General features: G+C 29.4%; 4 protein-coding genes and 1 long non-coding RNA gene across 9 annotated transcripts; 2 read left to right on the top strand and 3 right to left on the bottom strand.

Annotated features, from left to right (window-relative positions):
- The first annotated feature begins 17,759 nt into the window (after positions 1–17,759).
- LOC114175601 (GDP-fucose transporter 1) lies at positions 17,760–19,274 on the top strand. The gene has a single exon (XM_028060362.1). The coding sequence runs from the start codon at positions 18,017–18,019 to the stop codon at positions 19,067–19,069; it is 1,053 nt and encodes a 350-aa protein (XP_027916163.1). The 5' UTR covers positions 17,760–18,016; the 3' UTR covers positions 19,070–19,274.
- A 4,298-nt stretch (positions 19,275–23,572) lies between these two features.
- On the bottom strand, positions 23,573–35,998 carry LOC114176243 (protein argonaute PNH1-like). 2 transcript variants are annotated; one of them, XM_028061213.1, is made up of 24 exons: positions 35,774–35,998; positions 34,844–35,001; positions 29,162–29,465; positions 28,862–29,070; positions 28,597–28,743; positions 28,338–28,471; positions 28,084–28,193; positions 27,839–27,945; positions 27,615–27,753; positions 27,410–27,526; positions 27,079–27,186; positions 26,922–26,993; positions 26,699–26,818; positions 26,361–26,520; positions 25,957–26,078; positions 25,717–25,854; positions 25,498–25,640; positions 25,176–25,238; positions 24,970–25,033; positions 24,724–24,859; positions 24,377–24,450; positions 24,129–24,223; positions 24,020–24,051; positions 23,573–23,846 (listed from the first exon to the last, which is right to left on the bottom strand). In XM_028061213.1, exons 3-24 carry the CDS (start codon positions 29,426–29,428, stop codon positions 23,695–23,697), a joined length of 2,709 nt encoding a protein of 902 aa, XP_027917014.1. In that variant the 5' UTR covers positions 29,429–29,465; positions 34,844–35,001; positions 35,774–35,998; the 3' UTR covers positions 23,573–23,694. The 2 variants fall into 2 exon arrangements, with proteins under 2 accessions (XP_027917014.1, XP_027917015.1); XM_028061214.1 differs by having other exon boundaries at positions 29,162–29,446.
- Positions 35,999–42,190: 6,192 nt separating this feature from the next.
- LOC114177520 lies at positions 42,191–45,107 on the bottom strand. 2 transcript variants are annotated; one of them, XR_003603143.1, is made up of 4 exons: positions 44,667–45,107; positions 44,521–44,590; positions 44,324–44,404; positions 42,191–42,512 (listed from the first exon to the last, which is right to left on the bottom strand). It is a non-coding gene; the product is annotated as an uncharacterized LOC114177520 (long non-coding RNA). The 2 variants fall into 2 exon arrangements; XR_003603142.1 differs by lacking the exon at positions 44,324–44,404.
- An 8,114-nt stretch (positions 45,108–53,221) lies between these two features.
- Positions 53,222–57,275, top strand: LOC114179118 (U1 small nuclear ribonucleoprotein 70 kDa). Of its 3 annotated transcripts, XR_003603431.1 has the most exons (10): positions 53,222–53,524; positions 53,674–53,772; positions 53,895–54,373; positions 54,484–54,550; positions 54,678–54,731; positions 55,036–55,104; positions 55,191–55,256; positions 55,362–55,430; positions 55,777–55,913; positions 56,838–57,275. XR_003603431.1 is itself a non-coding variant. In XM_028065339.1 (9 exons), the coding sequence occupies exons 1-9, from the start codon at positions 53,414–53,416 to the stop codon at positions 56,928–56,930; spliced, it is 1,107 nt and encodes a 368-aa protein (XP_027921140.1). In that variant the 5' UTR covers positions 53,222–53,413; the 3' UTR covers positions 56,931–57,275. The 3 variants fall into 3 exon arrangements, 2 of the variants coding, with proteins under 2 accessions (XP_027921140.1, XP_027921141.1); XM_028065339.1 differs by lacking the exon at positions 55,777–55,913; XM_028065340.1 differs by lacking the exons at positions 55,362–55,430; positions 55,777–55,913.
- Positions 57,276–63,585: 6,310 nt separating this feature from the next.
- Positions 63,586–66,469, bottom strand: LOC114175700 (myb family transcription factor EFM). Its single transcript, XM_028060485.1, has 4 exons — positions 65,892–66,469; positions 64,950–65,564; positions 64,590–64,666; positions 63,586–64,383 (listed from the first exon to the last, which is right to left on the bottom strand). Exons 1-4 carry the CDS (start codon positions 66,079–66,081, stop codon positions 63,913–63,915), a joined length of 1,353 nt encoding a protein of 450 aa, XP_027916286.1. The 5' UTR covers positions 66,082–66,469; the 3' UTR covers positions 63,586–63,912.
- Positions 66,470–72,089: the final 5,620 nt, after the last annotated feature.

The raw sequence follows: 72,089 nt of genomic DNA, 5'->3' as shown, positions 1-72,089 counted from the left end.
ATATAAAATACTAAGTGTTGGAATTTTTAGGGCTTTTGATAATATGAGATATAAGATATAAGAGATATATGTGATATGTTATACAGAAAAACATGTTTTTGTATTTTATTGATATATCCTATATATAGAGCAAAATATAACAAAATATTAAGTATAAAATATTTAAAATATCTCACTCCTAATCTAAAATAATAACTAATTTCCTAAAACTGAACCATATATTTAAAACTGAAAATTTTTCTAAAAACTAATTTAAATAGAAAAAGATATTAATAAATATTCTCAACACTAAGATACTATTTTCAATCAACATTTTAAGATAATAAAGATAAATAGGTTTATGTGAAATAAAACTCATCTATTTTATCTATTTCTAATCAAAATAAAACTTATCTATCTCTCCTTATACAGTATCTATTTTATCTATTTCTAATCAAAATAAAACTTATAACTCACTTTAATTTAAGTTTTGAACAATAGTTTAATCTTATTTCCGGTATTGAAATTTAAAGCCGTACTGTCATTTTTTTTCCGAGACAAATTTGACGTATTTGGAAGGTTAGGTAGAGAATTTGGCAGCATAAGACAGTTTCCAAATTGATGACCTAATGGGAAATTTGAAGACATCCGAAGCAATTCAATCTATTATGTGACGTGAGATCACCAGCTTTTCCTTGACATGGCCAAATGGAATTGTAAGTTCTAAAAAACATTTATAAATTCATAATTTTAAGATTTTAGATTAAAAATAATATTAATTCTTTATATAAATTACACTTCTATCATATTTAGATTTATGTAATCTTTTTTTAATAAATATCCTAAAAAAACATCAATATGCTGCACAACTTTATGACCAAACGTCATATTTATTATCTCAAGTCATCGTATTGTACAAATTCAAGAGTTAAATGAAGCCATGAAAATTTAAGTTAAATGTATTCTTATTTAAGAGTTATCATGACTTGCCTGAAATAAGTCGTTAATTAAGCAAAAGGTAACTTCTTAGACATGTAGTTTCAAACGCATATTTTTACTGGTATCATATATTATCGATCAATAAAAAAAAAATCAGCTTTGATGAAACTTTTTACGATGCTTATTATTAACAATCTAGTTGTCATATTTATGAATAATATGAATAATAAAAGGCAGAAGGAAAAGTTAATTAATTTGAAGAGATGCTTTTGGTGAAGATAACAGATGATGAAATCGAACTAATTCCCCTTGTCGCCACAGTCCAGTGGCTACAACAGAAAGGCCAAAAAGGGAAAGAAGCTAACACTAAAAAAAATCCACTAATTCACGTAAAGAACGATAAAGATTCCATGCTAATTAATTAATATAAACATGTACCTAAGTAGAGTATTAAAACACAAAGCACAAACCTAAACCAACCCTTGCCACCCTAATCTTACACTTTAAACGACCCTTGTCACCCTCCAAAGCTCCAACAAAACCAACATGTTGCTGAGTTGTGTGAACAAGAATTCCAACGTGGCTGGTCAACACAGCATCACACATCCTTGGACCGGGTCTTCCTCACACCCCAAGCATAAATCCACACACTTCCCTCGTGCCTTCCTCGCGCCAAAACGAGCTCCACACTCACCCTTCCCTTTATATAAACACCACCCACTCTCTTCTCTACTCAAACTCAACACACACCACTACTCATTTATTCTCTACTACCATTCCTCTCCTTCTTCCTCCACCATCTTACAAAAATGTCGTTCACTGCCTGCAACAAACATGCCGACGATGATCATGCAACTCGCATTGAAGAAAGTGGTTTCCACGGGCATGGAGATTTTGTGAGGTTTGTCCCGGTTATCTCTATGGAGGGTGATGACGACGACGACGACGGTAGTTACGACTACGCACCTGCAGCATAAACTATATATGTTCGGTTACCTAGTACTATCCAACTTGTAGCCACTGACATATATACTAGAATGTCTGCTTCAATTCTTAATTATTAGTTTGGTGGAAGCTATCAAATTACAAAATTACGTGTTAGGTTACTTTATGTTGATTAAATATGATGAGAAACGCAGTTCATTATAGTTTATGTTATCCACCATGGTTTTCACCTTCTACTTCAAACACCTGACGTTACTCATTGTCTTATGTATCAGTCAAGATGTCACAAATTAAATTAGATTTTTTTTTTTTCCGTTGAAGGAACTTCCATATTTATTTCTTTCCTTGTTTTCTTTATCATTTTCCCTTTTGCTGCTGTTTCAGTGACCGGTCCTTGTCTATTAAATTATTAATTTGAATCCACTGAAGAACCGTCATGTCTTCACTTTTCTCTTGTGATTTCTGCAAGTTTTGGTCCTTCAACTCGTATTTCAGATAAGGCGACCACATGGGCCTGGCCCACCAGACAGAGCCCACTGTGTATACCCAGAAAATAAATGTTAGCTATTTAAGTGGGCTTTAAAACGAAAGAAGGTATATGTATGCATTCTCTCACCTTCAACTAATATAATAGCGAATCAGAAAAATTACGACTTGTACATAATTAATTGTCATATCATACTATATGACAATTTATACTTGAGGATTGCAGGGTGGAGGGTCCAATTAAAACGTGATATGTGAGTTACTGTACAATAAATGCAAGATAGTGAAATAGTAGAATAGAAAGATATGTTCAAAATGTCAGTGCTTTAACAACACAGATCCTATAACTAAATATAATAATCTGCAATACCATTTACTTACCTAAACTTTTTACACCGGGTTATCTTCATTTGTGTTTTTATAATGGAATATTAGTGTTGTGTTGTGATGCTTTGAGGTGGTTTATATCAAACTTCATGTATTTACCTCTGAAATAGACAATGCGTAGAATGATTATATAATGTTTGGTGGGACAATACTGAGAATATTGAATTTCTTTCTTTTTTCTTTTATAAATTTATTTAAGGATGAGCTTGATTTTGTTTGTGGATATACTTGCTTTTGAGATGTGGAAAAAAAGAGAGAGATAGGTCCAGAATAATCATGTTCAATTTAAATAATTTTTTCAAAATCTTATATTGGTGAGTTGAATAAATTCTTTTAGCTGAGTTCGGTTTTATTTAAAAAACTAAAACGTAGTAATTTGATTATACACGTAATAGAGAGCTTGCTTTGTTAAATTTGTAGATTTAACTATGGAATAAGAGTTATTCTCTCAATAATAAATGGGCGAAGGCACCATTCAACAAAATATATTTTCTAAAAATATAAATTTTTAAAACATTATACGTCTATACCTATCTATATATAAACGGAATTCTTCTTTTTCGTATATATATTTTTCTTTTCAATTTTATCTTTTAAATATCTATTATTTTAAAGTGAAATTATTACATTTCAATTTTTATCTTTCAAATGATAGTTAATCAAAATTTAATTATTTTATCCTTTTATTATTTTAAATTATTATTTATTTCAATTTAGTTTTTTTTAAAATTGAAATGATTATTTACAATAAAAAAAAATACACATGTGTTTTCTACATTTCTACTTTTAGTTGAGTTTCTATCAAACTTGTGTCTACTGAATCTTTAAAGTTTCAAAACTTTTTAATTGAACCTCTCCCGGTTAGATTTTTTGGTTATCTATGTGACTTACATTATAACCTACTTAAATATTGTCACATTGTCACATGATAGATCATTACAAACTACCATAATGACGACGTTTAGAGTCAAAAGATTTGTTATTCTTAAGGCTAATAAAAATTAAAAATATTATAAAATTATATATCTTTATTTCATATTCCATAATTTTATATATTTATAATTTATAATTTCTTTTAGTTTTATAAATTTATAATTTGTATTAGTTTTAATTTTAAGAATAATTTCAGATAACGTGGTATATAAGAAGTACATATCATTGGATAGCAAACAAAAGATTGATTAGTAAGTTTAAAATAATTGTACAAAAGGTAATATGGAGTTCCCCACTCATTTGTTCATTGTTCGCCACCTAGATTGCAGATATGATTTTACTTACTTTTTTGTTCTAGTCAGCCACCTAGTGCAAGCAATAAGGATTGATTTCTGTAACTTATAATCAAATTCATTGTATAATAGAAATACATCCCATTGGATGGCAAAAAAAAAATTGATTAATAAATTTTAAAAAATTGTAGGAGAAGTAATATGCAGCTCCTCACAAATTCGTGGTATATAAGAAATACATCTCATTGGATAACAAACAGAACATTGATTAGTAAGTTTAAAAAAATTGTTGAAAAAGTAATATGATGTTCCCCACTCATTTGTTCATTGTTCCTTACTTAGATTGCAGATATGATTTGTCCTATTTCTTTTGTTCAAGCCAGCCACCTAGTGCAAGCAATAAGGGTTGATTTGTGTAACTTATAATCAAATTCATGGTATAAGGAGTACATCCCATTGCATGACAAAAAAATATTGATTAGTAAATTTTAAAAACTTGTATGAGAAGTAATACGCAGCTCCTCACAAATTCGTGGTATATAAGAATTACATCTCATTGGATAATAAACAGAAGATAGATTAGTAAGTTTTAAAAACAAAAGTACAAAAAAGTAATAAGTAGTTCCCCACTCATTTGTTCGCTATTCGCCATTTAGAGTAAACAGTAAGGGTTGATTTGTGTAAGTTATAATGAAATTCATGGTACATAAGAAGTACAACCCATTGCATGACAAAAATAGATTGATTAGTAAATTTTAAAAAATTATATGAGAAGTAATACGCAGCTTCTCACAAATTCGTGGTATATAAGAAATACATCCCATTGGATAACAAACAGAAGATTGATTAGTAAGTTTAAAAAAATGTACAAAATGTGATATGCAATTCCCACTCATTTGTTCATTATTCGCTACTAAGATCGCAGATCTGATTCTACCTTTTTTTTGTTCACACCAGCCACCTAGTGCAAGCAATCAGGGTTGATTTGTGTAATTTATAATTAAATTCAAGGTACATAAAAAGTACATCCCATTGCATGACAAAAAAAGATTGATTAGTAAATTTTAAAAAATTATACGAGAAGTAATAAGCAGTTTCTCATAAATTCGTGGTATATAAGAAGTACATCCCATTGGATAACAAACAAAAAATTGATTACTAAGCTTAAAAAAAATGTACAAAAACTAATATGCATTCCCCACTCATTTGTTCATATTTCGCAACTTAGATCGCAGTTCTGATTTTATCTATTTTTTTGTTCAAGTCAGCCACCTAGTGCAAGCATTAAGGGTTGATTTGTGAAACTTATAATGAAATTCATGGTATATAAGAAGTACATTCCATTGCATGGCAAAAAAAGATTCATTAGTAAATTTTTAATAATTATACAAGAAGTAATATGCAGCTTCTCACATATTTGTGGTATGTAAGAATTACATCTCATTGGATAACAAACAGAAGATTGATTAGTAAGTTTAAAAAAAATGTACAAAATGTGAGATGGAGTTCCCATTCATTTGTTCATTGTTCGCCACTTAGATTGTAGATATGATTTTACCTATTTTTTTGTTCAAGTCAGCCACCTAGTGCAAACAATAAGGGTTGATTTGTGGATCTTATAATGAAATTCATGGTACAAAAGAAGTACATCCAATTGCATGAAAAAAAAAGATTGATTAGTAAATTTTAAAAAGTTGTACGAGAAGTAATACGCAGCTTCTCACAAATTTGTGGCATATAAGAAGTATATCCCATTGGATGACAAACAAAAGATTGATTTGTAAGTTAAAAAAATTCACAAAAAGTAATATGAAATTCTCTACTTATTTGTTCATTGTTCCCCACTTATATTGCATATGTGATTTGACCTTTTTTTTTTGTTTCAAGCCAGCCACCTAGAGCAAGAAATAATGGTTGATTTGTGCAACTTATAATGAAATTCATGGTACATACGAAGTACATCACATTATTGCATGACAAAAAAAGATTGATTAGCAAAATTTAAAAAATTGTACAATAACTAATACGCAGCTTTTCACCAATTCATGGTATATAAGAAGTACATCCCATTGGATAAAAAGTATAAGATTGATTAGTAAGTTTGAAAAAAAATATACAAAAAGTAATATGTTGTTCCCCAATCATTTGTTCATTGTTCGCCACTTAGACCGCATATCTGGTTTTACCTTTTTTTCTTCAAGTGAGCATCCTTGTGCAAACAATAAGGGTTGATTTATGTAACTTATAATGAAATTCATGGTACATAAGAAGTACATCCCGTTGCATGACAAAAAAAAGATTGATTAATAAATTTGTAAAAAGTGTACGAGAAGTAATAAGTAGCTTCTCAAAGATTCGTGGTATATAAGAAGTACATCCCATTGGATAACAAACAGAAGATTGATTAGTATATTAAAAAAAATGTACCAAATGTGATATGCAGTTCTCATTCATTTGTTCATTGTTCGCCACTTAGATCATAGATATGTTTTTACCTATTTTCTTTGTTCAAACCAACCACTTAGTGCAAACAATAATGGTTGATTTGTAGAACTTATAATGAAATTCATGGTACATAAGAAGTATATCTCATTGCATGATAAAAAAGATTGATTAGTAAATTTTAAAAAATTGATTAGTAAATTTTAAAAAATTGTACGAGAAGTAATACGCAGCTTCTCAAAAATTTGTGACATATAAGAAGTACATCCCATTGGATGACAAACAGAAGATTGATTTGTAAGTTTAAAAAAAATGTACAAAAAGTGATATGCAGTTCCTCACTCATTTGTTCATTGTTCGCCACTTAGATTGCAGATATGATTTGACCTATTATTTTTGTTAAAATCAACCACCTAGTACAAACAATAAGGGTTGATTTGTATAACTTATAATGAAATTTATGGTACATAAAAAATATATCCCATTGGATGACAACAACAAAATTATTTATAAATTTTAAAAAATTGTACGAGATACAGTTCCTCACAAACAACAAATCCTTTACAAAGATCTTGTCATTATGGTAGTATGCAATACATTATGTGACCATATATAAGTAAAGTAACAATATAAAATAACTGTCAAGTCACATAAGTAACTGAAATATTGAACCAGAGACTTAATTGAAAAATTTAGAAAGTTTGAAAGAAAAACATAATGAAAGAAAAATATCATAATGTTATATACTATTTTTTTAATTCAAACTTGTCATAACTGATGCAACTTTTCTTATTATTTTTAATAGATTAACAAGTACAGTTTTAATTTTTTATACCCACATCTTATGATTATTATTAGGAAGATTTTTGTTGTGCTGATGCAATACATGGTACTAGACGATCAACGTGACAGAATTTTATCCATGGAAGAAGACCGCAAGAATTTGAAGACGGATAATGGGATAAGGGTTTTTTAAATATGTTTATATGCATTAATTAATATCTGTCTTTCAACGTTGATTAATTACTTTTCTTTTTTTTATAAAAATACCACTTTAATATTTGAAAAACGAAATCACTTTTAATTTGAAAATTAATATACAGTTCTTCAATTATCGAAAGTTATGATAAAAAAGTTATGCATATAAATGATGTCACATCACATTTAGTAATTTGAAACATATAAAATATAATACTTCATTCAAAACAGATAAACAATCCATGTATAAAATATATTAATAATTATTACGAAAAATAGTATTATAAAAATATATTATTTATAGATTTAAACTAAATCAACAAATTTTATACAAAAATTAATCACTACTAAAGTTCTTTAAGAACTTTCACTGCTTTAATTGATAGTTTCTCATTCTCTAGAATTATCTTTCAACATATGATTTTATTTGCTTTCATCAAATATGTGATCATCGCAACAAAAAAAAAAAACACAAAAAAAAACATAAATCACACAAAAGGATAAACTAGTATATGAAAGAGTTAACCTAAAACCAACAAATCATATTTTATATATATATATATATATACACACACATGTGTGTGTGGAGCACTATGGTCACAGAGGCTATGCCCTTCTTAAAAATTTGAATTTTTTTTATATTATTGGTATTTTAATTTTTTTATATTATAGATATTTTAGGAGTTATATTACAAATTAATGATGATTAAATCAAATATTATATTTTTTTATAAACATAATAATTAATATTAATAAATAATAAAAATAAAAATAATAAAAAATAAAGAATAAAAATATTTATCAATATATTTTTTATGATTTTTTTCATTATGGCTTGAGTTTTTCATAAATTGTTCTCATATCTCATTCTCACCTGTTTTCTTGTGTTTTTTAAGATAAAATATCTATTATTTTTTCTCTTATTTCTCCTTTGCTCTCTTCCATTCTCGAAGAAGAAAAGAAGAAAATAATTCTTTTGTCTCAGTTGATAGTGAAATATTAGTTTAATAATTTATTTAATGGGTCTCTTTTATATTAATTTTTTATTTTATGAACATAAAAGTGTGTTTTTTTTTATAACCAGATTTTATTTGTGGTTCCATTATATGTCTTGAGTTTCTCACAAATTGTTCTCATCTCTCATTTTCACCTATTTTCTTTTGTTTCTGAAGATAAAAAGATCTATTATTTTTGCTCTCATCTCTCAACCGTTCTCTTCCATTCTCTAAGAATTAAAGAAGAAGGTAATTATCTATTGTCTCACTTGATAGTAAAATATTAGTTTAATCATTTATTTAATGAGCCTATTGTATATTAATTTTTTTATTTTATAAACATAGAAGAAAAAATATTGAACTGTGTGTTTTTTATAACTGAATTTTAAGTGTGGTTTGATTATTATTAAATTTTATTTTGACAATCTTTTAAATATGTGTGATTTCTTTTTTAGTTATCATTATACTAAATTACTAGTGTACACACAGGCGTTGTACGCATTTTTTAAATATAAATGATAGTAGTATTTAATATATTAATATTAATAGTGTAATTTTATTAAGTTAATATATAAAATAAATTTATATTTATTAAAAATAAAGTGAAATGAATAAAGAAATTAATTGTTAATGAATAAAAAAAGGAAAAAAAGAAAAAAAGATTTATAGAAAATAAGTAAAAATAACCATTAATTTAAAAAAATTTAAATAATTATATTGTAAAGGGTATAATTGATATTAAGAAATGTGGACACAAAAGAGGAAATCCTCTTTATATTGTTCTAGATATATTCATTTTTATTGTATTAGTGACAATAATTAAATATATAAAATTTGGATATATTATTTTAGCTCCTATAATAATATTTGGTCAAGATCTGCCCATATATATTTATATTGGTGAATTCATTTTAATACATACAACTATCATTGAATTCTCAAGAAACTACTTAGCATCACACCCCAAATCAGTGACGGAACTAGGATATGACAGGGGGAGCCACGGCTCCCCCATTTTTTTTTTAATTTATTTTATATATATTTATATATTTTTTAAAATTATATTATATATTATTTATATTAAAATTATATTATGAAAAAATATAATAAAAGATAAAATAAAATTTTTTAATAGAGACATTAATTTATAAAAGAGATTAGGGTTTTTTTTCTAACTATAAGATCTTTCCACCATGTAAATTATCATGAAAGTGTGTGAAGAAAGATAAATACAAAGAGATAGGTTGAGAAATAGAGGTTGGAAACACATAGATTGGGATTCATGTATACATTCTTGCATGATCTCTCACAAATCAAGGTTAGTATCTTATTATGATTTATGTATGTTAGTTTATGATTCTTTTTAGGATGTTTCTTCCAAATTAAGTTTATCCCAAATTAATATAAACCCTAATTATGATTTTAGGGATTATTTTATGAAATTGGTATGAACCCTAATTATAATTTTTCCTAAATTATTATAATCCTTAATTATGAAATTTAGGGATTTTGTGTTTTTCGCTACCTATGGTAATTTTTTTTTAAAGTTTTGAATTTATACAGTATTGCTTATTTAATTAAAGTAGTATGAGTTTTGTTATGTTTTGCATTGTGATAATTGTGATTTGTGAATATAAATTTTATTTTTTCTAAATAGGTAAGAGGTGATAAATTTATATTAGAAAGATTATGATAAAAAGTAAAAAAATTCATTCATTTCTTTCAAAGAGGAAGGTTTGTGATGAAGATGAAAAAGAAATGCATTTACGTTAACTAAACTTGAGAAATTTAATAAGAACCAAGAATTTAAGACAATATAAAACAATCCTCTAAAGTTCTCAGAGTTACATATAATGAATTTAACAATTCATTAGAACGTGATCTAGGAAAAACGACATCAAATTTGACAATACCACCAAATCAAATTGATGAGATATAAATGACTTATCTAAAATGGTATTCATGAATTGGTATCATGATATAATAGCAAATGATAGTAATATTTTTTTGAATTCTACTATTATGTGTGTTTGTTATAAGAAGAGGAAATGAAGAGAAAAAAATGAAGAGTTTTTCTTCTAAAGAAAAATTATATATAACAAATCTAATTTGGCCCCCTACAATTTTAGTCCAAGTTCCGCCACTGCCCCAAATCATCAATTCATGAATTAAAACCCCCATTGTCCACCATAACGACAATACCCGACCACATTTTTCACACGCAATCAAACAATTTGAAACGAAAAAAGGATAAACAGGCAATTGGTATGAAAACCTAGTTTCCTTTATCTGTTAATCGTGCTCAACAATTTCTACGACACCAAAAACACCTTTAGTTCTACAATATGCTTTATCCATATCTAGAAACAACACAAGAATGATCAAGACATAATGTTATGATTATTGATAAGCAGAAACTCGTAATGATGATTAAAAAGACGCATACAAGTGAAGAAGACTCACATGTAACAAAAGATATAAATAGACCAAGAAAAAAAAATGCTAAAACTCGACTTACGCGAACGAAGAAATTGATTGGTCCAAATTGAAGACCTCGTCATGAATCCTACAATTTTGGTTCTTCAATCAGACCCGAACAACGAGAAAGAATTATTAGCGATAATTTAGAAAATACTAGAAAAATAATTTTTAAAAATATGATATGTTTTAAAATAATAAAACTCATCAATAACAAAACTATTTTTCTAAAACTTTTTAATATTAAAATAATTAATTCTCACTCTTCTTAAATCATTATAATTTTTAAACTTTCATCTTCTAAATCTTTACACATATAACCCTATTTCATGTAAGTAAATTAAAATAATAATAATAAAGTGTTGTTTGACCGTATGATTTCTTATTAGTCTATTCTTTCACAAATATTTTAAAGCATAAAATAAAGAAATATATATATATATATATATATATATATATATATATTCACTCTCCATTATAATCATTATAAGATTCAAATAAAAAAAAGGTTGTATTAACTATGAAAACTTACAATTAAAGAATTAATCTAGTAAAATTAACGGAATACTTCTAGATATAACTCCAAATGTGCATACTAAATTTATCTTTAAACTCATTGTTTTAGTGCATTAATATATATATATATATATATATATATATATATATATATGTGATGAATTATTAATTAGGAGTGACTTGTGGTTCTTAAATTTTAATTTAGTTTTAACTTTACGTAGTGTGCAATTAACTGTTTTGTGTGTTGACACTTTTATGAAGTACAAATTAAGTTTTTTTTTTTTTTTTTACTTGCTTGACATGTGCCATTAATTAAATAAGTGAGTTTGGAGTTGAAACTTGATTGGTTATGCACGAATATAGGCACTTAGGGATGAAGTGTGATCCTTCAACTTTAATTAAGCCTTTTATATAAGTGTGTTAAGTCTTTCTTTAAGTGTTCAATTAAGTGTATTGTGAGTTGGAATGTAATAGGCATTATTATTAACACTCAAGAGTAACATGTATCTTCAAACTTTGATTAAGTCTTTTATTAAATGCTAACTGCTCCTTGAATTTTAATTGAGTTAAATTAAGAATAAAAGTTATACTTTACGTGTTGATTATGTATTTTAATATGTAATACACAATTCTAAGAGTACTTTATCGCAGGAGTTTATGATATCTTCCAAGACTTTTATTTCTACAACTTAGATTCTTACACTTTTGGTTGTTGAGATAAATAATCCTTTTTAAACGAAAAAATAATTTTTTATGTTCATGAGGTAGAATTTTAATTTATTATATCATCTCAGCATAATCTAATAAAAAGATTTTATAAAACACTTGTATTTTAATCTTATGACATGATATATAATCTCTACAATAAAAATGCTGTAAAGCGTAAGTTATGGTTCTCAAACTAAAAAGAAAAAAGACTATATAATCATTATTAGTCTGTAAAACGATATAAATATAAAATCTTTAACATTTAATGTTTGAGTTTTTTTATTCATAATTAAAGTGAGACTTTTAACTCGAACACCTACAAATTATTGATTTTTTTTTTAATGTTTGCAATTTCGTAATATGTCTACGTAAAAGGTTATATAATTATGAATAAAATATAAAAAAATAGAGAAATTTTTTTATAAGTGGTACCCGAGTCCTAGTTTGTTTAGTGTCTTTCTCAAGCAAAAAGAAATATTTTCTATTGTGGTAAGATCTAACTATAGTTAGGGTCAGTGAAATTGTTTTGAGATAAATTAGCACGACAAGAATGTCCTACTATAGTAAAAATCTATAATAAAACTTTATTAACACTTTCTTGAGATATTATTATAAATATAAGTATGAGTTCAAAGTTTCACTTAAGTAAAAATTAAAAAGTTGAGTGGTGTATCGTCAATGATGGATCATCTTCTTTATGACATAGAAGGGTCATGAATCCCTCAATTTATTTTACTATTTATACAAATTAATATATAATTAATATATTTTATTAAATATTTTTAATTTCATACATTTGAGATCAATTTAACAAACGCACAATTTTCTTTATTGTTATCTCTTCAATGTAGTAAACTTGGATTAGATAAAAAGTACATTAATTTTAATTTTATTGCCTTTGTTTGCTTTGTTTGGGAAGTAACTTGACTTCTTTACCAAGATAAGTATAACATTGATTTCACAAAACACAAACAAGATGAGTATTAACTAAAAGTTATTAAAAATATGTTGAAAGTTACAAAAATTATGTACTTAATTTGTCTGATTGATTGATATATATATATATATATATATATATATATATATATATATATATATATATATATATATATATATATATATATATATATATATATATATATATATATAATTAAATAATATCTCAATTTTTATATTTATATAAATTAATATATAATTTAAACTATTTTTAACTTTTAATATATTTTATATATTTGACGTCCTCAAATATTTTTATACATCTATATAAAATTTTGACACTCTAAAAATATTTGTTGAAGATCTTCTAGAGCCTAACCCAATATTCAAAGATGGATAGAACATTCAAATGGCGATCTAAAGTTTACACATCCAAAAATTGAACTTAAAAAAGTTTTGATTTAAATAGGTATCGTAATATATGAGATGTTTTAAAAAAAGATAAATGCTTTATATTTTGTTATTATCTTTGTATATTTGTTATTATCCTTTAATTGGAATATTCTATAATATTTATGAAAATAGACGATTTATATTTGTATTATTTATAAATAAAATGTTAGGATTTAGAGAGAAAACTATTTTGATCTTAGTGTTATTAACTTCCGAGTCAAAAGAGCTTATCGTATTTTTTTTCTTCTTCAATACAAGGCTTCATAGTTTTTTTACCGGAACAAGTGGTATATGGGAAAAACAAAACCCACAACCAATTAAGGTTTTTTGTTGAAAGTCTTGTGTGAGGTATTTTATGTGACCAATTCGTATTTCAAAAGTGATAAATTTTTTTAGTTTATCTAAGTAATTTTTTTTAACAAAGGTTATATATATATATATATATATATATATATATATATATATATAAAAATAATAGACTAAATTCATTTTTATTTATTTAAAATATTTTATTTTTTTAAATATAAAACATTTGACTTTTCTTTTTTAGATATTTTAACTTAACTAATATGTGACATGTGGATATATGTACGTCTTTTTTTTGGTTTAAAAAAATTAATTTTTATTATATTTGATAGACGTTATATATATATATATATATATATATATATTTTATCAAATAGTATATATATGTGAATGGGAGTATAGAAAACTTTGATTCAATTTGGTTTTGATTAAGTTTTCTTTTCTTTCAATAGTTGGCTTTCTTTGGGTTGCATGCATTCGAAGTCTAGACAATTGCATGAGAGCTTAGTTGAATAATTAAGGGAATACCTACTTATATATTAGGCTTGTAGATTATTTTATTTTTATTTAAATCTTTTGAACAATTCTATGAACGATCCAATAGTTAAAGGTAAAGAAAGTTGACTTGATTCAATATTTAAAAAAAAAATTGATATCGTGATCTTGAAGCGTTAAAACCCTATAATAATAAACACGTTTGAATTTTAGTTGGTGATTTTGTTGAAACTAAAATTTAGTTATTAGATTATTAGTATTATAAACTGTGGCGATACAATGAGAAGTATTGAATATTATATACGATACAACGTATTTTTTCAATAAAGTTGCATATGTAATTTTATACAATATATATTTATGTTTTCAAATAATTTATATATAAATATTGCCAATATATATATATATATATATATATATATATATATATATATATATTTAAATTTCTTAATTAGAGTATATCGGCTTAAACATTAAATTGCAGTTGCAAGTATAATTTATTTTTGCCCGAAATGGACCAATAGCCATATTTAATGACTTTATTCTTGAAATAAATAATTTTGAGAAAGGAAAAACAGACAACAGTTATGTGACCGAAGAATGGTACACCAAAAGACCCGTAAGAATAACTTGGACTATTATTTTAAGGGAAAACTGAAACAAAATACTATAATGTACATCTAAAAATAAAATAAAAAATGTCATAATATATATATATATATATATATATATATATATATAATATAATATAACAAAAATTGTAGTGATAGGTCCATTTTTATCAGTATTCATAATCATGATAAAATTATTAAAATAACGAATCTCAATTATTAAAATATTAAAAGAAACTTGGTTTGTAATCAAGACCTCCGACTGAATATGGATATTTATAAATTCCAAAATAATTGAAATATTAAATGAATATGGAGATGCCAACGTATGAAAAACGAAAAGGAGAAGGGGTAGAAGAAAGAAAATGGTGAAAAAGTATTTAACTTTTTAATATATAATTTGTAATTACTAATTAAAAAACATAGAAGTGTTGAATTTTGGGTGGCAATTACTATCCCAGTGGTTGCCAAATCGATACGGCAGACACGACTTCCTACTTAATTTATTTACCACAAGTGGAACCCTAATTTGTTCATAGAAGAAAAAAACAAACCTGAACGATGTCAAAGCAAAGCACTAAAATATAACCTTTTTAGCTGTTCGAGGATATACACGTTTTCAAATTAGTAGATAAATATAAATAAATAAAAAGTAACTCTGAAAATATTTTATATATTTAATATTTATTTTTTATAAGTATATATATATATATATATATATATATATATATATATATAATTACCATTTAAATACAACTTAGCTTCTTCTATTATAGTTTATATTAAATTACATCTTAATAATAACATATATTAACTTATTTAGAAAAAAGACAAACTATTTTCAAAATTTCAATTTATTGATATTTAATTACTAACTTAAGATAGTGACGTACATTGAAAAAAGGTCGAACATTCTGCTTGAAGATTCATTATACCGATATATATATATATATATATATATATATATATATATATATATATATGACTTTAGGGGAGTTTAAAATTGTGGGAAAGTAATAAGATTTTGACAGTAATTATAATGGAATTTAAAACAGTTGACAATTCTAAAAGGGTTCAAATTGCTGGTAGTTGCACACTATTCTAAATTCTCAATAGCATGTAATCAAAATAGTAACTGTAATTTTGTAAATCTCGGGGGAGCTTACTTTTCAGAAATTAGTTTAAATCAGACTACATTTACCAAAAAAAAAAAGTTAAATTGTTAGTAATACATTTAATGAAATTTAAGCCATAAAATACACACACAATAACCTCAGCTAATGTCTTAAAATTATCATATCACCACCAAACGAAATTTAGTAGTAAAAATTTGTAGGTAAAAAAATAAAGAATGATAATTAATAAATAAGTAATAAATTATAAATAGTATACTAAATAATGAGTATTACATAGTAAGTAATAAATAAAAATATAAGTAATTTAAAAACAATTTTAATTAAATAATAATTATAAATAACAAGCAATGAGTTTTAGTTTACATATAATAAATAAAAATGATGAATAGTAAGAAAAAGTATTAAATAAATAATACTAAATAATAATTAATAAGTATCAATAATAATAATCACAGAAATCAATAAATACTAAACAATAGTTAACAAATAATAAAAATTAAATAGTAGATGATAAGCTATAAATAAAAAACTATATGTATAATATAACTAATACATGATGACTGGTAAATAGCAAATAAAAGCAAGAAATAAAAAAATCAACAATATAATAAATCTTTAAAGGTAAATAATAAATTTAAATGTTATGTAGTATAATAAATAAAGAATAATAATAATAATAATAATAATAATTAATATACTACAAATTATAACAAACAATAAAATAATAAAATAAATAATAAATAATAAGTACTGATCATAATAATAAACAATAAATAGTCAGCAGTCAATACTAAAAAAATAAAGTCAACAGCAAATAACCCATAGTCAATATGAATAATACATGCCAAAGAATTAGTTAATAAATTAATAAATTATTAATATTAATAATAAAAAGTAAAATAATAAAAAAATTAAATAATAATTAAGATATAGTAATAATGAAAACCAGAAAAAAATATTAATTAATAAATACTAAGTAATTAGTTTAACAATAGTATAAAAAACTCAACAATAAATATTAATAAACTCTAATTTAAATTTTCTTACCTCTTTACCTCCACCACATCTTGAATCTCTCTATTTCTTTATCCCATTCCATAGGAAACAAATGCTACAGAAAATCTTTAATTTATATAATTTTTTTTTACTAATTCATTCTTGTTTAATCACTAATGTATTTTAAATTTTCCTTTTCCAGTCGCATGCTTTGTCATCGCAAGAATTTTTTTTAAAGAATAATAGAAACTAAAAACAAAATGTTTGGATGAATGAATATTAAAACAATAATATAAAACTATATATTAATTAAAACTATATTTTATTTTTCTTGATATAATATTATTTGATTTATAAAAATTATGTTATAGACGCACTAAAAGGAATCCAAAAAATCTCTTACTCCTACCCGTTACTAATAATCCATTATTATTATTAATTGTATTTTTTATAATTCATTATTTAAATATAAAGAAATTAATAGTAAAATAATAATATTTATTTTTAACTAATTTGTGTAAAAAATAATGATAATTAATTATTTTATATTTTTATATTATCAATTTTATTATTTAAATGTTATATATAATTTTACATTATTATACTTTAAATATAATCATGTAATAAATTATTTATTTAAATATAACAATTATTATATTTATTTTCTTATTCGATTGGAAAAATTTAGAAAAAACAAAATAAAATAAAAGGATAAATAGAAGAAGAAAAAGTGTTGTGGATACAGTGAAAGAAAAACAAAATAGGAATTTAGGTATGCAGATATGAAGATCTGTTTCGTTTTGGTCTTTCCCTGCTTCTATGGTACCATACAAAGTCTGAATTGGAAAGAAAGAAATAAGTGTGGCTGAGTGGGTGCAGTAAATAATTGTCCTCTTCCCCCAACACCCTCTGCCACTGCATTCACATTCACACACTCTCTCAGATCTATATATTAGGGCGTCGGTGATCCATTCCCATTCCCACTCGCATTCCATTTCTTCATAATGTCGTTGGGTCGATTGGATTCGTGGAAGCAGCAGTACTACACCACCACCGGCGTGGTGGTGGGTTACGCACTCTGCTCCAGTCTTCTCGCCATTATCAACAAATACGCCATAACCAAATTCAACTACCCAGGCCTCTTAACTGCGCTACAATACCTCACCTCCGCGCTCGGCGTCTACGTCCTGGGGAAGCTAGGGCTTCTCCACCACGACCCCTTCACAATCCCCACCGCAAAGAAATTCTTCCCCGCCGCCCTCGTCTTCTACCTCGCCATATTCACCAACACCAACCTCCTCCGCCACGCCAACGTCGACACCTTCATCGTCTTCCGTTCCCTCACCCCCCTCCTCGTCGCCCTCGCCGACACAGCCTTCCGCGCCCAGCCCTGCCCCTCCAACCTCACCTTCCTCTCCCTCCTCCTCATCCTCGCCTCTGCCATCGGCTACGTCGCCACCGATTCCGGCTTCACCCTCACCGCCTACTCATGGGCCTTCGCCTACCTCATCACCATCACCACCGAGATGGTCTACATCAAACACATGGTCATGAACCTCGGCCTCAACACCTGGGGCTTCGTCTTATACAACAACCTCCTCTCCCTCATGATGGCGCCATTCTTCTGGTTCCTCACCGGGGAAAACGTCCAGGTTCTCGCCGCCCTTAGATCCGGCATCTTTGACCCCGCCGCCTTCTACGCCGTCTCGTTGTCTTGCCTCTTCGGATTGCTCATCAGTTTCTTCGGCTTCGCCGCCAGAAGGGCCGTTTCCGCCACGGCGTTCACCGTCACCGGTGTGGTCAACAAGTTCCTCACCGTGGCGATCAACGTCCTCATTTGGGATAAGCATGCTAGCCCTGTCGGGTTGGTTTGTTTGCTTTTCACCATTGTTGGTGGGGTTCTCTATCAGCAGTCCGTCAGTGGGCCTGTCAGTGCTCCGGCCCAGCCCAAGCAGTTGGATATCGAAAACAGCAAAGGTGGTGGCATTGGCGGCGGCGATGACGATGATGATTTGGCAGGTGAGAGTGATGGGACGGGTAAACTTATCTCTAGATGAGCATTTGTACCATTTGTTTCATGTTCAAGCTGCATTGACTGTATAATTATTGTCTTATTTTAACAACGTTAGGGAAATTTTATGCAATGTGAGAAATTGTTTTCACAATGATGTGGAATTTCAATTTTGCTTGTATACTTCTCCCAGTTTTACTGTTGTTGTGATTTTAATATATGGCTAAATATGGCTGGCTGTTTCATTTCCATGGTCTCCGTCTTCAGTACTTTGCTATCTAGAACGAACTGTGATATTCATCTGTTTCAACTTTCAAAATAGATTACCTGGTCCTTTCTGTTGAATAATGTAATCATCATACTTCCAGACTGATGAGCGATAACTTTAAACTTAGTAAAGCTAGTTATTTCCCCCCAACGACCCCAAGTTATAGATTTAGGCCAGATTTGTCAATCTCTTCTTTTTCTTTAGCAAATTTGCCTCTGTTTGGACCATGTGCTCCGTTAATTACTGGCCTTGAATTGTCTGAAAAACCCGCGTCCTGTTTTCCTTCGGATTTCTGCTCAAGTAATAAGTGGGATTTAGGTCTAGTTTTGATATACTTCTGAACAAGGAAATAAGTAAATAAAGTGAAAAAGGTTCGTATATAATTATAAATTTCATTTTCCTTCTTATTTTTTGAAGTGTTGTTTAAGAAATTTACCTAAGCAGACTCTTAGTCCACCTTTAACCGAGTTAGTTACACCGCTTGTGTGTGATTCAACACAACTTGATGCTAATTACTAAGCTGCAATCCCACAACTGAATGCTCTGTTTGGCTGAGAAAAGAGAAATAGATGAGATATAATATGTTAGTGAAGTGGAAATAAATGAGAAATAAAGAATGATGAAAGAGATAAAAAAAAATGAGCATAAACATGTGAGAAATAGTATAGCCATTCCACCACTTAAAATTATTTCTCTTCATTTTCTTCCTTAGGCATCTTCATTCAATTATTCTCCAAATCAAATCAAGTGTAAGATAAATGGAACCTGCTGAGAAACGGTAAGTAGATGTTAAAACAAAATACAAAGAAGTGTAGTAGAGAAACTCAATCGTTTAAATGTAGATATTGGGAAGCTATATGGCGCATGATTTAGGGACTGTAATGTCTACCTGGGTATTGTACTTTAAATATTTGATCTATTTTGTTCTCCCCTTCAGCTACTGACTCTATCATTAAGTTACTACTAGCATCTGAAATTCTTCTTAGAATGTGTTTTGGTCAATTACTGGCTAATTCAATTGATGATATTCATTTCCAATATCATGCACAACAAAGTCTTTTGGCGAGTGGTTTTTATATGGAGCACCTCTCATGTTGGACAAATCCCCATGTTTGATACACGATGCACTGACTTTTTTATTTTAAAAACAACTTAACACAACTAGCAATCTCTGATTCAAGATATACCAAGTTATTAGAATTAATTATAAATCAAGTGTTAGAAACACTAAAGAGACAGATGTTATTCCATTTTTTTCCGGGGTTGAATTTGTGTTTTGGTGGTGAAAGCTTCTGATACTCAGTTTTGATAGTAGTGTTGAATTATTGAACCCTCATTGGCTGTCTTTTGGACAAGGAACTCTGTTAAGGACTTGTTTCCACCAGTGATTAGTAATATCAGATTACATTGGTGTTGTGGTCCAGAACATCTCATAAAACCTTGGTTTCATGAAATGCTATTCAAATTTCATGATTAATTTGATGAAAAGTAGCTCATTGTTACATGCCACTGCCTATTCCCTTTGGTGTTGCACTGTAACGTGGAAATAACACCACGCAATTCTCAATTGACCCCGAAGGTTTTCTGATAAGAGGCTTCAGCTTCCAATTACTTCTGCTCTGTTATCACTTCTCCTGTAGAGCACGGTTTAGTCTTTGATTTCCATTTTCATAATACCGGACATGGAGATAGCGTCTTCAAACCGCTCTGCTAAATTATTTCGTGCTTTTAAAACCATGGAATTGTATTGTACTACCATGCAAGCCATGTGAATGAAAAACATTAGTGCTGAATCTCTCTGCTCTCAAACAGATCACCACAGAACTTGACTTGCAGTTCCTTCCAAATCACATAGATACTTCATTTCAAGATGAAATGCCTCACAGTCTGATATTTTCACAGATATCAATAATAGTTGCATGTCAATAGCATAACCAGGTTATACATTATAGAATTGGAGGATCTCCATAAATCGCTCACCAGTTTATTTTGGGAGGAGAGCTATGAGATTTCAGCCTCTGAAGTTCAAACAGTGGGTTGTCTTTGAGGAAGGTATTTCTAACATCCCTCTGAGAAAATTGGAATTCTCTAAAATTCAACAACTTAGACTAAACTGTTTGAGCATTACTTAAGGGATTAGGAGGATTGACTGAGAAAATTGGCATCACTATGCCTATCTCTATTCAGTTATTGATTTGCGATTTCCTTCTTGATTATTCTTTTTATTAAACCAGAGATTATTCAGGTCAAAAGTCTAAATTGGTGACCAAATCCTTTTCTATACTTATGATGACGCGTGGTAGTATATTATAAAAGTATCAAATTTTATCATTCGGAGAGTAATTCAAGATTTTATAGATGTATCCATAAAATGTTTTTAAATTTTTGAATAAAATTATTAAAAAAATTACTCTTTAAAACATAGATTAATTAATTAAAGTATAACCTAAAATAATTGCAATAAGATTTTAATTCAAATAGAATTATTCATTTAAAAAAATAAATTTAAATAAATTATACCAAAAAGTATAAATTCAAATAATTCATCTTCTTTGATAACAACTCTAATTCCTAGTCTAAATAAAAAATTATAAAATTAGATTTTAAATAATTCTTCTACTGATAATTTTTTTATTAGTATTTTTTCTTTCGTTACTTAAATTTAAAATATCCAAACAAAATATCCAATAACGAGTAGCAATTAATAAGGTTGCAAATTAAAATATTTGTAATTGTTATCTCTAGCATAAATAAAAAACATTTATATCCATAGCTAATTTTATCTGAGTGTAAATTTTTCTTGTCACCCTTACTAGTAACATGATATAACTTTTTGTTAAAAGAATATAAAATTTACCTATTAGATATATGATAATGTAGCTATTCATTATTGAGATACTAAGATCCTGATTAATCAATTATCAGTCGAAGTTTATTAATATGTTTATCTTGAAAAATATATTGTATTCTCTTATAATTTGACTATTATATGTGACAAACTAATAGATTTATTATTCTTTTTTTCATGTCTTTTTATTATCTTATGGATTGTTACTTTATTATTAGGAGGTTAAAAGCTTATATAAAAATGTAATCATGAAAAGGAGTGACATTTATCTCATACTCATGCCTATTCTATTACATATTATTATTGTTATTTTGATCTCTTATTAACTTAAGTGTAAAAAAAATATTTTACAAGTGAAATTTCATTTGATGCTCAAATATCACCTACCAAAACTAGTTTCTAAGTAGTCCACAACTCAACAATGAAGTTCTAGCCTTTCCAATAACTAATTAAAAAACATTCACATTTAAGCAAGAACAAGTAGGTTGGGTATGAGTTTAAATAAAATGCATAAAATCTTGATTCGATCTTTAATCCCTTCATGTTAAACACAACTTTGTGGCCAAGAGGTTCAACAATAATGTCATGGCTGCCTTCACATTAACGTGGGAGATGCACTCACTCATATAGAAAAGTACAATAGGGATTCAATCATAAGGTTGTGATTAGGTCCACATTGGTGTGGGAGACAAGACACTCATACTAAAAGGTTCGAGGAGAAAGTTGAGTTTGTGTCCACATGAAAACTTGTCAATTTACCTTTTATTGGATATTTGATCTTTGTTTGTTGAACATTGAGTACCTTGAATCTTATTTTGGCGTCATACCTTGAATCTTGAGCATCACTAGATCAACTTCAGCCCTTGAGCAATTATTTAAAAACAAATACAAAAATATGTTTAGCTTGGCTAGTCAAATTGTGAATCTGTAACTTGGCCTTGCACTTTGAACAATTATTTATTAAAATATGAAAGTGTGTTTAATTGTTCTTCAGGCCTTGAGCAATTTATCTAGAGCCCTGACACCTTGAACACCTCTAATAAGCCCACAATAAATAATTTGCACTTTATTTTTAGTTTAACATTAAATAGCATGCTTCAATTGGTTTTCAACAAACAATTTGCACTAGTTTTTTCTTGGTTTAACACTAAAACGTGTGTTTTAATTGCATGCAATAAACAATTTGTATTGATTTCTTCTTTGTTTAACGCTAAATAATGTGTTTCAATTGGACTGTAATAAGTAATTTGCATCAATTTATTCTTGATTTAATACTGAATAATGTGCATCAACCAACCTACAATAAACAATTTGTACTAATTCCTTCTTGGTTTAACATTAAGCAAGGTGCTCCAGTCTACACAATAAGCTTCCCTAAGCACTAGAAAGACTGAAAAACAACCTAGACTTGGTCAAAAAATTCCATGCAGAGAATCATGAATTATGAGCAGGTTAGGTTGTACATCTTGAACTTTCTCACTTCGATTAATTTCAATTTTCTTTTCCTACATATGCTGCTGTTTCTCTACGTGGAAGTCTCTCTATCGGTTCTCGTTCAACAGTAAAACATGACATTCTTCACCTTCTCTTTCAGAGCTGGTAGTGGCCGAACCGACTCATCTTTTGATCTAGCAATCTCATGAACATCTGGTTCCATGTAGAAACGAGCTCTGTATGCTGCCAAGTGAGCATAGTACGCAGGAGGCACTGGACACATAGCATACAAATTATTAATACCCAAATTCCAAGATTTTGTTTTTGTTAAACCAAATGTGTGTATTGTATGAGGAGTTTGAGTGACTCCTATGAAAGATTAAAACAGGTAAATGATGATGCAACTGATACAAGTACATATGTTACGCTAGAGACAAAAGACTTACCTACAGAAACAGACCGTGTACATCTTGCATATCTACAATCAAAATAGTAAGATTATTTCACGATAATAATGGAGCAACAAGTTTTAGATGATTGAGAGAGGTTATTTACGTGTAACACAAGTTGTTGGTCAGAGATTGAATCTCATCGGCAGTGAAATTGTTCTCGTCCCACAGAACATGATAATGAGCTGGTCTACTTGTACCCTGTAAATTGCATTTATGTGAATCTCTTTAACATCTCATTTTTCTTATAATCTACTCCAAGAGAGGAATATCTTATTCTTGTTTCTGTATTGGAACAAAATCAAAGTTCAACCTAACACTAACATATCCCTTTAGTGTAGCCACACGTGATACCTGAATTCCTGCATGACTGCATAAATAGAAATCGAATTCCGTAGGATGACAGATCTTAGAATCCACCACGGTACCTACATTAAAAATCAAAGTTGTTATGTAGTCGGAGAGATATGTTATTTTACATTAAACTTTTACAGCAAATTATAGGAAGACAAGAGAGGGAAAGTGTGTGATAAGATAGGCGATGTGATGGAAAGAGGTAGAGAAAAGAATTGTGTGGAGATTGTTGCATAAATAACATTTCTTTGTCAAGCTATCTTGGTGTATGTCCTGTTGGATTTCACGAACATCCTTAGATTGGTGACATGCTCTAACGATAGAAAATGGAAGTTAAAATTTTTTACCTGGTAAGATATTCCCACTCTTATCAGTGCTGTTTCTGTCGTCATGATTGTTTGAGAAAAGTCTGGTGTGATGCCGTTTTTGAACCACAACAAATGTTACCGGAGGTTGGTAACTCGGTTCCAAAGATGCACAAGCCTACACATTAGCAATGAAAGCATGAAACAAGGTCAGAGTGTGTTTCTAGCTGGCATTTATCGTCCAAGAAAATGTAAATAAATATAACTGCAATCAATATATCCAAGTACCTTACGAATGGCATCAAGCTCATACAACAAAACTTGGTAGAATTGTCCTTCACTTACTCCATCCCTGTAAATATATTTAATGACTATAAATAATATAGACCATCCTCCATTTTTCAACTTGTATGACTGTAATATGTCCAAGTCCCTAGCTTTCTCTGCAAGAACACCTTTTTTTTTTCTCAAATATTAGAACAGACCAACCTTACCTGTAAAATATTATTCTCAATGGTTTTTGTCCGGTTGCTTTCTTAAACGAGAGTAACAGCTCTCTGCAGTAGAACAGAATAGTATGATTCAAGATGGTAGCTGATGTCGAAGAACAATTACAGGTAATCAATGCAAAACCATCAAGTGAAAAAAGCTGGAGCAAGAACCAAGACCTTTCTCATCAGCCAATTTAAACAATGTAAACAAAGACATTTTCAGGCTTAACAAGACAATCAAGTCAATACCAAAACAAAATTTGGAGGCAAGCGTGACCTCCCATTTAATCCAAATATGAAAAATGGTCAGGCTGCTACTAAGTACCTGATCATGCCACCATAAACTACACCATGATGAGGATCCTTCCAACACTTAAAAAGATCTTGAATGAGTTCCTCACGATGAGGCTGAGCACATACTAATCCTGCATACTTTGTTACTTCCGGCCAGTCCTGGGAAGCTACAACCTGAATAACAGTAATCAGAAGACTAAATCTATGGCAAACTATAAGTTATAGCCTATAGGACTTTGGAAATACTTACAGCAGCAATGGATGGACAAGGGTCCTCTCCAGATTCTGGATGAGTCACATCAGCTCCAAAAATTATTGTTGGAATGTCACTAACCAATGGGATCCTCCAACTTAAGGCATCCAAAAGTACTGTGTTCCTTCCTCCCAACTAAAAGTTTATGTAAGAAAGATTAAGTGAAAAATGTAAAAGAGAAAGGTGGGCGAATATTATTGAGTAGCAAGTAACCTCTCTCTTAAGTTAAGAACAGACCTTGACATTGATCTTTAAGGCCACATTTGCCAGATACTGTCTATTGATCTTGAATACGTGTTTTGAAAGACAGCACTGAGAAATCAACCCCAGATCTGTTTCGCAGATTCTTTTGAGATCACCTGAAAGAAGAATTTGATTTTTAAGTGCAAGCATGACTTTATGGAGAAGGTAAAATGCTCAGGCGCTTTTTCTTGGAAAGACAAGGAATGTAGTAGCAAGATACTAGAATCTCTTAGAGTGCAAAAGTTCCAATTTCACATGCATGTAAGACAAAGAAAGCTGATCTAGTAGTGAGGTACTACTAGAACCTCTTAATATATCTATATACACCTCTACCATGGTAGCTATGCTCATGAGCTGATGCTAATGATTGGACATATTAGAGTGACTTGGAATCATACCATACAGAGAGCCGTTATTATCTGGAAGAATGGCAATTAGCAACTCTAGTTCTTTCCCACCAAGTTTATCTCGTACAGCAGAATGTACGTACTTCAAGGCTTTCTTTACCATATCAGGTCTTGCTGTGTATATAGGAATCACAGGGTCTAGACTAAATTCCTGTGAAAAGAAAAAAAAAATGTATACAAGTCTACATGATAAATTGATAATGATATATAGAATAACGAGAAAGAATGGTTATAATTGGAAAAGTGATGTGAATTGCTAGTGCTGCTCAAACAAGCAGTCTCAAATGTAAAACTTCTCAAAATGGTATAACCAAAATTTGAAACTTTACCATGCCTGAGATTTGGCACATTTGAACCAACTGTTGGCAAAACCCGCGAGCAATTTCTTGGATACTTCGTGAGAAATTGATACATGCCCAATATCTTACAGTGCTTCCGTTTATAACTTTCTACATTGAAATAACAAAATAAATTCAGCCTAGAAGTGGGAACGATAATTTTTACTTTAACGTGATCAAATTATAACCATGATTTTTTAATGTATGAGCGAACCTTGTTCATCATGTTCCATTGACCAACTTGTGGCAAGTGTTCTTTCTCTCTTCCAGTGTCGTGATATTTCAACTTAGAAGATAGAAGAGCCAAAATGTACTATCAGCAGAATGCCAAAAGCTAAAAATAATTGACCAATTTAACTATAGGAAATTACCCATGGAGCAGGAAGAACCCGAGCTTCAACTGATGCAAGTTTGCTGTCAATGCTGATACCAAACTCCTTTACATAGGGATTATACTCATAATTATTTTCTTGAATTGTCTGGTAGTACATAGAGAAAGTCATAAATTAATCAAACCAAACCACAATACACATAATTTTTCTGTTTGTAAAGAGAATAAATGACTGAAAAAGAGAACTTAAAACAATTGCAATTTATCACACATGTCACTGCTCTTCAGTTTCCAATTAATTCTGACAAAAATAAAAGTATAAAGAAGAAAATAAAGGTTGGAGAGTGATATCAAGAATCCATGACAATGACCTGTAGAATGTCTGTCTCTTGTTCACGTGGTCTCTGGCATGAGACCTTCAGCAGAGAAGTTATCTGCTTTTCGTTGAGCCCTTTTGTATATCTCTGACCCCCAACTATCTTACATGCCTGGGATAAGATTCACGACGAATTGTTCACTAAAAAATAAAGTACAAAGAAAAAAAAAATGGTTCAATAAATTGAAGGAAGAGCTTACCTCCATAGGCAAATAGTTCACCTTCTTTTGACTTCCTACTTGAAGGCAGGGTAGATGAGAATATATAATTGTATATCCATACATTTCTTGAAAGTAATCAACTACTGATTTCATGTTCATTTTCTCATCGACAGGGAAACTGTTGGGAATAAAAAAGACAACAATTCCTTGAGAGGTAAATCTAAAAAATTCCATTTTCCACTGCAAAAGTTACAAAACCATACTTGAGCTCCCTTGTAGGTTGTGATGTCAATCCTGTAATTCTGTACTTCCTTCGAAAACTTCCTCTATGTGTAACTTCCACTTTCACACCTCTTAAGGCTTTCTTAATCTGCATTAGTGACACCAATGATATTTTGGTCAGATCTGCTTAACTATTTCTCATGGTTTCCACTTATTTCGTTCAACTCGTGAGGATAATAGTGTCTGTAAATACAAAGATTGCTAGCTTCCATAGTAAACTCCATACCTTGACACGATCCGCATCTGACAGTGGCTTTGAGAGCACGTCTTTTCCCAAAATTTGAGCAACAAAGTCAATTACAGGTAGTGGTTCAATAAACGCCATTGATGACATGTCTGAGACAAAGAAGCATAAAAATCAAAAGGAAAAAGAAAAGAAGCGTTTTAGTATTTACTGTTGACAAATTATTATTATGAGTGACAGTATTAAAAAATCTCAGCTTGATAAAGTAAAATTAAAAAAAAAAAAAGAACTCTCACCAATATTAAGGGACAATCCCATCTGAGTAGGCCTAATACTTTGGTAGAAGCCACGCCATGATTCCAGGCCACCACCTAATTGCTGTGGTTTTCTTAAATCCGGAGAATATAGAAACCTCCCAATTGAGACGAAGCTAAACATGCAACAGAAGCAAAATAAGACCCAAGAAACATTGAAACAAGAAGATAGTAGCAATAGCTTCCTTCAGTTTAAGAGGAAGCAATGTATACAATGTTAAAAGAACAACCACAAATGCACCTCTGAGCTGCAAGCTCCCTCAATACAATGTCAATGACAGTAAGCGCCTCTTGCGGGGTGTCCACTTGTTTCCCACTCAGAAGCTCACGTAATTGATGCATGCTGACACGAGCTGCAAACTTTATCACCACTTCAAATTCTCTTTCCCTGGCAAGAGTGATTGAAACTCTTTTTTAATAACTCAAAAGGCAACTTTCAAGCTCCAAAAGTTTGGGGAGCTGTTAGGAACAAAACATCATGACATAGCTAATGGAACAATCATCACCTGGTACCACCAGTACCCTCATCATCCTGGCTCAATACTATGGAGAACTCTTTGGATGCAAAAGGAAGCAAGCCAGCAGTGTAGAGATTTCTTCCTCCATCATAAACAGGAAGCCTCATCCCCAAGTCAGTGTTCCTGTGAAGCCTCACCAACTCAGATACGATGGCTTTGCTTGTTTTACGAGAGGTAACTTCAGGTGTTATTGTAACCTTCACAAAACACACACGATAACCTCAGTAAAGACTCAAATCAAATTATTAGTCTGTCTAGATTGTATGTTTACCAGAGAGGTGGACTTACATTGTAATGGCTCAAGTCAGAAGCTGATATATCTGCCAGAAAATGATTAGCTTTGACCAGACACTTTGTCCCCAGTTGGCCATAGCCAGGTCTGGCAGGAAACACAAGACTTTTGCAAGCAGAGGAAACCAATTGTGAGTCAAGTCCTGTTTCTTGTAATTTATCTTGTTTGCATTGGCTTCTTCTTCTTCTATCTTTTCTTCTAAGGTCTTTTGATCTGTGCAGGGCCCTCCTAGATTTCACTTGATCCTCCGCTGGATCCTTCATTGCACTTGCCAAATAGTTCTGAAGAAAATAAGGAAGTCTGAAAAAAGTGGAGTTGGAGGAGCAAGAGGTGAGAGATTAGAACAAGGGATAAACTAAAAGGTTTATGGCAAAGCAGGTTCCACGTTTTTACTGAGAACCATAACTCGGCTTATATGCACTTGTCTTGAAGGAAGACAAGTGTTAAAGAAAGTACAAGAGTGGGAAAGGCATGAAGAGGCCTTGTAACGGCTGAAAGCTGAAAAGAAGGGAAAATAAAAAATAAAAAAAGAAGAAAGGTATGGCATGGCATCAAATCTCGACAGTGTTTCATCTTCCCCTAGGCGCTGTACATTCTCTGAAACTGAAAGTGAAAAGATGGGGAGAAAAATAAAGTGACGTGCATACATGCAAAAGAACCAACAATCTCCTATAAAATTCTAATAACCATAGTTGCTCCCATTGGAACAGTGTGATGGCCTAATTTTGACTTACCACTCTCTCATGTTTATGGGCACATACAATAATAAAAAAACTTTGCCCTCAAGTCCCCAACACCAACACCACCACCATCTCCACTTTCCTTAAAAAAATGTAATGTTCCATAAGCTGAGAAGCACATGAAAGAAAGAAAAAAAAAATGGTTGGGGTGGAGTGTAGTTAATTATTTGTGGGGGAGTCGAAAGGGGGTTTAATTTTTGTGGTCCCAAAAGGATGTTTGAATTTTACCCTACTCCAAGTTGTTGGCAGGAGAGTTTGTAAGATTGCATGTATAAATACCCTTTTCAGCGAGCACAAAGGAGCTTTAACTCCTTCCCAAGTTGAATTACAACGACAGAACGGGACCCTAAAGCAGATTGAGTAAGCACACCACAGCACAGCACAGCACAGAACAGAAGGAGGGTAGCAGTAGCAGAGACAAGAGGCATAAAAAACAGGAACAAGGAAGGAGTCAAAACAAAATTTGAAGCTTGGTTGTGCTTGGATATCCGGACAGTATGCATGAACATGCCATAATGGCTGCCTGCCAAATGCCAAATGCCAATGTCAGTTGTACGTGCACCCCAAGGGTAAATGCTGCAAAAAACAAATAAATTCGATTTTCGCCCTTTTTCTCTTTGTTTTTCGATGGGGTGATGGGGGAACTAGGGATACCCAAGAATGGTACAACTGATAGTAACTCTCTTCAACTATTTCGGATCATTACAAACACACCAAGAACAATCATGTGTCCTGTCCCTTTCACTGGCTTCACACGACAGATACAACATCTATATATAAAATCAATAACTCCTTCCCTAACAAAAAATGTTCATCATAAATCAACAACACCACCCATGTGAACACTTCCATGCCCCATATTAATTCCTGAACCAAACCTCACTGTATGGCAACCAGCAAAGGTTTCAGATTTTGTTCCTATGACAACATTATTGCTGCTGCTGCTGCTGAGGAGAGAAAAGAGAATTAATGTTGTTATTGGATGTATTGGTAAGACGCATTAATTTTCATACTCATGTTCTTCTGTCTGACTGCTTCTTTGGTCAATGTGATTTGATTTCTTTCGATTTTGTCACATCTAAGCTGTAAAATTTCCCTCTGCCCATGCCCACCATGCCCAGGGCCCCCTCCTCCAACCTTCTTCCTCTCTAATTCTCTCTTATTGTTGCCTCAACTTCACTTCTCATTTTATTCATCTAATCAAACCAACCAAACCAGAGAGGTAGAAGATCCTAGTAATTTTCAACCATCGTCAAACAAAATTCAAAGCTTATAAAAGTGTTTAGACAAAACTATTTCCTACCAGGTCATGTACTAAAAAATCCACAAAAACAGAAACCTTCGCCAGAGACCTACTGCACCCTACAAACAAACCCCAAACCACACCTCTCTTACCTACAATCGTTTTCACCATGTCACGTGACCAACTGACCATTAGACAAAAGACATGATTTACATGTAACTCATACTTACCACAACCATGTCTTCATGTAATTGCTGTTATTAAATGCATTATTATCTCTCTCTTTGGATGGATGCTTTTGTAATAACGTTCGGCTTTAGAAATATCTGACAACAAATTAAAATTATTTTTTGCGTTCATTAACGATAAGTAAAGGATTATTTTCTCAAAAGATTGAGATTTATTTAAACAGTTGACTATTTCGATAATTTTTTTTCACCTATATTTATTTAGATTCGAATTTCTAAATACATATTTGAAAAACAAAAATTATACGTCAGTTATATCATCTTATATTGATTTGTCATTGCTATGAAAATATTTGAATATGACAATTAAGGTTATTTTATCTACTTTTGTATACTTTACCAAGGTTATTCTTATTCTTTTTCTCATATAATCTAATCAACATTTGTCCTATCACACGTGAACAAAACTAACCTCGTCATCTTCTATCATTTTGCAATACATTCTCAACCTAACATATAATTACACGTCAATATTTTGTTTTAGTAAACAATCACTCTGGCCACTAAAGGTGGCAGATGTAATTATACCAGTTCCTAAAATAAAAATGTTAAATAAATTCCTAAACTAGATTACCATCATTTTAATTCCTAAACATAAGATAAAGTAATTAACTTCCCGTTATTTCTCAGAAAAAGAATATGCTCTTTCCTGAAAAAAATAATATGGTTTGAACACTGAAAGTAATGGTTGTAATGAAGTAGATTTTTCCACTTTGGTTACTGGATTTGTTTCTGTGTTTGGCTATGTAAATTTGTGATGTTTAAACTTGAAAAAGTAAAGAAAATTGAAAAGGGAACCGTACTTTGACAGTGGAAATGCTAAAAAAGAAGAAATATATATTAATTTAATAAGAAAAATGGAAAGTGAGTTGTGAAAGTGTCACTATCGTATGATATTTTGTATATATGATATTTTGCATTGTTTGCCTGATCGAGCACCAACTCCTTCACCTAAGGCGATCTTACTAAGATCATGATGAAAAAAAGATTCCTGGCCCAGATTCGTTTCGTTGAACCCCAAGGAAGGATCATATTCATATAGGTACGACAAAAAAACAAAAAAGGTGTTTTAAAATTATAACATTTATGCTGTGAAAAAAAATTAACTATGGGTTTGATAGGGATGAAAATAGAGAATCAAAAGAATGAAAATCACCAAAAAAAATGTTTTACAGGCTTCCATGGAGGAATTTTGTAAGTTAAGATTCATGATTGTTGTAACTTTGTATGACACTACGTTGGGAAAATGTTTGGCTTAATTTTAGCTGTAATTTTTGTTTTTAATTTGTTATGACTTTAATATCTTGAGTTTTTATTATCTGTAATGTTAGTGTTTCAATTTTTTTTTTTGTTTTTATACTTTTGATCCTTCATTTTTAATAATATGTAACCATTGTAAAAATATATTAAATCTCTCTCACTCAAGTTACATTTGGTAATAAGGTAAAAGAGAAAGTTATGAGAAACGTATGGTTTTTCTTCAATACGATGGTGTGATGTTTAAAGTAACAGAAAGTTACAAACAGGGAAGCTTAAATTTAGATAAACTTATTGATAAGTAAAAATTAAGAGATTAAAATTGTATTAAAAAAATCAATATTAGAATTAATAAATGATTAAAAGTTAAGGAACTAAAATTACAGAAAAAAATGAAAAAAAAAAGTTTATATAATATACGACAAAAATTCCTATTACTCAACATTGTCAAGATTTCTCAGGGAAAAGTTCTATCTATTAGAAAACTTATGATTGATATTAAACATTTTGTCGTCTATAACATCTTCGTATTAAGTGTAAAGGGAAATAATGTTAATATTTTATATTTTTAAATATTGTATAGACTTTCTCTCTATTCACATAAAAAATTATTGCATTGATTGAATCAAATAAATATAACTAAGTAATTTAGAATTTGTAGTCCTATTTTGTAAGAAATTAGTAATATTAAATGAGCCTAACTATCGTTTACAATAAATTTGATTTTTTTATAAAATTAAAATTAATAGAAAAATAGGCCGAAAAATATTTAACCAATATTAAAGCATATATATAATAAAAATTTAATATAGTCATAATACCTGAAATTCACGGTGATCACCATTACGGAATATAAAAAAGGCTTTTCTTTAGGGAGCACACATTCAATATTGACTTGAAAATTAATAGAAACACTAATTCATTCTATTAATTTTGTTTAATGTTTGGGTAAGAAAAATATTTTATTTTTATTTTATAGTCCGATAAAATATTATTTTTTATTACACCTGTAACTATTAATTGTGGAGTAGGAAATAAAAAGTAAATCTAAATGGGAGGAAATTTGATTAATAAACGATAACTATGAGTGTTTATTACAGTTTTATAAAAATGAAACTCGTTATTTAATATTTCAATAAATGTGTCAAAAATAATTAAAGAAAAATATTACAAAAGTTAATTTCAAACATATATGATTTTTAATATATTGATAATTCAACACATAAAACGGAGAAAAATTATATATTTTGGTAAAATAAGTCATCCTCTAATTTAGTATGTAGTTTTTATTTTGTTTGTATTCGTGTGTAAGCTTTAAAAGTATTAAATACACACTGTTAAGTACTTTGATTACTTGAAAAATAAAAAGTGGTTAATAATTTCGTTTCAAATATCATAATATTTTTCTTTTTCACTTCAAAAGCATACTTATTTCCTTAACCTATACACTCGATGTATCCAAGAAGAAAATATTACTAGTTTTTATGTGAATGAAGTAAAAGATACTTTAATTTTATTTTATAAAAAAATTTAAAGACCATATATTAGACAAATTTCGAAGAAATAAATCATTTATTTTATATATATATATATATATATATATATATATATATATATATATATATATGTCTTAAAACATTTTGTATGTTATATATAAAATCATCTGTCATTGCATATATGATTTTATCTAAAGTTTAGCTAATTTTAGTCATAACATGTTCTCAATTAAATAAATAAATAAATATATATATATATATATATATATATATCATATTATATTATGTGTTGTGAATTATTTTGAATTTAAATTTAGCATAAGATTGAGCAGGTGAAATACTAGTTGTAGGAGAATATTATTATTGAAAGAGATATTTTGGACACGTAATGCAATGATGACAAAATGACTAAGTGAGACCCTACTTCCATTACCCATCCATGAAAACAAACAAGAACAGAAGAAGGAAAAGAATAATTCAGGAGAGTCATATTAAACCAAACTGTCTTACTAGTTTCTGGGTTATGAACTTTGGTTGAAACACCATACATGGACATGAAACAGCTAGGTGCATATAGGGTATAAAAGAAATAGCAAAATATTGTTTTGAAGTTAAAAGATATAGTTATGAGTATGACTAGTCTGAATGAGAAAGAAAAAAAATGGAGAGAGAGCATAGTAAGTAGAAAGCAAACCTTGTGCTTTACGCCATGTATCTTATGCACCAATCCCTGCCAATTGTTGTAACTGCTGCCTTTGCTTTTAATGTCTGCAACTGCGTGCTCTAATGCTCTAACTACGCCAAACTTCAACTATGAACTCGACTTTTCAACCTCCAACTTCCCCTTTCAACCTACACATAATATTACATACTGTAAATGGTTTATACTATAACAAACCGGTTTTCATTTAAGGTGTTGAAAGACACGAGTGTGAAGCGCATGCAGCTAGCTACGTAGACTGCTAAAACTGGTTTATCACGTTAAAGACACGGGACAATACATTAGCGTATATGGGAATAATGAAGCTATATATGCTAACTCTATAGCCTCAATATCTGATACTCTGAATTGAAAACTTCATTCATGTACAAAGGCAACAACTAGAGTGTAGAGTATACTTTCTTTTCTTGTTTGGATTCAGTGAAACAACAACCTCAAAAAGCAACGTTTGGGAAAGCAGAAAAGTAAATTGAAACATGTATGAGAAACTGCGAAGGAGTAAACGAGATTTTAGAATTGGTTGAGGTTGAGAGAAGGAAGATAGATTTGGGGAGGTGAGAGGAGAGGAGACCAGGTGTTTATTAGGGATGGTTCACTTTCTGCTATTGATAAAGCATGTATCAAAGAACACTACTCTAAGAAAACAGTACTCTCCTCACTCAGTGCCTTTAAGAAAGGAGAATCAGAAGTGAAACCGGTTTTGAAAGCGTGCCACTGATTGTCAAAAGGGGGGAACACTACGAGACCTTTTACCTTTTGGGAACCATAAAAGAAACGTATAGCTATAGCATTGCATGATGTGTATGTATATAATATTAAAACGAATAATTGCAGAAAGGAGGATTTTGAATTTTGATGATTTATAGTAAGTATATGATTATGCATGTGGTGAGTGGTGCCTACTATGTGTGCTGCAAAGGTTAATTTGAGTGCAGTTGTATAGGTGGAAGAATTGCAGGTAAGTGTGGTTTTATTGGTTTGTGAAATGTGTAGCTTAGAGATGTTGTATGAGAAAGAGTTAAAGGAGGAAAAGAAAGGTTGTGTCAGCTTCTTTGACGGAAATATGACCGGTCGGAAATTCAGATTCCGGGGACTATGTGTCAGTAAAGTGAGAGAGAAAGAGAAAAGAGGAGAGGGTGAAGCACATGTGCATTGCTGGGTCGAACTTTTATAAAGGAAAGGGCACTGCATACGAGAACCCCACCCTCGTTTTTTTTTTCATCTCCATCCAAATCTCTCTTTTTTTTTTTTTTCCTTTGCTCTTTTAAAAAATATTAAAAAAATAAACTAAATATTTTCGTAGTATTTCACTGTATAAAATGTTATATATTTTTCCTTCTCATTATGTGGTGCTTTACCTTAAATGGATGTTACGTAAGATATGCATGAAGTAATGTGAAGGATTTGTATTTTCTTTGCGAGACCACGTGGCGAGTGAAGTTAAAAAATGTATTACTGAATGGTATATAATATACTATAGTTGCAGTTATTTACACAAAAAAGAAAGTTTCTTATAAAAGAGGGTTTGATTTGATCGGTTAGACTACATCATTACGTGCAATGGGAGTTTTCAATTTTTGTCAACTTCGATTCAATGGGAGATTACAACGATTGATCTCAAAAGAAATTAGAAGAATGGAGTCTTATACTTAAACCAGAAAGTATTGTGCAGAGAAAAAGCTTATATTTTGTCACAAACTAACTTCTGTGCACACACTTTATATTTTTCTTCAGTCGACAAACTTATTAAAATTTTCAATGGATCTATAATATATCTATTTCTTTTACATTTCAATTTACATGAATGGAAATTGTAAAATAATCAATAAATACATAGTTCATTTTAATTAAATAAATAAATTTGAAATTTCAGGTACGAACAGATAATGCAGAATAAAATTAAAATAATATTTTTTGAAATACTTTAAGAAACACAAAGTGATCTGTTACTAAACTCTATTTTTATTGGAATTGTGTGTAAGTCGAAGTCGAATAAAAATATATAAGAAGAATAATATATATATATATATATATATATATATAAAGTGAAAAGATTTATTTATTCATTACTTAATATTGTTGGTTAATCTCAGCAATTAAATCCTTTACTTTCTTGTTAATAAAGAATTAATAAAAAATTAAGATGTTGTATTTAAAATCTTGTAAGTAAGATCTAAAGTAGAAATATTGTGTATGGTTGGAATCCAAATGGCAAAAGAGAAAAAAAAAAAAAAAAAGAGTATCATTTACCTTGAAATCTTCACCCATTTTTACATTTGTTACGGTGGTTGGGCCATGGGCTTTATGAATCTTCTTTCATGAAGAAGCATAAGTCTGTAGAATAATAAATATTCACGTTAAGGAGATATTTAAATAATAAGGAGACATTTAATTGTTACGCACTGACACGTCTTAACACTAATGATTTTTTACTAGATCAAATAATATACTTAAATCAATTATAATTTTAATATGTAATTTCAATCTATATTATAGTTCATTCTTGTAATATAAGTCCATTATATAAATGTTTTAATCTTAACGAAGCTAATTATGTTTCACCTATAATCAAATTGATTGAGTAAAGAATAAAAATAGGTGAAGTATAAATTTAAAAGTATTAAAAATTTAAATTTGTTTAACTTTAGATAACATAACTTTTCATAAAATTATACAATTTTAATCCTTTTAAACAACATATTTTATCATAATTATTTTAAATTTTATATAATTTTTTTAAACTTTTTTATCTAATGAAAATATATCTTTGTATTCATAAAACGTTTTGAAAGTGTATGACGTGTAATATTTTATTGTAAAACATAATCCAAAAAAAAAACACCACAAGAGACGATAATCCATTGGTGAACTCGCCATCAACAAAGTTAAAAGTAAATTACACATACTATTTATTTTGAAAAAAAGAATTATATCTCTCACCTTTTATTTTGACTTTTATACATTCTAGCATTAAATGCCGACCACAATATTTTTTTGTGAGAAAACCTCGCAGTAAATTATCACATAATCCAACTTTAGTTGGACATATTTACACATAATTATTTTTTAGAAAGTTGATTGACTGATTTGACTGGTCTATTGAGTGTTAACTTCAAACAGGTAAAGTATTACAATTTTTAAAAGGTGGAAATCAATAAGAAAAACTAATCAAATCAGCGTGGAATAAGTAAAAACTAGAGTGAAAAATAGGTTTGAAATGATATTTTATATTACACTATTTTTAATCTTTTATTACTATTATCTAAAGTACTCTTAAGACAAAATTAAAATATATATATATATATATATATATATATTTATTTATTTATTTATTTAAGGATTTCACAACATAAACTAGTTTCTTATAATTAAAAATTATAATCTTATCATAATGTATATTCTTTTATTACTTAAAACATTTTGTTAAGGATATAATTTATTAGGATATGGTTTAATTTAGGATTAAATATATTTTTAGTTTTTAAACTTTTAGTAAAAATTGAAATTAGTTTTTCTTTATATATTTTGTCCAATCTAATCTCTCAACTTTAAAAAGGGTTAAATATGTTTCTGATCCTTCAAGTTTCAGTGAAATTTGAAATTAGTCCATCTTCAAAACTTTCGACCAATTTAGTCCTTTTAACCAAATTTGGTTAAGTTTATCTAACGTTTCAAGTGCATTTAACGGTAGTATTTGAATTGTTTAAAAAAATTTGGTAAGAATGACTAAATCCATGTATTTCTAAAGATGAAAAACTAAATTTGTATAAAATTTCGAAGAGGGACTAATTCCAAAATTCACTTAAACTTGACCAAAAACATATTTAACTCCTTTAAAAATACTTGAATTTAGTCATTTTAACCAAGATTTATTAAATTTATTTAAGGTTTTAAATGTGTTTTTCAACTAATATTAAAATATTGAATAAATTTAATAAAATTTGATTAAAAAAATTATATCAACATAAATCTTAAGTCGAGAGACTAAATTGAACTAAAATTTATAAAATAGACTAATTACAATTTTCACTATGTAAAATTTAAGCGACAAAAATATATTTAATCATGTACTTTATACCTAAATATAACCATAATGTAATTTGTGAGAGGAAAAGGGTAATCGATGCAAATAGAAAGATATATTTTATTTAATGTAGTACATTAAGATTTAGAGTTAAATTAACTTTACGTAATAATATTTGAGGAAAAAATTATTTTTGGAATAAAAAAGCTACATAATAATTTAACGAAAAAGAAAAAGGAATCTTAAATTAATCTATTTAAAACGAAATTTTGAATTATAATATAAAAAAATGATATAGAAATGAGAATGAGAGAAATTATTCAGGAATAAAGAAGGTAGTTTTGAAGTCAAAGGGAGAAATGATTGTGTTTGTTTTAAAAGGTTGCGGAATATTGGACGCAGCTTGACCCACCAAAACGTGAGAATGATTGACAAAACGTTGCAATCAAAAGGAACATGCATGTCCATAAAGGTGAGAATGATTATGAGGGGATCCGTCAATCTCACCATAACAGTCATTAGATGCTCTTTTCTTCAAACCACCACTTCACTCATTAGGCTTCATCATTTATCATCACCGCTTCACCTTCTCTCATGGCCAAAACATCATTTAACTTATTACTTCAAAATTTAATTGTACATTCATTACAAATAAAAAAATTTGAACACAATATAAATATAAAGACAAAGACTAATAAAAATATTATCTTTAAAATTGTAGGTAAAGAATAGTGCTAATTTTTAACACGTGAGTTAAACTCATATCTTATTAGTGTCGTATCTTTTCAACAATTTTTTTTCAAAAAATTTAAAAATATCAGTTTGTATGATCGACTAAGAAAAACCCCTCTGTATGGAAGGTATTCGTGACTTAAATTTTTTCTCCTTGAAAAAGAAATACCAATGTGAAAGAAGAAAAATTGTGATTCAATTCCTTCCTTTAACAAAAGAACTAACTTAATATTTGTTGATAAAAAAAAAAAAACTTTATCAAATAGTTTTCAGAAAAATCATGGCCCTAATTCTTTAACCTTTAAACATTTTCCTTTTACCGACATTCTTTTCACCTTATAATACATCCAACGCAGTGGGCAACCTATTATTATTATTATTATAATTTCTTTATCAACGGTGATTGATATCAGAATTAAGATGTGTTATGTTATGATTGCATTTTGTTAATCAGAAGCCTGAATTAAACTATTTAATCAAAGAAACCAGCTCCTACACAAATAAATTATGCCACCAACACTGACATATTCAACCAGCTGCAAGGAATATTTCGAAACACTTGAATTCGTGCAATCCATACTCCAAGAAACCCTATTTCAACCCACACCAATCTGTAAAATGCAGAAACTTATTTTTTAGGGAAAAGCGTCTTTGTTGTGGAAGAAGAAATCAATAAAATTGTAATTATATAAATATACAAAATGAAACACTGCGAACACAAAGGAACACAATTAAATTTATACTTTAAAATTATTGGCAATGATAAAACGATGTCACAAAGCACAAGGTGTCTGCAAAGGTTGTAATGTTGATAGAATATAATTAATGTAATAGTGAGCAGAAAGAGAGGTTTTATAAGCAGAAGCCTAGCAGCGTGATGTGATTAGAGGGCAAGGAAAGGTGTACTTAGGTGTATAAAGGACAAATGATAAAGGCATTGATCTTTTAAACTTTTTGTCGTCGTTAATTTATAGGTAATGATTTCGACCGAGCAAAGCAACAAGGGTGTTAGTATGAGGTAGGTTGTTATCCATATATCATATTAGCAATCATTCTGTTACATGTCGTGCGTTGAATTACACATTTGAATTGCATTGCATATTCATTATCTCAACTTGTTGCCCTTTCTTTATGCTCATCATTTCTCACTTTAAGAAAAGGGTACAATGCAACAAAAAAGCAATAGTACCCCTGGGACACCCCAAATTCTTCATATATATTTACATTCTACAAATTTTATCTCCTTCCTATGCTTACAAAGTAACTTTCACCAACTTGTTAAAATATGAGATCAAAAATAACCTCACAAACTTTAAATTTACCTTCACAGATGAATTCAATTGATGAAATCAAATAACTCACGTGTGTGTATGTATGTATAATTTAGGATAATGATATTTTGACCCATTTCTTTTATTCATTTTAACTCGTTATTCTAATCACCTTTAAATCATCACATCACACCATTACAAAAAATCAAAATAGATAATTGAAGGACGATTTGAGTGGTGAGTTAAAAGTAGGTAAACAATGTTGGTTCTCAAGTGAGTATTCACCAAAGTTCCACATTGAGTAATATGAAAAAAAGGCAGCAGAAAAGTATTATAAAAGCAAAGAGTTGGTTTTGGAGTTGTGATCACAACTCAATAGGTCTCTTGGGTGTATGAAGGGCTTGGGTAGTTGTGTGTCATTAGAAGGTTTGCAATTTTTGCCAGAAAAATTGCACTATGAAGGGTTTGTAATTTTGGTCCACAAAAATTGCACTATGAAGTGTTTGCAGTTTTGGTCCATAAAAAATTGTATGAATGTTTGCAATTTTTGCCAGAAAAATTGCACTTGGTTTATAATACTTCTTGTTGAGTGTTTGTGGATATAGGCCTTGAGGTGCCGAACCATGTTAAATTTCCTGTGTGTCTTTATTTATATTTTTCTGTTCTTATTTGTGGGTGTCACTACAAAAAAAATGCATTTTAGCGACCACCTATTTTGGTCGCTAAAAGGTATAAAATCGGTCGCTAAATCGTTAGCGACCGAAATAGCAACCAAAAATATATAGTTGCGAAAACCCTGGTGGCAAATCAATTAGCAACCGAATTACAAATCAGTCGCTAAATAGCAACCAAAATTTTAGTCGCTAATCTGTCACTAAAAGGATTGGTCACCTTCTTCAATGGGACCAATTTAGCCACTAAATATTTGGTGGCTAATTCAGTCGCAAAAATGAAAAAAATTTAGCAACTCTCCTTTTTGGTGGCTAACGTGAAAATATTATTAAATTGTTTTTAAAAGATCAATCACTAATTTGGTCACAGATGTGATAATACAACAACCATTATTTTTTGGTCGCTAATAGATTTTTTTATTTTAATTAAAATAATTTTTAAATTTAAAAACATTTAGTGACTATTATATTTCTATGACTAAATGAATAACAAAAATGAAATTGTGATCACTTTTATTACATAATTATACCTACTTATATACAATATTTTGATCAACTTGTAAACAAGTTTTTAACTATACTATAAATACTACAAATTTAATTATGTTAAATAACAATCAACTCTTGAGATTTAATGTTATCATAAATATGAATGTCAAAATTTATGATATTAAAACGATTTCAAACATCTAGTTATGTGTAAAAATAACATCCAACACTAATAATTCAATAAAATAACAAGGAAAAGAAACGGTGGTGAGCAAAAAAAAAGCCTAATTAAAACTAAACAATTGTAGGATTTGCTTTGGATCACTTCATGGCATCCTCTTGGATTCCAACACGAGACTTGTAACAACATTGTTCCCACACAATAGCCAATACGCTCATAACTACACAGTAAATCTCCATATTCAATAATGTCACGCTTCAATTCCAATCTCGCACTGCAAAAGCATTTAATGAGTATACAACAATCAGCAAATATTATCTCATGGCCAAAAACATTATAAAATCTAACTTATAAATTTTTTCATTTAAAATAAACTCGATTAAAGTCAAGCGGCAAAAAGAAAGAAAAGTTTTATCAAGATATCAACTAATACATTCTAAATCATTTTAGTACCTCTATCACTAGCACTATATCTCTGACAAAAAATTATCCTTTATACACAACTTTCGAAAGAGATAAACAAGGAAATTAGAACAACCTTCTACCTTGGACCTTTCGAATAGTCGACCACTTATAACGACACTACTTCCACCCAACATTGAAATGGTTTCTTCACAAATTTAGGAGCAAAATATTTATTTTAGGTAACATAACTTTTGAAACAAAGCATTGCTTGCATAGATAGTGCATAATTGTGGTTAAAATATGACAGCAAAAGTAATAAAGCAAAGGAAGAAATTCAGTGTTTTTTCTTATCCAAAGAACTTCTCAATAATGAGTAGTTACTTCACAATAAAAAGACAATAAAGAGTAGTTACTTCTTTACTTTTCATATCCAAACTGATAATAGTGGTGATAAATTAATGCACTACTTTAATTCTTTAAAAAAATATTTTTGCCTAACTCATAAAGCATAACTAAACTCTAAGTAACATCAAAGTTCCCTTAGTGATCCATTTGTGTAACCATTGTATAGAACAAATTTATCAAAGTTCCCATTTTATTTTTTATTTTCTAAAATGCTATTGCCAATTAAAAATGCATAAGATGAATCAATTTAGTTACAAGCCACACCAAACTCTCAAATACTTTGGATTTGGATCACATTTTGGATACATCATATAATTAAAGGGGATGGATAACATCCTCCTTCAGTTTCAAATCCAATAGACCATTTGATTAAGACTCAATGGATCAAAATCAATCCAATTAGAAACACATATAAGATTTCATATGACCTCAAACAGAGAAGAAATAACAAATTCTTTAATATGCCACTTATTTGAAACAAAACGGAAAGAAAACATGTTTCACAATCATAAAACCTATATCAACTTTTGCTTGGGAAACACCACACCACAACGCAACTTCCATTAATTACAATTATAAAAATAATAATAGAAAAGAAAATAGACAAAAAAAACTAAAAGATGTCAACGCTAAACAATGAAAATTAACAATGAATACTAAATAAAACATAGATTTAGTGAAACACTGAAAACTATTGCAACATAAAAGGAGAAATAACTATATATTAAACTATATTTAAATGATATAAATTTAGGCCAAGAACGCTGCGTGAGGTTCTTTTATATTTAAGTCCATTTGTCAAGGTAGTATGTACTCCCTGTCACATTATATTAAAATTTCATTTTCCAACTAGCTGGCCATTTTAACCTCCAATAACTATTTAAAATTATAATCATTGATTATATTAATTCCTAACATTAAAAATAATTTAAGAATCATTTATAAAATAGTACCTCCTTCTTATTCTTTCCAAAATCATGAAAACATATCATCAACATGGTCTGCTATCCCAGACTCCCTTTAAACACTCATAGCAAATTTTTAGATTGATTTGCTTTGGAAGGTGAATGTCAAAAAGCTAGCATATAATTGTTTATTCTCATATTACATCACCATTTTCCCATCCTAGCTGTAATTGACCTACGCTCCAATAATATTTCCAGAACATCTTATATAACACCATCCAATATTTGATAATAATAGACTACTGCAACTTTCACCATTTATATAACTTGACATACAGGTCAAATATAGTCGATAAATAAACAAGCTTACTTTCTTAAAGTAGAGTATGCTTCAACTTTTTTGAGTGGATATCCAGAGGAATGAAAAGCAATCAAACAACACACTGGCCAGCTGAAATAATATATCATTCATTGTAGTTGTATAGAAGAAATCACTGTAGTCTAGTCAAAACAACTTCAAAACATATATCATTCACAAAGGTTGTGCCAAGAAATCAGAAATCTCACCCTCTCAGCTCCACAACTCAGCTGTGTCAAGAACCTCAGTTCCATCTCCTCACGATCACCTCACCTTCGACTTCAATATTGGGGGATTCATTAGGGTTTGTCAATGAAAAATAATCAACAAATTAAAGAAGGGTTTCTATCCTTACCTCGCAAATCTTGTTGAAATGGTTGAAATCAACCACAAGGTGATTTGCTTCAACCTCCACGAACGCTTGAATACAGACCCTAGCCACGAAAATCAAAATCCCAATCGGTGCGAGAGAGAAAAGGAGAAAGCCCTTGTGAGTGGTGCTTGCGACAGTGGCTTGCGACAGTGGTCACCCTGGATGAAGTCGGGAATGTAGTTGAATCCAATGTTATGGAGCATTTCCAGGGTTTCCTTGTTGATCACAATGTGGTCGGTGTTGATGGCGGAGATGTAGGGCACGAAGGGGTTGAGGTAGAACTTTAAGAAAGAAAATAGGAGGTTGCCAAAGGTCTGGGAAACACATTTGGAGATGGGATGGGCAAGATCGAAGGATTTGTCGGAAGGAACGTGAGACAGAGGGATGCGGAAAATGAGAGGGTTTTAGAGATGAGAGGGAGGGAAATAGAGTTAACTAGTGAATTTTTCTTTTTCACAAGGCGGGAAAGGGTTTGGAAAAATAAAAAAAGAGAGGGATTTAGAAATTAATTTAATAATATATAATTATTATGAAGAAATTAATTTAGTGATTAATTTTTTTTTATACATTTGGTGATTACATTTCTTTAATTGCAATTTAAATGTAATAATAATAAGTATAATATTTTTTAAAAAATTACATTAGGTTTTTTATACATTTATATAATTTTAAATAATTTTATGAATTTAAAAATAAATAGTTATCTTCAAAATTATTATTGAAATAATATATAAATATTTTAAATTTTTGCATTAAATTTGATCGAAGTTAAATAAGATTTAAGTAAAATTTAAATAAATATTTTTTATGACGATTAATTATTTGTTATAAATCTAGTTTCTAATTATATTATTATATTAATAATAAAACTATTTTGGATATGCAATCCAAGTCAGGAAAACTAATATTTTGGAAAAATCAGTTGGTCTGAATTCGACCTAACGAGATCATTTCGGTCTAATCCAAATTTAATATTTGAAACACATATATGACTCTTTTATTTTTTTTCCGAATAAACGGGATCAGGTTAGTTCAGATCGATTAAACGCAGATGGATGACGTGAGTTATCCAAATGAAATGTAAAAAATCTGAGACTAGCGAGAAGATCAGGGAAGATCGAAGTAGATCAGGGAAGATCGAAGTAGATCGGAGAAAATCTCAAATAAGATCGTAGCAGAGACGGGAAGATCAAAGAAGATCGTCAGAGCAGAATTCAAAGAAAATCTAAGTAGATCTGAAGATCAGGGAAGATTAAAGCAACCCAAAGCAGATCAAAGCATATCAAAGCAATAATAATGATAAATACATGTTTATGAACAAAATTATTTTTGAAAGAAAAATATTATGTTTGTGAATTTCTTTAGTTATTTTTTATACATTGAGAGAGCAACATACATAAATATATTAATGTTAAAATTTATACTTAATCATAAATATTTTTAAATCATAATTATAATTGTTACCACATAATTATCTTTGTTATGACTATTTGATATTTTCACCATCAAAATGTAATAATCATGACAATAACAATAATCAACATTCTAAAACTTAAGTCCATATTGAACAAATTGGAAACTTCTCAAATTATAATTTATTTTAATAAAACAAAGATTTTAGCATTCTATATAATTTAGAAACAAAACTTTTATTTCAAATTATATAGTCATCATGGTAGATATTTTTTTAATTATATTATCGATCATTGTTTTAGTTGTTACACAAATTAATATCATTACACATTTATTTAGTTATATTTTAGTTAGTAATTAAAATTTGAAACATATTTAGCGACTAAAAATTTTTGGTGGCTAATTCGGTCACCAAAAATATTATATTTAGCAACCGAAATTGTTTGGTCGCTAATTACCTCATCATACATATTTTGCGACCACCAGTTTTTCGGTTGCTAGTAAAATATTTATTTGGTCGCTAATTCGGTCACTAAATACATTACATTTAGCGACCAAAGTATTTCGGTCGCTAATTAACATATTACATACATTTAGCGACCACCAAATATTCAGTCGCTAATACAAGACCCATATTGGTCGCTAATTTGGTTGCTAAAAATATTGCTTCCAAATTGAATAAATAACAACCGATTTAGCAACTACATTTTTGCTACTGAAAAGTTCAGTCACTATTTTAGTTGCTAACCATATTGTTGTCACTTGATAGATAATCGGTTGCTATTTCAGTGGCAAATTTGCAACAAATATCGTTCGGTAGCTATTTCGGTCGCAAATAGCGACCTAATTTTTTCGGTTGCTAATTACAGTCGCTAAAAATCTTATTTCTAGTAGTGTGTGCTTCTGCTTGAAAAGATTATTATATTTAGTGCGTGATTTCTCAACAGTGGTATCAGAGCTGAGGTTCTGACCAAGGTTTCTAATCAAGGGAGGAAGAGGAGCAGTTTGGTATACTGACCAAAATCAACGTCCTTTGAAGAGAGTGGAGTTCATATGTGGCGAGATGCTCCTAGATCTACGATTTGCGACATGTGTGTGGAGGAAGTGCTCTACGGCTTACAAATATGTTTTGGTTGTTGCGTACGGTGGACTGCGATGGTTGGTAATGTTGGATCAACATGGTGAGGGTGTAGCTCGAGATCTCCAATGGTGGTGTTTTGCATGGCAAATGAGATGCTTCGTCAATAGTGGATGTTGCGTCGTTGTGTTGTGGTAGTGTTGTGGCTTGACCAAGGTGGCGTTATGATGAATTCCCTTTGAGTATCAGTGAATTGTTAGTGACAAATATGTGAAAGTTGTCGACAACGAGTCTGATGTACAAGACTGTGAGGATCGTTGATGGGAAAAATTGTCATTGTCATCGTCAAAGAGTCCTTGCAGATCACCAGTGACAAGAATGGTTCAAGCATATGTGTTGGATCAATAGTAACAAGAGTGGTTCAAGCATATGTGTTGGTGGTGTGTCAAATGTTTGTTCCATAGCATGTGAGAATTTTGGTGAAGGGAGGATATGTTGGTTCTCAAGTGAGTATTCACCAGAGTCTCACATTGAGTAATGTGAAGAAGAAGGCAGCAGAAAAGTATTATAAAAGTAAAGAGTTGGTTTTGGAGTTGTGACCACAACTCAATAGGTCTCTTGGGTGTATGAAGGGTTTGGGTAATTGTGTGTCATTGGAAGGTTTGCAATTTTTGCCAGAAAAATTGCACTATGAAGGGTTTGTCATTTTGGTCCACAAAAATTGTACTATGAAGGGTTTGCAGTTTTGGTCCATAAAAAATTGTATGAAGGTTTACAATTTTTGCCAAAAAAATTGCACTTAGTTTATAATACTTCTTGTTGAATGTTTGTGGATGTAAGCCTTGAGGTGTCGAACCATATTAAATTTCCTGTGTGTTTTTATTTATATTTGTTCTGCTCTTATTGGTGGGTGTGCTTCCGCTTGAAGAGATTATTATTTTTCGTGCGTGATTTTCCAACAAAAAAAAAAGTTGATTAAAATATCATTATCTATATTTTAATATTTTTTAGTCAAATTTTTTAGGTCGTATTTATCTCTGCATATTGACTTTAATATTAATTGTTCTTTTACAATAAATTGTTCATTTTGAACCATTTATTACAAAAATAGATCAATTTACTAATTAATTAATTGCAGGACAATTTATTAACGATTTGATTTTTTTTAACTTTTATATAATTTCTAAAGTTTTATATATTTTTAAAATAAATAAATTTTTAATAATTTGATTAAAATATTTTAAATAAAATTTTATTATTGTAAATTTTATAATAAAATGTAATAATAAAATTTAGCATATTAAGTTTTAAAATATCTAAATTTTAATAAAATTTTATTTAAAATATTTTTAATCAAATTTATTATTGTAAATTTTATAATAAAATGTAATAATAAATTTAGAATATTAAGTTTTCAAATATCAAAATTTTAATAAAATTTTATATAAAACTTTATAAATTATATAAAAGTTAAAAACAATAAGTTGAAGTCAAATCATTATTAAATTGTTCCTGCGATATTATTAATTAGTAAATTGATCCGTTTTCATAATAAATCAACCAAAGTGACCCATTTTTGTAAAAATATATATTAAAATTACAGCTAGTTTGATATCCATGTCGTGCAAAGGAAAAAATAATTAAATAAATTTAAATAATATGAAATTATAAAATAAATAATTGAACTAATATAATTAATAATAATATGAGATAAAAATTATTTAAGAAATATAGTGAATAAACTTTAAAATATAAAAAATAAAAAATAATTTAATACAATAAATTGTATAATAAACATTAAGAAAAAGTATTCAAAGAATCCATTTTGCTCGTCATCATTGAAAGTTGAATCAAGGAAAATTATATCCTTTTGAGAGTAATAGTTGATTAGTTGAAACTAAAGTTATTCTCAAACTAGAACCACAATGTCAATTTTACTTCCAATTAAAACTTGATATTGAATAATATGGAATTTCAGTCTCCTTACATGCAGTTTGGTCCTATTACAAAGATCATTTGATTGATCAACATTATGCAACATAATTACAATAACTTCTACCTTCAACTACAATTGATGTTGAGGTAATCCTAAAGAGTTGATCGAATAAAGCGTTTTAAGAGAAGAACCTTTCATATCGAACTCTGAATTTCCCTTAGTACAAAGAATTTAAACTCATTTTTCTTTTTTGTTTCATTATTCATCTATATCATTATATTTTACTTGTAAAGTAGGAAGTAAAATAACTCTTTCACTAAAATTAAAAACATTGCTCAAGTTTTCAACAATATTATAATAAACAAAATCAATTAAGTCATCAAAAACGTAATTCAGAATTTGTAATGAGAATATTTGTAAGTGCAAAATTTCATTCACTAAATGTTTTTATTGCATATTGATCTTCTAAATCAACTATCTTTTCACTGAATAGGGTAGGTCAAGATTAAAAGTGGTCCAAACCTCTTAAGTATTTGTTGTATTTAGAAATATTATAACATGAGTCATTTGTTGTAAATGTTTTAAACTTTGAAGGAATAACACTCCCATAAATTTGACCATTAGAAGGTGGAGTAGTTCACAACGTATTCAAATAAATATTTTAATGGTGCCTCCACAATCATATATAAAAGGAAAAAAAAAACTTTTTGTTTAATAAGTGATTTCATATTATACAATTCAATCTTTTTCTAAAAAAATACCGACTTCTGAATTTGGAAGTTTATTCTATATCATACAATCAGAAAGCTACTTAAAAAAATATTTTTAAATTGTATTCATCTGAAAATCATTTCCAAATTTTACGATCCACAAATGATCACATAATACAAAGTATTGCAAAAACCTTCGATAACGAACCATAAACATAGGAAGTATTAAGGAAGTAAGGCACAAGAGCGAATAACGGGATAGAAGAGAAAAATTGAAAATGATGCACAATAAATTGAGGATTAATTGGATATTGTACACCGTCTATGAAAGGTAGGAATAGAGATGATAACAAGTTGGATTGGGTATGGATAGTACCTACTTGTTATCCCACCAACAAAAAATATATCTATTACTCATTCGTTTACTTGTCGAATATTCATTTAAAAAATATTTATGGACCTTTTTAAAACTCATGGGTACCCGTAGATTTTTGTATACTCACAAATATTTAAAATATATATATCTTATAACAAGTTGGATTGGGTATGGATAGTACCTACTTGTTATCCCACCAACAAAAAATACATTTATTACCCATTCGTTTACTTGTCGAATATTCATTTAAAAAATATTTATGGACTTTTTTAAAACTCATGGGTACCCGTAGATTTTTGTATACTCACAAATATTTAAAAAATATATATCTTATAAATTTTTTAGATACAATTTAAATAAAATTAATATATATATATATATATATATATAAAATATAATATAATATAATATAATATAAATTAAAGGTTTAATTACGTTTTGAGTCGCTGACAAATTTGGGAACTTTCAATTGAATTCCTAATAAATTTTTGTGGTCTATTGAGTCATTAGAATGTTAAGACCTTTCAGTTGAGTTATTGAGTCCATGTGGTAAACATTGGTTGCCGTTAACTTTGTTATGTAGTAATTATCTTGCACGGCCACCTCCTTAGCTATTGTCACATAATAATATTTTGTTACAAGAGACTGTGATGATGAGATATTTCCTAAATAGATATGGTATTTAACGAAAATTATTTTTAAATTTAATTAAAATTATAAATTTAGAAATGAGAAAATAAAACAAAATAAAAAATTATAAAATAAACAAATAGAAAATTATAAAAATATATAATTTCATAATTATGAAATTATAATATATACAATTATAAAATTATATAATTATATCACTATAAAACTATAAAATTATAAAATCATTGAAATTGTGAAATTATGAAAACACAAAATTATCAAAAGTAAATTTTTTATTTTGATTTTTTGTAATTTTATAATTTTATATTGCATAATTTTATAGTTATATATTTAATATTTTTATAATTTAAATGTTTTTGTTTAAATTTATAATTTTAATTAGGTTTAAAAATAATTTTCATTAGATACAACCCTTATATGGGAAATATCTTGTTATCACGATCTCTTGTAACAAAATATTACGTGACTACATGTAAGAAGATAACTAACACATTACAAAGTTAACAAAAAAATTTAACTGTAAAGACTCAATTTTGAAAAGTTTTAAAGTAGGGAGGACTCAATAAATCACAAAAATTTATTAGGGTCTCAATTGAAAATTTTCAAATCTATTAGGAACTCAAAACATAATTAAGCCTAAATTAAATTAAATATAAATTAACTTTTAATATTAATTAAATTTAACCTAATAAAATATAAATTAAATTTTATTTTTATTTTTTTATGAATATCGGATACTCACAAGTACGAGTAATATGATACTGCATCCGACCCATTTAAAAATGGGGTATTAAAATATCCACTACCCACTACATAATAAATATGCATGAGTACTAGCTATCCACAAGAGATCTTGTCTGCAAATATCTATGCAAGTATTTTTTATATCCATTCCTTTGAGGAACTTAAAGAGGGTAAAAAAAAAGGGTTAAATTTGTTTTTGATCCCTTAACTTTCAGTAAATTTTGGAATTAGTCTATTTCAAAACTTTGGATGAATTTAATCCTTCATCTTTTGAAATATGTGAATTTAGTCATTTTAATCAAATTTTATTAAGTTTATTTGACATTTCAAGCACGTTTCTTAATAGTATTTGACTTAACATTAAAGAAAATTGTGTCAAACAATATAAACAACTCAAATATAATCCTGAAATATTACGTACGAAACATTAAATAAACCTAACAAAATTTGATTAAAAAGACTAAATTCACGTATTTTGAAAGATAAATGAATAAATTAATCTAAAATATCAAAATAAACTAATTCTAAAATTCATTTAAAATTAAAATTAAAGGACAAAAACATATTTAACAAAAAAAATTCCTTCATTACAGAAAAAATGGGCCGTAAAGCCCATATGCTGCAGATCATCCTTACTGAGGAAGGGATGCACGACGACGCGAAACAAGGAAAATAAATACACAGTCCACCAGTACAATAACAATACAAAATATCTAGAATTAAAAATTTAAAATAAAGGACCATTAACTCAGTCAAAGGCAAGTAAAAGAGTTGACCTAAAGTAGACTGATAAATAACTGTGTTTTGTTTCCATGGTATTGAAGAAGGTTACACAGTGAAATAAATAAATAAAAGAAAGGAATTAAAACGGAAAATAAAGTTATTTGAATTAAGTGAAAAATACCTATTTACAAGAAGAGTTAACCCGTCAAACTAATATATTTTAACAATTATAGAATTATGTATTGAAAGTTAAATGGATGATCAATAAGTAATTCAATTTACAGACCTATCTTTTTTTAATTTTAAAAATACAATATTAACATGATCTGCAATTTTTTTATCTATAAGTACTTGAATAAATGGAGTCACTTATAAATTATTTAAGATCGATTCCTTAATTCATCATTTAGATTATTTAATTAAATTATATGAGATTATTTTAATAAATTAAATCTAAAGTTGAAATTATAGACTTGTGAATAAATGATGAAGATTAATGATTGTTTCATAATCATTTAGTTAATATTAAATGCTATTTAATTTAACATCAGTTTTTTTTAACATAGAAACATTCTTGGATAAAAAGTTGATGATGAAAATTTTATTGATCTCGTTAATAGGTTGTTATTTTTTGTGTTGTCTAAATTTTGTAGCTTCACATGTTACATATTAAGTGCATTTTTAAACTAGTAATTAAATTCTAATAAAAATAGTAAAAGAAAACATTTTATTGAAACGAAAAGTTAAACTATACAAATTTGAAATTTTAACAAAATAAATACTTAAGCTTTGAATTTAATTGGATTAAATAAATGACACATGTCGAAAAAAAATTCCGAAGAACTCGATTTAGTTAGTGTTTAGAATATGATTTCATAGGACATTTAACGATATTAATTAATTAGCGTATGAAATAGAATTGAGTGAAGTAGAATGTCTGATTGACTGAATAAGGATGAGGAGATAGTGGCAGTGAGGAAGGAAGAATAAGTGAAGTTTGAAGGTTGACGCAAAGGAAGAAGAAGAACATTGATGGCATGCAAAGACAAGTAAGTAATGTAAGGTAAGCTAAGATCGACACACTGCAGAAAAGGAAAAATGACGATGGACGACGATAGCTCTATATATGTTGGGGGTCTCCCTTACGACATCACCGACGAAACCATTCGCACTGTCTTCAATCTGTATGGTGCCATTCTCGATGTGAAGGTCCATTTTTTTAACTCAATATCTTTTAGGGTTTTAACCAACTTTCTTTATAACCACCTTATTTATGTAATTCCTTTCACAAATAATCAATTCCACCTATCGGGGTTCTGTTTCAATCGCCAAGTTTTTTCCTTTTTTCTTTTTTTCAGATTATCAACGACCAACGCGGTAGGGGGAAGTGCTATTGTTTTGTTACTTTCACGAATCCTAGGTCAGCAATCGACGCCATCAACGACATGAATGGCAGAGTATGTAATTTAATCATTTATCCTCTTTTACATGTTTTAGGGCCATTAATATCTGGTTATGAATTATCATTGTTGTGCTTAGCTTGAGTTTTAGGCGTTTGACTCTCTGTTGTTCGAATCAGACCATAGACGGGCGTGTGGTTAAAGTTAATGGGGTGAGGTCTCGTGGGGGCAGGTCAAACTTTGGCAGAGAACGGTATTATTATCACAATGATGAGAGGAATGGAGATTGGGATCGTGGGAGAGATCGAGACCGAGATTATGATCATGATAATAGTGGTAGGGATGGATACAGGAATCGGAGCAATGATTGGAGTCGAGATCGTGATAGGTCTCGAGACCGAGACCGAGACCAGGACAGGGATAGAAGATTTGAGCATATGCATGACTATGATGAAGATAGAGATCCTATGTTAGATAATGACTGGAGTAGAGAGGATGATAGAGTTGAAAATGAGCAAGAACATAGCAGGGGGGATGGTGGAGATGAGGATAGAGACCACAACTTGGATTTTAACGCAGACAGGAAAACGGATAGGACAAGTGACCCTGATAGAAGTTTTGATGAGGATAGAAAAGATCAGTCAAGGAGAAACAATGAGTAAGATTTCGGTCCATTTTACTTGACATATGTTTATTTCCAACCATTTTTCTTTAGTTTACTTATGTTTCATTCATCATCTACTGGACTTATTAGTGCTTTTCCTGCAGCTTGAATGTTACAAATCAACATAGCATGGATCTTTCATCAGAATCAACTGGTGCTCGCGATGATCAGGTAATCCAAATTCCTTTAAATTTCTGAAATTTGAGAAGTTCTGAATTTCTTGTCCAGGTTGCATATTGGCATACAATAAATTGAAGCTGATTGTGATGCATTTTTTTTTTGTTTGTGTGGATTTCAGGTAGAAGCTCAAATAGAGAGCTCAACTAAGCAGCTTGATCAACTTAAAAAAGAGGTTTGTAATCTCTTTAGAGCAAACATGAATGAATGATTACAACTTGTTAAATGGTCAAGTCTATGCTAGCAAGCACTTTTATGATTGTGTGACAAATGTTTTCTTGTACTGAATAATTGCATTTTTGGGATGTGCATACAAATGCTTACGAAGACTTCTCTGAATTCCAATGTTTACTAAATACCGAGTTGGCATATCAGTTGCTTAAGTCTTCCAATTCCGGATAACAAGTCCTCCAGCCCTTTGTGTTATTTTTATTTCTGCTGTGTTGATGACTTGGAAAGTGGAATTTTTGGCTTTTCAGGTTTCTCAAATGGAAGAGGGATTGGAAGAGAAAAGGGTTCATGTTAAGGAATTGCAAAAGCAATCTAAGGTATCTGTTTGCTATACTCTTTTGATTGTCCTTACTCTGAACAAAAAATCTGTGTGATATTCTGACCTGGAAAATATTTACTGCAGAAACTGGAGGATGCACTGATCAGTGCAAAGAAAAACACTTCATATCGTCAGATGCAGTTGATAAAGGTAGTATCTAGTTGTCATAATTTTACATCAAATACTTGCAGTCTCTATACTATTGCCAAATTCATGCACTACTGCTAACATTGGGCTTGGGCAATTGATCTTCAGCTTCATAAATGTTTTCTGCAAGTGAAAGATTACACAGAAAGACTTAAAACTAGTGAAAAGGAACTTCAGGTTTGAGCCTTAACACCACGTAATTCCGATTTATGTACAAATCTGCAAAGAATGTCCTGTGTTTTTTAAAAAAATTATGACATTATACATTGTGATTTTGGATACTGCTTTTTTCAATTTGACATGATTTTGTGCATTATGTGTATCAAATTTTATGTGGAATTATGTGACAAATGCTCCCTTTATAAAATGTTTGTTCAAATTGTTGTGTTTCCTTGAATTTTGGTTGTCAACATAGAAGCATTATATAGTACAATTTGTATAAAAGATGAGTCTGATAACTTTTTTTTTTTTCTGTTGCCCCATTTATCTTTATATGGTATTTTGTCTATTGGGCCTATCATAGGAACTTGGGTATTGTGGGAGTGCCCAAGTCTCACTCAAGTAAGTACCCCTTTTCGAGGCACCAACAGGTAGTCTTGCTACCAGTTGATGAGCATTCAAACACTTGTGGATCCACCCTCAAAAGCTAGCCACTGAGGGGTAAGAACCGAAAACTGAAATAAATATTGCACTTTGCACCCATACTTCTCCATGTGAGACTCAGGCACTCCATAATATCCAAGTTCCTAGCAAACAATTTCTATCTTTTCTAAATTGTTACATTGGGGCCAAAAGACATGGATTTTATTTTTAGGTAAGAAATTTTAGTAATGCAAGTTAGAGATGTACAAATGTAAAGTAAAAGATATGCCGCGGAGGATTGGAATATACAAGAAACGTCTACTAAAGCTATTGTCACAGATAGTTATACTCCATAATAGGACCCGAAGTGAAGGGTGAAATATGTTTTTATTCGTGTGAATAGGCTAAATCTGGTTTTAGACCTCAAATATTTTTGGTTAGTTTTGAACCTCATCCATTTAATTTTTGGAAATTGGTCCCTTTTAATACGTAGTGATGATTATATATGTCTATACATGTCACCTCATAATGGTCATTTACATGGCTCGTGTAGATGCATTTTATGTGATCACTAAATAAGATTTGGATATTTAAAATATAAATAAATTTGTGAGGGCCAAACCAAAAAAAAAAAATCTTTTTACTAAAATCATATTTAACAATATTCGCAGGGATAAAAAATATGTTTGTCTAAAAAGAAAAAATAAATGCAATGAAATACCCTGGAAAACCATTTTTTGGAGAAACCAAGGAGATGCCTGAAATAAACCTGTTGAGATTCGAAAGATCTTTGATGTTTGCTCATCATTATTGATATGAAATTATGAACACTGTTTGATGTTTGGAGTTGTCTTATAAATTTTTAAGCTCTATTTAGAGAGTTCAGTTGTTCCTATTACTCCAGTTGCTTTCTTTCCTTTCTTCTCTATCTCCACGTTCCAAATGGATGAGATGAAATCGTGATAGTAGCACGACTAAGTGTTTTCTTTTTGGGGCTTGCAGGCTCTAATTGATACAGTACTGTTAGAGATTGATGGTGATGGCGTTGGATTAAAGGATGGACAACTAACAAATGGAAGTCTTGATGCTAGGTAGTAATCTATATTTGGAAGTTTCAGATTGTGTCACTGATGCTTAAAATGGGTTTAGCACACATAATACCTTGTCTGATATGTTTTATTTTTCCTTTTGTGATTCAACAACTCTAGTTTTTACTAAATAGCATCAATAGAGTTTTGCTTATACTGTTTAGCTGTTGGGTAACTTGGTCATAATTATGGATTCACCTGTTACAAATTCACTAGATAAACAAATTGCATGTGGTACCTTTTGGACTTGTTCTAGCCAAGAAGTGTGTAGCCATGAAGTGTGGAGACCTTAGGTCAGAGAATTCAGTGTTATCTTTTGTTCATTGTTATCTCTATTTAACCTAATGTCTGATCCTTTCTGTCCTTCTCATATGAATAATCCCTTATTGGTAGAAATATTCCTTTGACATTATGATTCACTTAAACGCTTTAGCGATATTATCGAGATTGACTTATTAAGTAGACTTAAATGCTCTACAATTTTATCTTAGTTTGATTGGTGACCTTGAGAGAACAATAACTGTTTGGGTATGGTCCATATCACTACAGTACTCTATTGCATGAAGTGGTATGTTTTACCAAAAAGCTTGTATTTTGGCATGAAAAAACTGTCGAGTTGGTGTACTGCACTTGCTACTAGGCAAATGCTTATTGGCTCTGTTGCATAGGCAAATAGAGTGATAACTTTGTTGGTAATATTCTAACGTTTGAACTACTGACATCCTCACAAATATGGACTTTTATTCTTAAGAGGTCCTGAAAAATCCTTACCAAAAGTTATTGGTAGGCGTAGTTTTTCCACTTGAAGCGTTTAACCAAATTTGGTTGATGTCCCACTTAGTCACGACGTCTTAACTGGAACACTTAGTCTCAAAAAAAGAATGAAGGATCCTTGGCATGAAAGTTTTACTTGATTTGGGTAACTTATGGATTGGGCCTGTCTACTTTGGTGGTTTACTGGGACAAACGTATTCTACAATTTGTTGCTTTTGAAATTCAACATATTCCACTGCACAAAATAGGAATTTTATGTATCCAAGAATGGTTTTGATGCAGTCTTTACTGTATTAAACCATAGAAGAAATTGTAAAAAGAATACTTACAATAGGAAATAAAAACTGTTTCCTTTCAAAAACGAGGCAATTTACCTAATAAAGTTGTAGACTGAAGGGCAGGTGAGGTAGTGAATATACTATTTAAAAAATAAAGTGTGCCTTAATTTTTCTCAAGGCCTGATCATCATCAATTTTTTTCTGCCACCCTATCAAAGTTTCTGGAAATTTTTATCCGGAACAGGATTGTGATGAGTGTCTTGTGGAAAAAGTTTTTCGAAATTGATTTAATGTGTTCCAGAAGGTAAAATCCAGAATTGATGGGGTGCCAGAAAAAATTGATGGGGTGTAAGAAGTTGCCTAAAACTTATTTACTTGAAAAATACCCATACAACCAGTTTTCAATGCATTACCCTAAGACCATTCTGAATTTTCAATAAGGCAATTGCTTCGTATATGCCATCAATTTCTTTCTGCACCCATAGTATAAGGAAAATACTTAAATATCCATCACCATTGCATAACACCTCCACTTCCATTGTCCGCCATCATCACCGGACCACTACTGCAGAAGAAGGTAGAAAATACTAAAAGAATCCGTTCCAAAACAAGCTTTCCAAAATCCATTTCATGTAGAGGTGTTCTGAATATTTTATTTCAGAAAATATTATATGCATTTTGAATTCTGAAAATCTATTTCAAAAAATATGTTAAGAATGTATTTCGCGCGTTTAGGAAATTTTATTCAGAAAATTGCGTTTCAAAAATTTTGTTCCGGAAATATTATTTCAAAAATTCTGGAAAGCCTGTTTCAGAATTCATAATCCGAAAGTCACTTTTATAATAATAAAATGATCATTTTTGAAAATTGATTGGGTGCATGAAGAAATTGATGGGTTGAGGAAGCAATTGCCTTTCAATAATGGCCCCAAGCCCGTTCAGAATTTTCAATACATAGGCCTTCTGAATTCTCAATAAATAGCCCTAAGCCCATTCTGAATTTTCAATACATAGGCCGAAGCCTATTCTGGTTTCGCTAGTATTTATAGCATTGATTAATCTCTCTCTCTCTCTCTGTAATAAATATGCATATAATGATAAACATTAATTAAATATCATACAAGAAAAAAAGTTAATACTAATATAACATTCACATGTAAATTTAAATAAAACTAAAGAAATCATCAACTAATACAAAATACTTTAAATAATTTTAATGAACTCCGTATCTTCTTCGTCCTTCAAGAGTATGCTTTCAGAATAATTAGAAATTCAAAATTTGACTCAATAAACAGAGTGAAATTCATTCTTAATTTTAGGTTACTTTTTTATTATCGCTTTTCACTACAGAATAATATTGATAAATGTATACATTTGTGTCACTACATATCATTCCGAATAACTGTAAGACAAATAACTTATGTAAAGTGTAGTGAATTGTAGCTTAATCTCAAATGAGCTTCCATAAAGGTATAAGAAACATTCATTACATTATATTAATATTTCAATTTATTATGTTTAATTTATATAACATAGAAAATACAATAGAATTAGGAACTTACGAGTCAAGTACGTGTCTCATGGTCAAAGTGTTAATTCTCTTATGTAATGAACACAAGAAATTACAATAAATGACAATGGTTGAAGAAGATCAAGTATTAGTAACTACTATAAGTTGTAATATCATTAAAGAAATGTTAACCTTTTTTTAGAGTCATCCTACATTTAAATAAAATTAGTATACAAATATAAATCATGTTAAAATGTTACAGAAAATAAAATAAAATGATAAAATTCTCTACACATTGTTTTGTTATCTCAACCTCTTTAGTGGATAGAAGAAGTAGAAGGCAAAGATAAGAAATACCATTCACTTCTTCCCTTTTCGTAAGTAATGTCATCGATGCTGCAAGATTAAAACCAGAAGATTAACAAATTCCAACAAAGTTTTAATAATTACTCCGACACAATATCAATGATGACATATTGGTGCTAAATATTCAGATATATATTATGTAAATTTCTATTATAATTGTAGAAATATAGTTATATAATCAATAATATTTATATTACGTATATGTATTATTAAAAATATTTTTAATTATGTTTTATCATATACTCCTACATTCAAAGATTCTTTAATGTTTCTAATTTCTGTTTAATGTCACGGAGTCGTGCCCTCTTTCTGTATTGGTGCTACATATCCTATGACAATGAATACTAAAGCTTCGTTGAATTTCCAACCATAAGTAAGTGAAAGAAAAATTGCGGATGAGGAAAATTAATATCTTAAAAAGTAATTTAAGACTAATTCAATTTCATAAAATAATTTTGTAAGGTGAGTTGGTCTGACCGTGTATAATATGATAAGTTTAATAAACAATAATTTTCTTAAAAAAGATTTAATCTTGTGAAAAGAGGTTTTAAATGACTCTGATACCATTTTAAAAAGTAAACTTTTAGTTTAATTTAACTTCACAAAATTAGTTTGTAAATTGAAATTCACACCTATTTAGATACTCAAAATTCATTTTATCTCTAGTTCAACATAATATTTTCATGTTTAGAAGACCCTTCATATTGAGGATGACTTAAGTACAAATCTTCTAAAACATGACTATCATATTCAAATTCTCTAGGAAATGTGCCCTTATGGTACATAAATAGTTACCTGCTGGTTTCAAATGTTCATTCTCCTACACAATAATCTCAAAAAAACAAATTATATCTAACTTAAAAGAAAACATAAAAGTCTTACATCTTTCCATGAGAAAAACATATTACACATTAATGAATACAAATATTAGAGTAAAATAAGCATGAAAAATAAGTATTTATCACTCTTATTAGTAAGAATAGATAATAGATTTTGTTTGTTGGAAGAATGCATAAGTCATTTATTTTTTACATGCAATGTGTCAAGGATTGTGCAAAATCAATGTAAAAAATGATAGGTATTAATAATGTTCAACATTTTAAAGCAAAACATTTCTAAGAATTTTACCTCACAAAGTTGAACAATATACAAAATAGTGTTTGGAAATGTATGTAGATGACAATAGTTTGGATAATTTAGAATCATAGAAATAATATTATTATTAGATATGAAATGGCAGATGTTAAAAGGTACTTACAATGGCACAACTAAAATCATGGGATGGATTATTAACAAGTATTCAAAATTGTCATTTACATACTCAGATTGGTGATTGAGCCCTGCCTCATGCTTAAAATATTTTTGAAAATAAAATGACTTCAATACTAGGAACTAGGAAATAAGAGTATACACACAAAGGATCAAAATAGTGCAGGGATAAAATTACAAGGAAAGTGAAAAAGGAAGACAAATAGTGAGAAAAAGGATTAAATAGGTAATGAGCTTAGCAATGTTTAAGTGGATGTAAGGCAGGGGTGATATCTTGTGATGACTAAACAAATGTTTCGAAACACATATAAAGCTATGGGAAGGTGCACAAATGTTTTGTTATGCTGAAATTCTCTCCTGGACATTCATACTTTAGGGTAGACAATAGGGGGATGTTGCTGCTCTATATTGGGTTGGGGATAGTTGGAGCGAGCATTTCTTTATTTTTTTGTAGGTACGAAGCATGCAGAGGAGTGTTGTTCTTCTTTTTGCAAAGAGTTAAACAACAAAGGAGTATTGTTTATCACTTTTGCAGGGACTATGGATAAGAGAGTATCATAGTGGACAATACCAAAGTTATATGATCTATATTATGTGCAATTTGTTATGGTGCAGCAGGAAAGCCATTAACTCATCCCAATGTACACATCTCTTGAATGAGTATTCTATTATCTTGTATATGGTTGGTGTAGGGTATTTGGTTTGGCTCATGCTTACACATAACTGTGTTTTTGAGTGATTATTTTGTTAGAAAAATGATTACTCAAATAATATTAATAATAATAAAAATATGAAATAATATAATAATAATTATCAGAGCAATAATAACACTAATATATATATATATATATATATATATATATATATATATATATATATATAAAAATAAGAGATCAACAATTATAATAATAATAATAAGAGCAATAAACACTAGAGTTCTCTCAAAAATATTTTTCTTTTTTTCTCTATAATATCTTTAAGACATTAGTGTTCATAAGGTTCAGAAATCCTTCACTTAACTCGATCAATCTGACAGATTGTTGTATCTTGAGAGAGAAACGCATATGATTTGAAACACATATGATTGTGTATTTGTTTAGTCATGTGCAATAAAGACGTTTTCTAACATATTTAACTTATTCTCATTTGAGATTTAATTAAGCTATCGTCCATCTGCTAATATATATATATATATATATATATATATATATATATATATATATATATATATATATATATATATATATATATATATATATATATATATATATATATATATATATATATATATAACTCAAGTTGGATCATTTTGTATTTTTGTAAAAGGGTTAGAGCATCCCCAAAGTGTTATGTTATTATATTTATTAATTGTTTATTGATAAAAAAGTGTTTATGTTTTTTTTAATAATTTTAAATTAAATTTTTAAGCGATCTTCTTCTTTTGTGTTATTAAAGTGTGATTGTGATAAATTTCACGAGATGTTTTGTTAAGATCTTGTAAGACTTAATATTTTGATTGGTGGTCGTAGTCTTTGTATTGAACGTCACAGAAGCTAGAAAGTATAGTGAAATTGGTTTCATCAAAAATAATTGATCAAGTGACCAAGTAAATGTATTCTAGGAGAATGAGCTAGTATTCAAGTTGAAGTTTTTTCTCATCTTTACTCTAATTTGTTGTAAAGCTAATATTCCTATCTTTTATACATATTTTTTAGATTAAGGAACTTAAAGCCAACATCTGTAATTTCTTTTTAAGTAACTTGACTTTCCTCAAATTATGACCTTATTTAAAAAGAAAATTGAATATCCATTTACAAAAATCTCTCATAACCACCTCTTTGAACCCAATATTTTATTCAAAGAAGTTGCTGGTCCGATATAAGGTTTCTTGATGCTGTGGTTAAACTTATGATTAGTAACTTTCAAATTAAAAATATCTGTTTTTTTTTTGCTTATAAAAACAAATGAGGTTAGTATAAAAACAAACTCAAAATCGCTTATAACAAGTGTTGTGTGTGCAGTATTTCTTTTGCATACCCCAAGAATTTCCCACAGATAAAGATTGATTGCTTTACAGAAAAAAACTGTCCAGTGATCAGCCATTAGTTCAAAGAATGAAAATCCCCAGACAAAAGGTCTTCTGTGGTTAAATATAAACGACTTTTTATTATCAATAACTATTTTTATTTAAAATTACATATATTAATAACAAAAGTCAATATTCATTATTATTAAAATGAAATTGTAATTTAATTAATTTGAGAAAAAACATTTTACAAAATCGCCTAAATGTTGTTTTGAATAAGAACATCATAATTGATTAAAAAAATTTAATGAAACCACTAGTTGTGTTTCTCTTCTTCTTGTTCTTTCTTTTTAAGCAGTTCCTTCTCCAGAACAGTCCAAGTAACAATGGAAAAATAAAAAAATCCTTTTAGTAAGGACTTTAGTGGTGGACATTGTTATTCCATGTGAAACTTAAGGGTAAATTTGTAACCCAGAAAATGCCAATTATAGGAATCCAATTCTTCCCTTGATAGTAGTACACTGATACTGATACATAGCAGCATCAATACTTTGCATCTGGTAAAGCAAAAACAAAACAAATGTCCACTTTTATGCCTCTTTTACCCTCTGCAGCAGAGGCTACCACAGAAATATATGCAAAAAGTACAGCTTAGGATATTTTGTTCTACTTAGTTTGTTTTTTCCCATTCTTGTTAATGAATAGTTGAACATGCATGGGTAGGATGCAAGCAAAACCCTAATTCTAAAACCACTTCTCACAAACCCTAGAATTTCAGAGTGATTTCACTCCCATTGCTCTCTTCACCAATCCCTTTCCTCTCCCCTTCGTTCTCCCCACTCTCTCCCTTCCAGCTGCTACTCTCCGACTTCCCGTCCTCTATGCTCTCCGACCTCTCTCCTCCGCCGGGAACGTCCGATTCCGGCGACCCATGCCCGTGTGCCGCTGCCTTGTACATGTGTAGGTGGTGCAGCGGGTTGTGATGAGGCGGAGGAGGCGGAAGCAGCTGCTGCTGCGGCGCCGCGGTGTAGAACTCTTGCGGCACAGGAGTGGCAGTGCAGTAGTGTGGCGGCGGCGCGTGAGAGGTTGGGTGGGCGCCGTAGAGAGTTGGGGTGGCTGTGTGTGCCGCAGTGGCATATTCCGGTGGGACCCAGATTCCGCCTAGGACCACGAGTTGTGGAGCTGCTGCAGTCGCTTGAGGACTTGGACTGGGTCTTCTGGTGTGAAGCCTGTATTTCTGTTAACAGAATAATTAAGAAATTTAATTATGAATTTTACCTTAATTAATTGGTTGAAGAAAAGAACACGGTAACAAAACTACAAAAAGTTCGTTTTGGGATGCAGAACGGTAAGTCAGGGTGACAATGACAGTAATAGTACAGTAACAACAAAGTTGCCTGTCTGTCTGAACATACATGCAGAATTTAACAGAAAAACATTTACCTGCAAATGGCTTTTAACTTCATCATTGGTCAAACCGTCAACCTTCATCAACTCCCTTATCTGTTTTGGTGTTGCCACTGTCAAAAATTCAAAATCACACATAATTATTCACTGCTGCGAAATTCACATAAACCTTTTTCTTAATATATTTGGTTCTTTTATTTCCAAAGACCGTGAAAAATATTAGAAATCCCTTTCTTTATCACAACCTTTAAAGTAATTGATATTATAAAGCTAATATGTTATATTTGTAATACGCTTTCTTGTCGGACACAAAAAATTGAATATTTATCAAAGTTATACAGTTAACAAAACAAAAGAAAGAAACAATTAACTATGTTAACTTAAACTGTTATATACCTTGTGATCCACCGAGCATCTGGAGAGCATTAACAAATCGACGGTGCAAGTCTGGTGACCAGCACCTTCTAGCTTTTCTATGAGTTTGCGCAGTGGTTGTTGTTGTTTGTGCGAGAGATGATGCAACTGGGCTACCACTTTTTCCTTGATCAACCACAGCACCATCACTGCCAGAATTCTCCTTCTTATTCTGACACGAAACTCCCTTTTCCGCCTCTGCACGTTTCTTGTCCTCCATTTCTTTCTCGGAAGAGGCAAGGGCCAGTTCTGGTAGAGGCCGCAATGTAGAGCCTTGGCAGGAGTTTCTCTCCTTTGAGAATGGAAGGAAGGCTCCTCCACCGTTCCTCTGTTTGTTGTCTAGACCCAGCTTGGGGCTGATGCTGAAGCCTATATCAGCTTCTTTGGGTGATGTTAATGTTGGTTGTTGTTTGGTTCCTTCACTCGCCTGGCTCCACAGTTGCGCAGATGTCATCCAATTTGCCTTGTCAGACATGTTTGTTGCCTTCTCTGAGCTTTCCGAGGCCAAGTGCTTCATGGGTATGAATTCTTCCAGAACTGGTTTTGCACCATGGTTTACTTTAAAGGCTTGGAGTTGCTGTCTTGAAGCCTCCATGGCTGTTCCAATGAAAAGAATTGCGTGGGCAATCACTAAATTGTTTGGTGTGCACAGAAGAATATTATAGAAATAAATCATGGTTTCGTGTTCTTAACATATAAGAAGGATATGATGATGATATATAAAGGTTAATCATACATTCAAACTAGACTTTATTAGAAAATCTGAATTATAAGAAAACAAAATCCTGAAGGGGTTAAGTTGTTAGTGTTGCATATATTTGAAATAGAATCGGAAGGTTGAATCTTTAAGGTTTACGATTGTGTATGTTTATGTTGAATTAATTTAATGGTGGGTTTAATGAAAGGATGATTTGAATTGTGTACCGTTGGTGAGAAGTTGCATGCAGAGAGGAAGCTCACGCTTGAAGGCGTCAATCTTGAGACGTTCTTCCTCTAAGCGAGAGAGGAATTCTTCAAGCTTGTAGGTCTGATCAGTTTGATCTCCAAAGGATTTGAGTAGCAAGGAATAGCTTTGGGGCTTGCAATCGAGACTAAGTTCTGATGGTGATGCCATTCCCTAATTTCACGTATAGTTATAGCAACTGATTCAGAAGCAGTCACTGTTTAAGATATGTTCATGCCAAAATAGGAACAGGGTGGTATGTGGGAACAAACAAGAGCAAAAGAGCGTGTTTGGCTTCTTCCTTTGTGGTTTTTGGTGGGGCGAGAGAGAGAGAGAGAGAGAGAGAAAGGGAAGTAATGTTGTTTCTGAACACAAGGAGGATCGAGGGAGGATCGTCTTCTTTTTAGAGGTGAGTTCAATGGGAATAAAGCAGGTTCAAGAGAGAGAGAGAGAGAGAAAAGAAAAGAAAAAGCATGGGATAAAGCAGAGGGAAGTAACTTCCTACAAAGAACCAATGCAAAAAAAGTGCAAAAAATGAGAGAGGTGGTGTGTTAGAAGGAATCAGAGAGTCTGACATTAGAGGGTCATGTGCTTAGAGCCTGGTTTTAGAACCTCTCACTGTACTTGTACGAATTCAAAATCACTAATACAAAAGATGATTCTTCTTACTGTTACCCCTTTTTTTTCTTTACTCCTTTCTCTCTTTTTATCCTTTTATTTTCCCTTTCTTTTCATACTAGCTACGCCTGTGCGCAAATAACACTCAGATTCTCCAACAATTTCAAATCAAAATCTTATTATCTTTTCTTCCTTTCACCACTCATATATCATTATGTATATGTATGTGTATGTGCATGCATGTGTATCTAGTAGCATAATTATAGTATGTGGTGGTATTGGTGTTACAGAAGCAATTAATGAATCTGTGATGATGAATGAATGAAAAGAGTGTTTGAATTGTGGGGGAGCATATACCATGAACATAATTTTTACCAACACAGTGAATAAAGAGAAAGGGAGAAAGAAGGAGAGGGAAAGCACATATTCAAATAGGAGTTTAGTATCAAACTAGCTTGCAACTTTCTCTTTGAGTCCAAAAGTTGCATAATTGTCATGAATTGGAGTGCATTGAGGGAAGGGGAGGAATATCTAATCTAAAAAACTAGACACTCACTATACAGAATAAAATATTTGCCTCCAAGAAAGGAATATCTTAGTTCCAATTCTGCGACTCTAAATTAAGGGAACACAACCCACTAAGCTTAAAGGGAAGAAAAAAAAAATCATGCTCTAAAAGAGTGATAAAGGAGCCTAGCAGAGGAGAATCTTCTTCTGCTACTATCTTTAATGAAGTGGGTAAGAAGCTAAGAAGATTCTCTTTTGCATGTTAATCGAATTTTCGTTATTTTGGTTAGAAAGCCAGGTGCAGAACCATCACTCACAACAATAAGGCGCAACCAGGGTTTTTCCAAAGTTCTTATGTTCATATGGTTCATTGATTCGATCACGTCTCGTTTACTTCATTCTTTGCGGGTTTCACACAAACAATAAAATTAAACTCTACTTTTTCATTAAATTATTTATTAGAAGTATAAAATATATACTAATATCGCTATTTTCTTACTTAAAAATTTCTTGTCAGTTTCATCTAGTGAAAAAGTGATAATAAACATATGTATTATTTGCATTTTTGGTTATGATAATTTTTCTTATTTAGTATAATTTGATCACATTATTCTCTCAACAATTCCTTAAGCATCTATGAAATTATTCATTTCAAGCCTATATTCGGGGACTTTCATGTATTCATGATAAATTATTATTATGGCCACAATCAGTCAATTGTAAATTGTACAAAGTCAAAACTACTACATGATATATATACATATTCTCTAGTCAATTTTTATTTTATATATCTTATAAAATAAGTCAGAATTTTATAAGTGTTCCGAATAGTTTCAATGAGTATATGATGCTTATTTGAACTTCCTAATATAAGTCAATGAAATAGATGTATTCAAAGTAAAGCTTGCGATTGTTATTTATATTAATTGTTCAAAATACACAGGCTAAAGAAATTAAAATGGATGAAAATAAAGACTGATTAATTATAAGAAATAATGTAAAAGACAAAAAAAAAAGTTGAATATTGGTCTTTGAGTTTTATATATTGCAATAGATAATAGATAATATAACTTGATTTTGGAAATTATATTTTTTGTGATTTTTAATTTTTTAACGTTTTTAGTTTGTTGAAAATTTAGGTTTTATGTTGTTATTAACATTTTATAAATAATTTTATCGATATTTTAAAACACAATGGTTTTTAACTATTTTATATTTATTTAATATATTTAAAATATTTAATAAGTTCTATTTTTATTGCTTTATTTATAGTATTTCTGGTTTTTTGTTTTCACTTTGAAAGTAATTTTATTATTTTTATTTATAGTTATAAAAGAAATTATTGTATTTCATTTTAATTATATATATATATGTATATATATATATATACATATATATATATATATATATTACATTATTTACTTTAAATATAATACTATTCAAAATATTTAGTTATTAATAGGTATTATATTCATTTTGTTTTTCTCGATATTTGTATATTATGTTTTTTATTTAAACCTTTTTGTATTCATTATGCCATTACATTTTTTGTGTTATTACTATATTATTTTTAAAAGTATATTTTAAAATTTTGTAACTATTACAAAATATAATATAAAATTAATAGTAGTATATATATATATATATATATATATATATATATATATATATATATATATATATATGAAATAAAATGAATAGTTGAATTAATTTATAAATATAGACTTACAAGAGTTTAAAATTAACTGAAAACTAAAGTTATAAATACTTAATATTTTATCAATAAAAAAAATTATATACAAATATCATATACGCATGTTAATTTCCATCGTTTTACATCTATCAATTACTAAACCTATTATTTTAATAAATGCTTATAATTTAACAATTCATATATTTTTGGGCTATTATCAGTTAATTTTCAAATTAACTCATCAACCATTATATATAACTTACCCAACCTTGTGGTTTCAGTTTTGTTTCAACTTCAATCCCTATGTTTTTTTTTTTTTTGAGATCATCTTTTTGTTTTAGGACGTAAATTTGGAATATACATAATCTTCGATTCAATTAAATTCACCTTGCTAGCTCATTACGGTACAGTAGAATGTTAAAGTGTTGACTTTTTGTATTTCCCCTGAAACATAGTTTCGAGTCCCCATTGAAACTTTTATGCGTTGGGAAAACTGTACTAGAAAATAAATTTCTATTGAAAATTCGACTAGTTCATTGTTTTGTAAATCCTCCATTTCAATGTTATTCACAGTTTTATTAGAATATACCCAAATAAATGTGACAATCTATAATAATTCATGTACCAATCAATTACACTGGTCACTGTAATACATCCTATGATTAGCTTCAAACTAAGATAAATACTCCACATGAATTAGCATTAATTACAATTCGAACTTTGAACTTAAATTTAGTATAATTTTACAAAATTATGAACTGGTCATTTGGATCAAATCCTATACCTTAACCAATATTTAACCATTCAATACATTTACATATACTACTTTAATATTCGAACTTCTTAACCCATATTTTACAAATATGTATGAAAGTTTTATGCATTTTAGTGTAAAAATGAAGTCTTGTGACTCCTTATAGACTAAAGTTGTAGGTTTTCTATATAAGTTCCTTTTATATTAGAAACTATTGGTTTAATTTTATTATTCTAAGCATCAAATATCTTCGTTAGGTGTTACGAAGATTGTTAAACTCGAGATTTAAATTACAAGATTTTACAATTTTATATAGTATTTATGAGTCAGATTCTACATATAATTGTAATATAGTCAGATTTGTAAAATTGTCTAACAAAATCATAAAATCAAGTAGATTGTTGTTTTTTTTTCGAATTTTATGTTGCATTACCTGTTCATATTCTATATTCTTTGGTGAACAATTAAAAATTTAATTTACTTACATTGTTATATGTGTTGTCAGTCACGCAATAACTTTTCATCTAACTAAATTAAATATTAATACAATTAAAATTCATTTTTAATAAAAAAAAAATTAATACAATTAAAATCCAGCTACAACACACCACAGCACTTCTCAATTAAAATTTAATACAATTATAATTTTCTAATCTTGTTGCCACCATCTTAATCTTGTATAGACCCATAACATAATTACCTTTGGTATTTATTAATTATAACTTTAATGTTTATTACTTCTTGTATAAAAAAAATAGAATAACGTTATTATTTATTATTTCTTATATAAAATAAATTTATATTAATGTTATTTATGAAGGCGAAAACAATTTGTTTTCTAATTTATTTTTTTTCTGTTATTTTATTTTAATTCTTTTCATATTCTCATATTTTAATATATTAATTATTTTCATATACATTTTAAATGATAAAATTAGATTAATCTATATTCTTAATAAAATCGAATAATTATTTATATATATATATATATATATATATATATATATATATATATATATATATATATATATTGAAAGTTAGTATTCATGTTACGATTTCATGATTTATTATTACATGAACAACTTATTATCGTACTTATAATCTTGATTTTAATTATATGGGTTAGTATTCGAAACTAAAATTGAAAATAAGTTTTTATAGAAACTAAAAATAAAATCAATAAAATAAATACGTATTTAAGTCTTCAAACATTTTAGCAGTAATGATCTCATAAATTCACATTTACGATCTTAGTAATACATAAAAATGTGAAATATTTTTTATTAATTAAGACTTAAAACTGTTCCGCCTATGTAGAAATAAAGATCACTTTACTACTAAACACAAACCACAAATATTTTTGTAAAACCTAAAACTTGTCATAATCTGAGATATTATGTGAGAATCTGTAACATTGTCTTGCAGTGTGTGAATACTAAAACTTAGTTAAAAATTGAAATCTTTACATCTCATGCTTCATGGGATGCACCAACAAAAGATTATGAGATTTTGAATTAAAAAAATAGAAAGGAAAAACAGTGTGGGTGTGAAAGTGAGAGGAAGATTGCATCAAATTCCACGAGCTTTCAATAAAAATGGTTGGTTGCTTTCTAACTTCACTCTTCTTCTACAAGCTAAACTCCAACTCACACCTTTTCTTCGGATTCTTCCTTTTATTTCATTTATTTTTCTCTCTTCACAAAAAGAAAAGAAAAAAAGAGTAAAAGAAAAAAAAAAGAAAAAAAGAAAAAATTGATATTACTATTATTATTATCTCGAGACGCGTGTCCATAATATTCTTTCCTATCGTCCTTCTTCTGAATATCCCTTTTGCGTGGCCCATTTGCAGTCCCTGTCAGAATATTCCTCCCTTCTGCCATTTTCACCATATTCTTTTCTTATTATTCTGCAACTCACATTTCGCCTAATTTCTTTTTACTTATTTTAACATGCTGTGAAGTAACATATTCAACTAAAGATTTATTTATTTATTTTTAACAAAATCAAATTAATTTAAAAAATATTGATTCTCTTAAGAGAAATACACATGTTGGTCATCGTATCATGCAAAAATTTAAATTAATGTTAATACATAATATACATGATGAGGATTAAATTGAAGAAACCTAATGTGTTTTTTTTTTTTTTTGTTATGAGGTATATTTGCATTGAAACAACTAAAAATGAAACAGAAGCAAAAATGGAATGAAGCTTGTCACACTAAAGTTTTCTAACCTGCTCGCCACACGTGATCTATTCGATAGAATATGAAAATCTTATCCACGTATTATTTTTTTCTAAAGTTTGTTCCTCTATTTAGAGATTGTAGACAAATAATTCTTCAAAGTATTCCTCTGGAACATTATAGCTCAAGTATCACCTTTTATCCACCTTACAAAATATCTCCAGATAAAACATATTCATTTCATTTTTTATTTTTTAACACCCCGTCTTCACAACAATGGTTTCTTTTGAGAATAGCATAAAATAGAAAATTCAAATAAGATATTAAAATCATCAATATCATAATTTATATATATAAATATTCCTCTCCATTGGGAGATTACAATTGAAAACACTTTTTCTCTTTTTTATGCTTTTTTTTAT

Source organism: Vigna unguiculata, chromosome 3 (assembly GCF_004118075.2).
Source record: "Vigna unguiculata cultivar IT97K-499-35 chromosome 3, ASM411807v1, whole genome shotgun sequence".
NCBI classification, from domain to species: Eukaryota; Viridiplantae; Streptophyta; class Magnoliopsida; order Fabales; family Fabaceae; genus Vigna; species Vigna unguiculata.
This window is presented reverse-complemented; position numbering and strand designations above follow the sequence as displayed.

Excerpts from the sequence above, each read along its gene's own strand:
- LOC114179118 (XM_028065339.1), top strand. The coding sequence starts at position 53,414 with ATGACGATGGACGACGATAGCTCTATATATGTTGGGGGTCTCCCTTAC. Across the intron at positions 54,374-54,483 it reads CAGTCAAGGAGAAACAATGA|CTTGAATGTTACAAATCAAC; the intron begins GTAAGATTTCGG and ends CTTTTCCTGCAG. Across the intron at positions 55,105-55,190 it reads AATTGCAAAAGCAATCTAAG|AAACTGGAGGATGCACTGAT; the intron begins GTATCTGTTTGC and ends TATTTACTGCAG.
- LOC114175601 (XM_028060362.1), top strand. The coding sequence starts at position 18,017 with ATGTCGTTGGGTCGATTGGATTCGTGGAAGCAGCAGTACTACACCACC.
- LOC114175700 (XM_028060485.1), bottom strand. The coding sequence starts at position 66,081 with ATGGCATCACCATCAGAACTTAGTCTCGATTGCAAGCCCCAAAGCTAT. Across the intron at positions 64,667-64,949 it reads GATGCTCGGTGGATCACAAG|TGGCAACACCAAAACAGATA; the intron begins GTATATAACAGT and ends AATTTTTGACAG. Across the intron at positions 64,384-64,589 it reads AAGTTAAAAGCCATTTGCAG|AAATACAGGCTTCACACCAG; the intron begins GTAAATGTTTTT and ends TTCTGTTAACAG.
- LOC114176243 (XM_028061213.1), bottom strand. The coding sequence starts at position 29,428 with ATGAAGGATCCAGCGGAGGATCAAGTGAAATCTAGGAGGGCCCTGCAC. Across the intron at positions 26,819-26,921 it reads AATGGAACATGATGAACAAG|AAAGTTATAAACGGAAGCAC; the intron begins GTTCGCTCATAC and ends ATTTCAATGTAG. Across the intron at positions 24,860-24,969 it reads AGCTTGATGCCATTCGTAAG|GCTTGTGCATCTTTGGAACC; the intron begins GTACTTGGATAT and ends GCTAATGTGTAG.